We start from the raw sequence: 72,089 nt of genomic DNA, 5'->3' as shown, positions 1-72,089 counted from the left end.
AGATACAGAAAATATGAGGCATGATAAAACCTCATGCTTGACTCAGCTTTTCCAAAGGAAAACTACTATATTTGTTAGCTTTAAACAGAAAAGGTAGAGAAGCATTTGCTTTTACCACCTTCAATTACAATTGTTCAGTATATTTCAGGAACCCAAAAAGGTGTTAGAAACACTCAGAAAAATACACAATCTTTCCTTTGTACATAGATAGACAAACAGAATATGAGACAGAAACATGAAATGAAGGCTGTGTAATAATCCAGAGCGTATCAGTGAAGCTGTGTAGTTGATGCTACAACAGTGAAGACCAAAGACAAGAGCATATTTTTTTCTGTACTTGAAGGAATAAAGCGGAAAGGGATGCATAGGTGTTACTGTGAGGCTTTGGGGAACTAGTTGGATTGAAAAATTACAACATGTGCATATTATAGCAGTCATAATCAGATACATTAATATGGTGCTTTTTATTTAGAGATTGTGAAGTATTTTTCTTGTTCTATTGGTTGTTCTAATGGAGGTTTTTTTGGTGGTATTAGAGTCATATGGAAGAACTAAGGAATGGGTTTCTGTGTTTCTTGCATTGCCTTGGATATGGCCATTTACAGCAAGAGGTATATAGGTATGTAGGCAGTACCTGGATTCAAAGTGTGGTTTAGGCCTGAGTCAGAACTCAAGGGTTTTTTTTTTTAAATACCTCATGCTCACGTTGATGAATTCGGTTTAAGTGCCTCCTAGCTCAGGCTGAAACTTAATGGTCAGTCCAGTATCACCAAGGTGACTCAAGGTTTGTGTGTTGACAGTATGTCTAAATATGCTAGTTTAAGACTAGCTTATTTCAGGAGCTTTTAAAATTAAGTATGGTTGTTTTAGCCTGGCCAGCAGCCAAACATCAAACAGCTGCTTTCTCACCCTCCCCCAATGAGAAGGTGGAGAGAATCAGAAGGGTAAAAGTGAGAAAACTCATGGGTTGAGATAAAAACTATTTAATAATTTAAATAAAATTGAAATTAAAATAATAACGATAGTAACAGTAATAATGGAATATATAAATGAGTGATGCACACTGCAATTGCTCACCACCTGCTGACCGTTGCCCAGACTGGTCCCTTGCTAGCAACCCCAGAGCAGAGATAATCCCCAAACCAAAATCACAATCCCCAAAAGAGCAAGAAAGCCGGAGAGATAAAAAGAGATGTCCCCTGATCTGGCCAGCCTTCATTAATATACTGAACATGATATTATACGATATGGAATATCCCATTGGCATCCCAAATGCCAGTTTGGGTTTGCTAATTACTACGGTCCCCACCAAGTCCTTTGCACTTGCAGACTAGCAAAACACGGGGAAGCTGGAAATGTCCTTCACCTTCCAGTAACAACTAAAAATATTAGTACGTTATCAACATTCTTCTCATAACAAATCCCATACTGAAACCAAAACACAGAACTATTCTAGCGACTAAAAAGAAAATTAGCTCTATCCTAAATTACAGTGTTAATTTTGAATATTCTTGCATCCTCGTACCATATTTATACTTAATTGTAGTACCAAACCAGACATAAATAAATCTAGTCATTAGCTGCTGCCAAAAGGGGCATCATCACTGTTTTTCATATTGGCATTAGTGGTCATCTGACCTAAGAGTGAAGTGGTTTGGAAAGCTAAACCAACATGAACAGTAGTGTGCTGGTTGCTTATCTATTGTTGGTTTAGTGTTCTGCCAGTTTAGTGCATTGAATTTGTTCTTCTCAGGATCAGATCTGGTATGGTAACTGGCACACATTAAGTGGTTGGAGCTTGCTGCTGAGTGTGGAACTGCTGCTTTTCACAATATTTAGCGAATATGTTGTCTGAGAGAAGTTGTCAAACTACACCCTTAGACAATTAATTTTCCTGGTTTCACCAGCATACAGCTGCTACCTCATGCTCAACCAGTAACAACAACCATCATTATTCCTATGCTAATTTATTTTTCCTGCTGCTGATGGGAAGGAAATATGGACATTACCTTATTTTCTGTCTTTCATAAGCTTGCTTGTCTGCACTTACCCAAGGAGAACCAGGGAAAAATAGACATAAACATATCAAATATGAGTGACCAATGAAGGTACAACAGAAAAACTAAAGCAAATGCTTGAAACCAATAACCAGAACTGCCAGGTACAAAGTATGAGAAATTATAACAAATGTTATTACAGAAACAAGTGAGAAAAAACAATATGCCACTAACATTGGAAAACGAGGAAACTAGTGGTGCCTGAACACCTACAGCTACAAGTGGAGGAAGGGACTGCGTAGGCATAAAAAGATCACAAGAGGAGTTCAGTGGGCCAATTGATCTTCTGGGTCCTCCCCTGTGCCTTCCAATTTAAGAAGTTTGTTTATAGTGGTAAAGGAGGGAGAATGTGGTATCCCGAGAGGTGGAGAAAGAAGCAGAAGTGTGCAGTTGGTGGGGCAGGGATGGTCTTCAACTGCACAGCCTGGTGCACACACCACATTTTATCTGTGGCATTAGTTTCTTCTGCTAAATGCTTGCTGGAGGCCAGGGTCTGACCCATCAGAGACTTCAGGTGCTTAGCACAGGGCTGTGCTTTATGCATTTGTTTAGCAATGTCATAATGGTAATGTCCGAGCTTCACACCATCCATGCATCCTCTACAAAGGACTCCTGACTCTCTCATGACTGGTCCAGAGATGACTTGAGCATTGAATTAGAAAGGTCATTGCTCCCTCCTCTGCTGCCCCTTTGTGGCATGTGTCTGAGGACTGAACCACCAGTTTATTTCACCAGGGCTGAACTAGATTTTTGTTAGTACACTTAAAAGAACTAGGAAAACTTGATTCCACTCTTCCCTTAGGTTAGTTTCCACAGGGACAAGAGTAAGGCAAGGTGTTTCTGGCCAGCAGTAACAGCTGCTTCAGATTAGGATTATTACAGAGAAGACTGGGTCACATGAGAGAGAAAAAAAGCCAAAACAACAGATTATATTTTTGCCACTTCATAGGCAACGCTAAAGGCTGATTGATCTGCACTCATCATTGCTATACCAGAGCAAGGTAGGGACTTCTTTGTCTGGAGAAGAAAAGCCTGCATCTGTACATTTTTTTTTCTTCTGTTGCAGCACTGGCTGCTTGGGCAGGAAGAGCTTTGCAGCACGACAGTTGTCAAACGCACAACATGACAGAGCACCACAGATGCTTCCTGCTGTTACCATTTAGATGTTCTCTTGAATATTACTTGTGTGGCTGATGCACACAGAAAGATGAAGGAGGTGCTAGTAGCTTCAGATTTGCGGAAGTTTTATTATTAAATACATTTTTCTGTTTGCATGCCTGCATTGAGTAGAAAAGCTGCCACCATGAGACAGCTAGACACTGGTCTGATTCAAAGTGCAAGCGGTGCAATTACATCCTGTCAAATGCTGCTTATGAAATTATTAATCTAACCAATGGGCCCTATTCCACTGATGAGGCATGTGAGTATAGCGGGTCATTTTGGGAGTAGAAAGTCCAAACTGCAAATACCTTCCCTACTTCACAGTTTATTTTTTTAAACTCCCTTTCCTGTCCTGCTGGAAGGCTGCATGCATGCCTAGCTAGATGCTGGCTTGCTTTAGGACTTCTTGCAGGGGCTCTAATACTATGAAATTTTATGCTGATCTCAGCATAGCAACTGGTTTTGTTTCAGAGAAGGATCACTTCTGAATAGCTCAACAACCCACATATTGTACAGTGGAGAGAAGCAGAACACGGTATCTGCTTAGTATCACAAAATGGAGCAGGGAAGAATGCTCCTAATTTTCTTGTTAAGACAAGTTTACGAGAACAGTACTGCTCAGGCTCCCTGTAGCATTCTGTTTTATCACTTGTTACCATACTCTACCCAGAACCTCCACCAGGATCCAGGTGGGATTCTGCAGGGTGTTTTACAGGGGCAGTAAGCATACAGGTACTATGGAGACTGGTCACAGCTGTGGGAGGGTCAGTCAGGCCTCATAGCAGGTAAGATATGCAGCACATGGGTATCACTGCAATTCATGAGCATTGCAGAGAAGAAAACAGAAGTCAAAATGCCTTCCCTTTCAAAGTTAGAAGGGGTACCTAGGCACTGCAGCTTTTGCAGATGCAGTACCAGGAATGGCACAGGAAGCATGCTCTGGTGCCTTCTGCCCCTTCAGAACTAACCCAGGTGGTTTTCCTTTAGTGTGCTGGGGGGCTGCAACTTAACAAGTATTTTCACACCACACAAGCTCTCTGAAGGAGACAAAATACTCAATTCATGCTAAATTGATCACAAGGCAGCCTGTTAAAGATGATAGCACTTAACTTACTTTGTACACTGCTTGCAATTTTTTTTGCACTAATTCTTATTCAGAAATTGTTTGCTGGTTGTTTTAATTCTAGTTTAAGAGAATCCATCCTTAACTAGATTTTGTTTTGAAAAACACAGCCTACTGTTAATAGAAACAGCTCATTCTTGCACCTATAGAACAGACAGGGTGTGCTTTGAATTTCCCAGCTGTTGTCAAAAAAGGATCCTACGTGCTTGCTACAAGAGCTGCCTTCAAGATCACTCCTGCTGCAAGGAAGTTTTCCTGCTATAGTATGATTGTGAAACTTATGTCTTCACCAGAAGCATATAAACACTTACAGATAGGCACATTTTACTGTGACATACCGCTTAATTATTTGAGTCATATTTAATTATGGTATTTTAAATGACAAGCACTAGATTAAGTTTCTTACATCATTTTTCTTGGAACATTTGGCATTCTAGTCTTGTTACACCCCCTCCAACCTACCATCATGCATGTGAAATCATGCAACGATCCATAGTGGTTGCCAAATTTCGGTATGCAGATTCACAGCACAGGCCCTAGTAGGTTCTCCTCCAAACCAAAACAAGATGACTGAAATGCTCAAGTAAAAGTATGAACTCATAGAAGGCATAGTTTGTAGCACTCCTGACATTAGTGCCTCAGGCTATAAGAGCCTGCTTTAAGATACGTGCTTTTCAACTTGTATATTATTTTTCCTCCTCTCACTCCTACCCTGTTATCCTGCTTCGCTTCCCTTGAAGCTATCATCAACCTCCTCACTGCTCATGCTTTTCTTTCTACTCTGCCTTTTCAACTCCCACTTAACTTCCTTCACCCAAAGTATTTCTGCTGTTTCTTCCTCCACCTCTAGTTACTGGGCCACTAGGATCCACAGAGGGGAGAACACTCCTACTCGAGTTTTGCTGTCCAGAGAACAGCCCATGCAGCCAATAGCATCCAATAAGCAGCAGCTTGCAGCAGCAGTTTACCCAGAAGTGGTTCTAGTGTGGTTCAAAAAATAACAGGACACACAGCAGCTGTTGAAATGGCACCCATGAGGAGACACTGCAGGAAGAGAGGAGAGGAGCGGAGCAGAGCAGAGGAGGTGGCCTGAGCCAGTGTCATGGGACTACAATCCTGCTGCATGAAAGGCTTAATTGCAACCCAGTCACATCCCCCTGCAACCAAGAAGAGCTGTTTGCTCAGAACAGGTACAATTTTCAGAGAATTTTGCTGAACAATGGACAAGGCTGACTGTATAGACATTTAACAGGTTGCAATTTGTCCATGCTTTCCACTGGGATAGCAAAAGAGATCCCCAGTATCAGGAGATCCTCCTTGGCAAGTGTCAAAGCTTGTTCAAAAGCTTGGAGATGTTGGGAGTATCAGCAGCAACAAGCAACAAAAAATAACACTTCCCCCTCAAAGAGCATTCTTAGAAATGGCTAAGCCCTTTTACTTCATAACATTACTCTTCTCCAAAGGCAAACCTCTGAGCTGTATAATTTTATTAGGGTAGTTAGTGCTTAAATGTATTTCTCTATGATGTTTCCTCAAAGGCCTGATTTCTAAGTTACAGTACAACCATCAAGGCTTCCAAGACTGAAACAAGGCAAGAAAGCCACAGGAGCACTTGTCTTGTATTTGGCAACATCCCAGACGTAGTCAGTTTGGAAATAACTATCTACGGCTTAACTGTTGAACTTGGATTGATTCTAAGTGCAATGTTTCAAACTGGGTTTATGATAGCATGCAGGAGCATGTTTCAGCATTTCAGTCTTCTTGAAAGTGATTGTCAGAGATCAAGCATGCCTTTGGGAAAACAAACACTGAGGAGTCTAGTGGTTGTGCTGATTGCCTTCAGGGACATTAATGAAGAAAGGTGATATAAAGTAGTATTCTGAAGTGATATTTTATCCACTCACATTCCTTATCCAGTGATCAAAAAGCCTGTAGCACTTCTTCATTCAAACATACAGAACTCTAATCATGTTGACTGGTATCAAGCTGACACATGGTCATTTAGCTGATATTCAAACTTCCACTGTTTGCAGCCCTTTTGAAAAATGGTGAGGTCAGTGAGATTTAAAGCTGTAATAATTGCATTCAGGTACTGACATGCTTGCAGAATGGCTGGGAATCCATGCTATGCCAAGCTCTCTAAAAATGGCAGTTCAGAATAATTTTAAATTTGCTGTGGATCTTAGTTCATCTTTTATTGCAACATTACCTTTGAAATGAAACACGGTGTAATATACTGACCGTACAGAAGAAATTTCAAATTATTTCTGCATTTTTAAGGTAGAGAGCCAGAACATAGCATATTAAGATTTAGTGGTGTAGGCACTCCTTCACATCTTCTAAACTTACTTATTTTAAATCTCTTTTAGTTTCAGAAGCAACATATTATTTATAACAGAAAATGACTATGATGACTGTTTTGCAGAAACTCAGCTATTTTTTCAATAGTTAGAATGTCAAATTTCTATTTGAATCATCTTACATTACTTTAACATTTGGTCAGCCAGCCATCTAGTTTTACTCTACAGCTTATACATGGAATATTTGACAGAAGCTTTTTCTTATTACATCCTTTTTAAGACCAGAATGGCAGTTTTGTAATGTCAGGCTTCCTACATTAACATTTTAAGTTTTATATGCAATTATCTGAGAACCAGTAAAAAGACACTCCGAAGTGATATAACACTAAGTTCTCCAAGTGTAACAAAGTATTTCTGTAATTCAAGGCAAAAGAGGGAGTATTTGTATGTAACAGCAGAACCAATACTACATTTAATTTAATTTCACAGGTATTTTGCTCAATTAGATAAAAACCTGTAACACCACCATTCTATGAACTAAAGTAAGGAGATAAGTCGGCTTCTCAATTCCACTTAAATTATAGGTTTCTATGATTAAAAATATATTTTTCAGTGCTCTTTATTCTTGATCACTTGGAACAATGATATAGATTTCATTATCTTTATATGACTGCAAGAGAACTTTCTTTTTCATAAACTGATCTTGAACACATAAAACTAGAAAAACCCCACAGTATCTTTGATAAAAAGGAGCAAGTTTTTGCAAAAGAGTCCTAAGTAGAGAGCAAGGTAGTGAAACAACACAAATCTGCAAATTAATCAGCTTTTAATTTTTCTTAGAAATAGCTATGATTTTTATTCTCCATACACTTGAAAGAGCCAAATAACAGAGTGAGAAATCATCTTCTTCCTTGAGGAGCAGCTGCTTTCCACAGGTCTGCAGCAGAGCTTTCTGGAGATCATGTTAAAATCTGTGGGATTTCCTATGAATTACAGACTGTTACCTTGAAGTGGCTAAGCACGTCTGGCTTGTAGTATAAAACATAAACATAAGAAGGCATATGAAAATTTTAACAGATACCCATTGAAGACAGTTCAAAAATAGGATCATAGGCTAATTTGAATTGGAAGTGGCCTTGGGAAGTCATCCAACACAAACTTCTCCTCAAAGCAGAACTTCATGAAGTTTCATTCAGATTATTTCATGAAGCAACATTCCTATACTGGCTGTGAATTTTCCTCACTGAAGAGTTATTTTCTGCTGAATAGTCTCCTATCTCCCCAAAGAATAACTGAATAAACTGTTACTCTTGAGTATTTGAATAATGTTTTAACCCAGTATCTCTCTTCACAGCTCAGAATATCTTCTCAGACAGCTGTCTGCAGAACTGCACTGCAGTGTCATAGGATAAGCTCAGGAAGGAGGGGAAGGGCCAGGAATCAGAAGCCACATGAAATTTATGCAATTCAGCACTGAACAGTAACAACTAAGCTCTGTGTTATTTCTTCTGCAGGTTTCTCTCCTAACAGGAGATAAGAAAAGCTCAAGTCCAGTCTAAGCTTCACTGACCTTTATTAAGATTCACTGGGATTAAAAAAGAAAAAAAAAAAAAAAAGCCAAGGATACAAGGAGCTTTTAATTCATGAGCAGTAACTACATTCCTGATCACCTCTGAAATTGCTGAAGACTTCAGGGTTAGATATTAGCTTAAGTTCATCTCACTAGAGAACAACCCTAAGAACTGTAAAAAACATTATTTGCACCAAGCTTCACGTTACTTACATCAGCCATAGGACAAACTTTATTATTTTTATTCCATTTTCAACTCATAAGAAGGTGATAAGAGAAAGAACTGCTAGAAGAAAGAAGTGAAAAATGCATGCTTGTTTACTAAAAGATGCTTCCACAGAGGAATGGGAACTGCAAGCTTTCTTCAACGCACATATGCTATACCCTTTTTTCTGCATCTAATCTCTCCATCTTCCCAAAAAAGATCAAAGCTATCAGAGACATTTTAGACAACCTGAGTCCCTCTCTTGTAAGAAGTCCTCTGGGATACCTAACAGGCCAGCAAGTATAGGATCTCATCTTGCATGCAGTAACTTAAAGCCTGAAAGTCATAGCATTTTAGATAAAAAACAAGCAAGGTAGAGTTGCTTATGCTTAATCACATCATTTTGGGAGTACTTTTTAAATGGCAGCATCTTTCAGTGCTGTCATCTAGACCAACTCATAGGAGAGCTCTTTTGACAAGATGTATAGAAAGAGCTAGCTTTGAAAACCATATATTTTTAAGATAGAGGGACAGCTTTTTTCCCCATTAGAAAAACAACAGTATGAGCTTCATTTTAGAGTTTCAAAGCCCAAAAGAGCTACCACCAGAATTGCTTAACTGGTTACTTATGGCATCAGGATTCCAGAAGGCCCACCATGTCTTTACAGAACAGAGCTAAAAGCTGATGCCATTTTAAGATATTATTTTTTTTACTATCTCAGTCAGTCATCATTCAAAAAGGTTTACTATATGTAGCAAAAGCAATCAGAGCTCTGCTACCACAGTAAGCATTATAGCAGGCAACTATAGCAAGTCCAATGGTCAGGTCCATTTAAGATAAGAGAAAGACAAGTTGCAGTTCCTTTCTTGCTTTGGCTCAGGTTTGATCACTCCAGTAACTGATTTATTTGTTAAATTCCATCTATGTGTACAAATAGTATCCATGAGGCTAATGAGGAAATCCTATAGAATTGCACCTGCTGCTCAAGAATTTCAGGATCACAGAATGGCCAAGGTTAGCAAGGATGTCTGTAGATCATCTAGTCCAACCCTGTGCTCAAAGCAGGGTCAGCTACAGCAAGTTGCTCACAGCTGTCAGGTTTTCAGTATCTCCAAGGACGGAGACTCCATAACCTCTCTGGGCAACCTGGTCCAGCATTTGACCACTAGTACAGTAAAAAAAAATATAAAAAAAAATCTTTATATCTTTTGTTCAGGCAGAATTTCTTATGTTGTAACTTTTGCCCACTGCCTCTTGTCCTGTCAGTGGGCACCACTGAGTCCTTCTTTGATTCCACTCATCACACATGTACAATTGTGGCAAATTAGACCCCTATACAACTGAAGAGCTTAATGCTTGTTGGGATGGGGAGGAAGAGGAGCTCTTAAGTGGGTGATTGCTACCTGGAGCCAAGGGATCTGTGCAGCACAGCCTGCACCTGCTTATGTTAATTGTGTTGTGGATCAATCGCTCCTCCATGCACAGGGGTATGTAGGTCAGGATCACTACGCTCATTGAAAGTAAACATGTTTTATTATATAGCTCCTTACATTGCCTTTGCATATATTTGCCTATTAAGTCCTCATAAGTGTTTTATGCATATTTTCAAAGCCCAGCCCTTCGGATTTTTTACTAAAGCTGGTCTTCAAGCTATACTTGACACAAGTCTACTGTAAGGCATAATGCTTTTGAAGTGTCCTGCCCAATGCTTAAACTTAAAAATGTTACCCTAATTCTCAGCAAGCATGTACATCTGCAAGTACGATCAAAGTCTTGCTATATGTGGAGCTGGAATCTTGTCTATAATATCAAGGTGCTTCCTTATAAACAAGCACAGAGATACGAACAAACATCAGGGGCTCAGGTAGGCAAGGGGTTTTCATGAACTACCTGGGAGAAACATTTAGTCTCAAATGTTTGTTCTTATGTCCACTCACTGTTCATTCTGTCTAAAAACCTAATTCTTCAAACCTTCATAACAATGAAAAAGTGGAAGGAGCACATTAGGGACTCTTCACTGGGAACACCAACAGCCACATTGCACAGCAGTTTTCCAGAGCGTTTACTGATAGTGGGCAAGATCTTGAAGTAGAAGGCAAAAGAGAAGATCATAAGGCAGAGTAGAAGGATGATAAAGGAGACAAATCCACAATTGCACCTCTTACTCCATCTGTCCTTCATTGAGTCCCTGCAATAGTCCTTGGTAGACTGGAAGAGGGAAGAAAAGAAAGGGAGAAGACACCCAGTTTTGGGTCATGTCTATACCACTGCTAAATTTATTAAAACAGAACCTAGTTGATTTGGTAAAAGGAAAACAGCTAGGAACGATTCAACTTTTTGGAAATTAAAATAGGACAGAAAGTACCTTTTCCACAGTATCTTGTTATTTAAAAACACTAGTTTAATAAGAGTGCTTTTTAGATTATGGTCCTTAATGAATTAGACTGTTACACTGATCAGAATATTAATGCCCAACACATAGTGAATAAAGACATACCTTCTTATCTCCAAAAGTAGTGTTGCCAGGAAATCCTATCACTTCCTACCAAAGTGTCAATTCCAAGAGCTTTCTATTTCATGGAATATGCCTGACCCATGTATCCTTTGACAGGTCAATGTTTTAAATTGATAGTTTTACAGATTCTCTCCTATAATACATAACACAATACACTATACAGTAGCTGCCAGCATGACATTGAAAATGAGCTCTGCATTTCCCCACACACATCAGCCAAATATTGGCTTACCTTCAGGAGATCTTGAGACTAGCTTAGGTCATAACTGAAGATGCTTTGTACCCACAGCCATTGGAGCAACCAACTTGCAGGAAAGGGAAAATGTCAAGTTAAATCCTGTATTTATAAAACTGAAATTGTCAAAGATAACAGATGTATCTTCTAGGGTTTTTTCATAGAGTGTTTTTGGGTTTTTTATTGTAGTACCTTAAGTCAGAAGTTTTGGGAGGCTATTCACACAAAGTTTAAAAGCATTTGAACTTTATGCTCTGATTCTCTACAGGAGACAGAAAACTTTTAAAAAGGAAAAGCTAGTATTCACTTTGTGCCTTAGCAACTGTCACAAAGCAAAGCCAAGACTGTGCCTTTGCTAAGGAGGAAGCCATAGAAAGTTTTCTATATGATTGTACTTACAGTCTTCCAATATACTTCCTTCACGCCCTGTAAGAGAGGCAGCCTAGGAAAGCAGATCACAGAATCACAGAATATTAGGAATTGGAAGGGACCTCGGAAGATCATCTAGTCCAATCCCTCTGCCAAAGCAGGAACCTAAACAAGATTACACAGGAAGGCATCCAGGCGGGTTTTGAATGTCTCCAGAGAAGGAGACTCCACAACCTCCCTGGGCAGCCTGTTCCAGTGCTCTGTTACCCTCACCGTAAAGAAGTTTCTTCTCAAGTTTAAGTGGAACCTCCTGTGTTCCAGCTCACACCCACTGCCCCTTGTCCTACCATTGGGCATCACTGAGAAGAGCCTGGCTCCACCCTCATGACATTTGCCCTTTACATATTTATAAACATTAATGAGGTCTCCCCTCAGTCTCCTCTTCTCCAAGCTAAAGAGACCCAGCTCCCTCAGCCTTTCCTCATAAGGGAGATGCTCCACTCCCTTAATCATCTTGGTGATGAAGATGTTCACAATACTGTTAAGATACTGCTAGCTTTGCAGTGAATCAAAGGGATACAGAATGCATACTTGCACTTCAGTGAGCCACTGCTGCTTCATAGTTGGATTAACACTTCTCACTACACCAGAACTTAAGATGTCAGCTGCTGTTCCGGTATTCCAAAATGTACACTTCCACCAACTAAAAGCTGTTAATTCCCAAAAATCCCCTTGCTAGTCATTTTTCCAAGTTTGAATTCCCACCATCTTCCAGTAGGGACAAGCCAAGGAACCATTTTCAGCCTAACTACTTCATAGATTTTTTTAGACGACTAGGAGCTGTCACAACAGTAGTAAAGAGTTACAGAGGAATTTGCTAAATCTTGAAGATCAGATATGGCTGAAGCAAGCTACTGCTCATCTTCCGCTACGCTAGGCATCCTTATGTATCTTTTAAAGAATACACCCAGAACACTAACAAGATCTGAAGTGGCCATAAAGTTGCATGTGGACACAGAACAAAGTCCTCTGTCTGCTCCATACAGGGCAGGAGAAACCTGCTTGCTTCTTTACAGCTGTTCACATTTTGGACATAAACTATGTCAATCTCTTCTCCTTTTATATACAGTTTCCTATTAATGCTAGAGTTAGTATGAAAGCACAAGAGCCATGTCCAGTTTGTTTCACTGGAATGTGTGAGGAATATAGTGAGGAATACTCCCTGCTTTGTCAGATTTGCAGTGTAAGCACCAACTCTAGCTTTATTCCTTGCCAGCTAAAATGGTGCTGCCACTGTCTAGTAAGCTACCTTTTTCATGCTGCCTTCTTTCAGGTGTTTAAGCCCATTCCATCCTCATCCTAGACCCCACTTTGAGCAAAAAGGACAAGTAGTACCTGTAGGAAGCTTTTGGTTTAGACACCATGTGAGCCATATTTCCTTGATGGATTCTGCAGTCTCTTGAAGAAGGTGGCTAGGTACTTCAGTATACAGCCCAGGGGAGAAGATAAGCAGGAACAGCTCTAAGGCTCTTGATTCTTGCACAGAATTTCTCATGACATGGCCCTGAATAAGCAGGCCAGTTCAGCCTGGAGATCTGGACCCTTCATGCTGGCCAGGCTCATCCAACATAGTTAAGGTGTTTCAGTAGGGGCTTGAAATCTGTAAGATCAGAAGATATGCACTGCCTGGGGAGAGGGTGGAGGTGGAAAAAAGCAGGAGCTCTTTAGAACCAAGTATTTGCATCAGAAAAGCAGTATGGACATTAAGACACTCTAATTTAAGCAAGACTTAATATGATCTCAGATCTAGGGCTCTGCAGGGGCTGGCCCTACTGGCAGTAGAAACTGAACTTAACAGGCCTGTGGAATAACTTCCCAAGACAGTCAGCCATACACAAGTTATTCTTCCATGAATATTACATTTGCTTCCTTACTTCAAAACAAATTGGAAAACTTCCTGTTATTCTAGGAAAGTCTCTGAGAGTGTTAGTTCATCATTTTTGGCTGCTTACATTTGCTACAGACCCCTGCATTTACCCATTGGTTTGGCATTAAGGCATTTGTTTCCATTATTCTCTCCAGATTACTCCATGATACAGCATTTTCCTCTTCCTGTTAAGACCAATACAGAAAAAATGAGTCCTCTCATATAACTATTTTCACCCCTCTCTCAAAGCCAAGATTAGGTGTTCTAACATTTGTCTTATACACAAGTATAGCAGACATCCTACCCAGGATACTGAATTTTAAGCCACTTCAAACAGTAGTCAGTCTAGAATTGCATTTAAGTTAAAAGTTAGTATTACTTGATCATAATACCATGTACACCATGACCTCTTGAAAGGGAATGAGCTTAAAGTCATAGCAAGAGCTATTTTATAGAATTGGCATGCATTCCAGTTTTAAATCAGTACTGTACTAACATTCAAGAATTTCAGTCCCCATACAGACTGAGATGAACAGCACTTTTATTTATTTCAGTTACAAGAAGAAAGACAAGTAAACCTTACAACCAGAAACGCAATGAAGGCCTCATGAGCTTAGTGGTAACCATTTCATAACCTAGGCAACATGTTATGATTTCTTGAGATCACAAAGAAAGCATACCCCACGCCCCCAACAATTTCCTTATTTCTGTAAGGAAATTTCCGGTAAGAACAGCACACTGATGTTAACAGAATCAAGAGGGACCATCACTGTACAAAGCCTACAACTGTACAAAGCCTACATTCCCCCTTCTACCCACGCCCCACCCCCCCCCCGGAAAAAGGCTCAAGTTAGACTTTATTCCAAAAAAGATAACAGGCAGTTATGATCATAGCTAGAACAGAAGGAAAAATTAAAATCTGTTTTCAAATTAAGTCAAATTATGATGTGTTAATGAAGTTAAATGAAGATACTTTCTCACATGACAGTGTACTTCATGGGTAAAGAAACTCCTCATTTTAAGCCAATGCTTATCTGCCTTTGTAGTAGGGAGAAAGCTTACATAAAAACTGACCCCCCTACCAAGCACTCCAGGTAAGAACTATGAGGTAAGGGAAGTGCTAGAAACATGTTGGATAAATTACTACACAAAGTGTCAAGTGCAAACCCCCTTTGCCTAGAACGCAGTGTATTTACTTAGGTACAATAGAAAAGATTGAATTCAGGAGTGGTTGACAGTGGGATACAGTGCTACAGGTTGAACATGATCCACTAAAGGACAAACACAAGCATGCATGTATCCCACCACAAAGGTAAGATACACTTGAGCTTCCTAACCCGCTTATTTTTGCGGTTTGCTCTAGTATTATCTCCTCTCTCATTATCAACTTAATTCCTGCACTCCTTTTAAAAAAAATCTCCAAAATTCTAGATTATTTGGCAAAAAAAAAAAAAAAAAAATTGCTATTTTAAAGAACACAGACCTGGAAAAAGGGGGGAAAAAAAAAAAAAAAAGGAGTTTACAAGTCATCTCTTTGGTTGCTCTTCTAAGCAGTATTACACCTAGAAAACATGAGGAAGTACCAGATCAAGTACTGTTCCACCATCCTTCGCTGTTTAAACAACACAGTTGAGGCAGACCATAACTTCTTCAGTCAATCGCTAGCAAATTTTGGTGTATAAGAAATATCAATAAACTGAAAAACGTATTTTCACTCATGCTATATGTCAGTTCTGTTTCCCCTCACTTAAGCAGTCGGGGAGACATTTATTATGCAGTACTCACAGTAAGCCTCGGAATTTCAGGCAGACCTATTCATTCCCAAGGAGTATCCTTTTGGCTGAGTGAAGACTTTTGAGTACATTAGCTTACATTCATTCTGGAGGCAGCCACCATGGTTCCATTTACCCAAAGTGCTATTTTTAGTGGGCTGTTACCATCTTGAAATTGCAGTTTAAAGTTAACCAGTAATGCAAAAGAATATTTTTCAGTGTTTCTAGTGAAAGAGCTGAGAAAAAAAAAAAAATCTGTAAGAAACCATTGCTGCAATTTTATTTTAACAAAAGGGCAGATTTATTCATGTTTACAAACAAGTTTCAAAAACAAAAAGAACATGTATGTTACTCACTAACAACCTTTCAAAATGCCAACAGCCCTCATGCTGCATGAAGAATTCTATAGATTAGAAAAAAATCACAGTTCCACTCACAGTTCACCAAGACAGCACTAAACTAACATGTTTAGACAAAAACAAAGGACTAAGATTCTGATGTATTTTGATTTAATCCATTTTGCCCGAGATAACAGAAATATTTCAAGCAAGTTCCATCACATATTGATGTCCTGCATTAAACAATCCTACTAAGTTCTGAACAAAAGTTATTCAGTAAGTTTCTCAAAATTTTTAAAAATTAAACAGTTGTTTCAAAACCATTAAGTAGTAAATGTATTTAAGAAACTAATTAGGACAGAGGCCATAACTTCATTAGAACACCACTGCTCATGTTTTTACAAAGCATTAGTGTTATCTATTTGGCTATTAGTATTAGCAATTTATCTACAATATTTAACAAGGTAAATTGCAGGCAAAATTTAGTACAGTTTCAATAGAAACACCCTTTTCCTGAAAATACAGCAGTATTTGAAGGACTATTTTTATTTTTTCCTTTTTTCTCTGCATCATTTATAAGGAAGCTTCCCATCTATGAACAGGAACAAAAAAAGTATCTACAAACCTTGTAAACAGATCTGTATCATTTATAAACATAAATAATCCAAATTATTAACAGCCAACAGCAGAAATTAAAGTATCAATTCAATGATCCAGGGCCTCCTTGCCCTTCCCAGCCTTCCCCTCAGAAAAGGATCATGATAAACCAAAGCTCTGCTAACACACTGTTCAGGACCATTTTTTAAGTACAAGAGATGATCCACAGGTCACTTATGCTGAGTTACTGTTTATCTGTCAAAGTTCATTATTATTCCCACCCCCAGAAAAGCACCCTCCAGTCTGGCAGAAAGCTTTTTTTAAAAAAATAAATCTACATTCGTACAAGTGTGTCTTCTGTTGAAGTCCAAGACAAGAATATCATCTTGTCCATCATAATGTGTGAAGAGACCCAGTTTCAATTTCTTTGCAATGCAGCTAGTGTGTTAACATTCAGCTTACAATCAGAGTGATGTTTCCAAACTATGTAGTGGGCTCCCTGGGGATGAAGAGGTAGCAGACTTGTTCATGTCTGTTTTAAGATGAATTCCACTGTCAACCGCATTGTTATTTTTATTGGGAGAGGGTGGGGGAGTAGAGTTGCGTTTTGTTGGAGCATCATCTTCAGCATCAGTATCATCAATAAGGGGAATATGAGGCTCGGAGTCTTCTATTCTAAACTCAGGATGCGTCATAAAATTGTGAATTGAACTTCGTGTCTCAGGTTTCTCCAGCCCCTCGTACAAGGAGCTACGAAATGCATTCACCACTCGGATCTGTAAACAAATAAAAACCGGTTGTTAAAATGCTGCAGATTTACTGGTAATGGCATGGTTCTTATGAGTTTGAATCCACAAACAGCTAGACATGAGTGAATCGAATTTGTATGTGATGCAGTGGAACTTGCAATAAACTGTAAAAAATGAAGAGCATTTCAGTAGAGCACTGCCAGTCTACACAGTAGGAATAAAAATAGTAGAAGTACTGCAAAAAGCTGAAGGGCCTAAAAATTCAGATATGGCACTAGAATTGTTCCATTATTTAACATGGGCTAGGTATTTTTCAGAAGTGAGGCCAACAATTATACACTTAGTTACAAATTAAATAAATCTCAATGACTGTTTTATTAAATACTTGGGGGTGGTGGTGGGGGGGCGGGGGAGAAAGGTGGGGAAAGACTGAAAATAAGTTAAGAGGATAAAGGGGTTACTAATTCTCATGCTAGGAATCAGGATATCAACTGACTATGAAAAAGCCAAGCAAGTGTAAGCTGATGTCACAATGACTGGACATTCACGAAGAGTCATGCAAAAAAAGGGTACCACTGTAACAGCTGTAAATATTCGAGTATATACCCATTTACCACACTAGAGAAAGCTCCTTACTGAATAGTGCTTTGGAAACCTAAGACCAGAACTAGGAAATTGAATACTGTATTGTATGACTAAGTACCCACGAAAGGTTGTAACTTTGAAGAGACTATTCAAGCAGCACAAAGTATGAGAAAAGCAGGTGATCAGCCTTTGCTTCTGTCTTCAATCTACATTGAATTCATGGACAAAATTCCCAGGCCAAGTATTATTTCGAGTCCTTTCATTATTTAACTAATATTTTTCAAAAGCTAAGTTTAGAGAATCCATAAACATTTTAGAGTGAAATTAGATAGAATCAAGTACAGCTCCATTTTGCAAAATGTGCATGCCCAAACTGACTTGAATTTAAGCTTTCCAAATTGTAATCTGAATGATGAAACCACCTGCCTGCACACCCTTTCTCCTCCCACCTTGACCAATTAAAGGAATTCAGGATTAATTTCTGAACTGATAAAACAAATAAGGCTAGGCAGAAGTCAGTGAGCCCTTTATCCAGCACTTTTGTCAAGATACAGTTTTCCCCTTCTGTTGGCTCCCTATTCAGTTTTGAACATCTCTACCCTGAGTAAGTCTCCAGCAAAGCAGTTTTGATCCCAAAGCTCTTCTGCTGTATAGTAAGCAGCAGAGCAAATCCCTAGTAAGTAATAACTTACTGTTACAAACAGTAAGTCAAATTTAGAGATTTTTTTTTTAGCACATCCAAGATGACTTGTTTCAGGCTGAGAAATATGTCATGACTAGTGCTTCTGTAGAGTTCCTTGACAGTAAAAATAAAGTGTCTTCCAGGTGCAGGAATGAAGCTGGAAGGTCAAGCAGATCAAGAGCACAGACTTCAAAACAGCTAAGATACACCAAACAACCTCACTGCAAACACAGAGAAGGGCTCCCCAGAAGCAATGCATTAATTATCAAATTTGTTATCCCAGAATTGCTGCACATGATGAAGTCTTAGGTCCTGACTGTGTTTTTACCACTAGAAATAGCGTTGTTCCCCCACCTCTACCCTCTCAGAGCACTTGTGCAAATAATTTTACTCAAAAGCTATCACGTTCCCATTTTTATACTACAGATACACGGCTGAGCCCCATTAATCATAGAAACCAGGGGTGGGGGCCACACAAGGGGGAAGGCATAACTACTAGTGAAGGGATGACAGGGAGCAGCATGAATGTGCTTGAGAAGTAAAAGATTACAACAGCAGCTAGTACTTTACTGTTTATCACATGAAAAAATTGAGCACTCTGTAAAAGAGTCAGTGTGTTATATGAGCTTTAAACAAGTCCAGCAAGCTGCATAAACTGTCTTGGCATTTACCAAGAAAATCAGCAGTGACAATGCCAGACTGAAAGTTTGCAGTGCCTTTATTTGGCATGTTGCATCCCACTGTGCCACTGATTTATGTGGCAAAATGAAATATGACTGCCTTGTGAGACTGATTTTTCATTGCTTACAGATGGTAACTTAGAACATATGCAGTAATAGAAAACATGTTTTGGTTTCACAGGACAGTTGTAATTATCATAGGAATATAAGCATACCCACAATAAAAGCTCAACTCCCATGCAGAATGCATACTAAACAAGTGGTCCAGACACTCCTATGAACCCAAGATCCTTGAAAAGTCCATCCATGAAGGCAGAAATCTGACTATCAGCATTTTAAGTTATACTTGAAAAGGGAAGGGAAGATACTGTGTTTTGAAGGTTTATTTTCAACTACTCAAGATAATTAGATGAGAGAGGTAACTATAAATAAATTGCATAAGTGAGGACCAAACAAGACAATTTATTATGTGTAATTTATACTGTCATCAGGCCTTCCTCACATTAGTACCAGAATAGCAAGCAATGCAACAAGCACTCCAAATCCTCCTAGACAGATGACTGCTTAAGAGTTGCAACCTCACTTCATAGGAACAGCTGCACTATTTTCCAATGAACAGCTCCGGAAGAGACACACAATGAAGTAACGCATCTGCTTCCCATTAATACTCATTAGTTATCAAAAGTTGTTCTTCTGGAGGGTGTAGCACAAGGCTGTACTACTTTGTGAGAATCAAAAACTAGTCCTCTCCTTGTGTAGCTCCACATCTGCATTGGTCATTTGATGCAATGAGATGCGGCAGTGCCCATTAGATTCTGCTCAAATGGCAGCATGGCATGAAGTTGCTCCCTAGAGAATTCTGAATGTCTAATTAATGTTCTTGAATGTAGTCAGGGATACAGGTTACTAATTAGCATTTTAACTAGGAGACAGTCCTGTGCATCCTTACTGTTAAATCTACTTTTCATTTTGTGTTCTTGAGGCATGCAAATTTGTGAGCTGAGCTTTTCAATACTACTGCACAGCAGGGAAATACCTGTCTTGCCAATGGAGAACAAGTGCAGAAGTAAATACTTGTGCAAGCTCACAGATAACTTTTTGACAAGTAAAAAAAAAAAAAAAAAAAAAAAAAAAAAAAAAAAAAAAAAAAAAAAAAAATCAGAAGAGAACATTTAATTTAAGACGGCTCCTGAAATTAAGGGTCTTCATCCATCTGGTAATCTGAAAGTTCAAAAAGCAGGGGGGAAAAAGAAGCCCTCTCAGAGTTATTAAAAAAAAAAACCAAACAACCCATCAATTATTTAACCAGTCTCTAGGAAATCAGAGAAGGAAGTTAAACATGTAAGATATAATTAAGAGGGAAAACTCAACAATATATATTAGCTATGAGTATTCAGCTATGACTGTTTATGCATCTTCAGGCTCCAGAATTTAAGCCTATGTACACGAGTAATTAAATCTCTAGCCTCTACAGAGAGGAAGGCTGAAACTGAAATGCCACTTAGAGGGCAGAATTAAGGCAAGACAAATTTCACTCTCACTGATGGCTTACAAATTGCTGTCAGAAGAACCTAGAGAAGAAAAAAACCCTTTGGATTTGAATGAAATTTTCACCATTCAATGCTTAAACCTTTATTTCCTTCTTATATTAGCTAATTAAATGTTTCTTCTGACTTCTATGCATTTTAGAAGCCTTGTTTCGCCACCTAAATCCTAATGTCGAGAAAGTTGTGTTATTCAGTAGAAAAGGTCCAACAAAAGCAGAGATTCAGAAGTTCCTTACAAGCTACAAAGAAAACACATTTAGTGCTCCATGTTCTCACTACATTAATATTTTTAACATACCATTTGCTTTCCCATCAGCTTGTTTACCCCAAGTATAATTTCTGCTGCAGTGCACGACATCTACTTTCATTAACCTGGGTCTGTGATTATACAGTTAATTCTCTTATTCAATGTAAGTCACTCTAAGAGGCATATACTCGAAAATTTACAACAGTTTTCCCGTTTTATCTTAAATATCCCCCTGTACACGAATGGATGAAGGCACAGGATGTGCAGGCTCACAGCTTTCACATTAAAGTCTTTTGTTGAAACTGTTCCACCTGTTCTCAGCCCTCTAAGAAAAAACAAAGTCTTGAGGACTCCACTTTGTGGAAGAGCTCTATAAAAGCCTGAACGATGATTTTAAGTACTAAGGAGAAAATGAGAAACGTTAGGTACGTGAATTAGGAAATGTTAATTTCATGCACTTTAGGAACACACACTCACACCCCACAGTAGTAGAAGCAGTAGTAGAGGAAAACACTACATGTGTAGGGGTAGAAATATTTGTTACATCATGGTGCTGGCTGGCGATGGAGGGTTGCCGCCTTAGAGCCCCCTGAATGGTACTTCCACTCTGGAAAGCATTCACTACATCCATCTGCAAGGAATCAGAGATTGTAACAGCTTGCTCAGCAAGAGAGAGAGAGAGAGAGAACAAGAGAAAGGACCATCCCATCTATAACATACAAAAAATGAAGAAAAAAGGCACTTTTTTTTCCCAACAGAGCAGATACACAGGCAAGAGTTGCATTTAGAGCTGAAGAAAACAGAGGACCCTGAGGGATTATACTTCCATCCATACCCCCTTTTGACAGTCTCAGTCACACCAGTTAGAACTGCAGCCTTAGTCAAAGAACTAGAGATGAAGAGATTTCCCTCATAACACCCACTGTGTCCTACCTTTTTCAAGACCATACCTGAGTTTGTATCCTGTTTAGGCCCCTAAACCACAAGATCTGACCACGACGTAATTCTCTCTCAGCGTGATCAATCTCCTCTACATCTTCCGCTAGTTCTTCTTCAGGAATCTCTTCCTTTTGTGTTCCATGACCAGCTTCTTTAAGAAATTTCAGACGGCTGGTTGGAATTGTTGAAATCAACTAACAGTGAATGAAAAATATGAATCAGAATTATTCTATTTTTAAAAAATAATAAATGTAATACCAGACTTAAGGCTTAACATAATATCCTGCATACAATTAACAAAGTTGAAAAAAACAAATTAGGTAAATGGGATGAGTGCAGCAGCATAGAGCAATCACTCCAGATGAATAGCTGCAAAGCTGTGAATATCCTTACCACCTCAACTGAGGTGTGAAATTAAACTTGGACTACAAATCTAGAAAATAAAACATCTTTGCCAGGGACAAAGAATTCCCCTTTAACGCTACTTGACTGTGCCAGGAAGGAGCAGTACTGAAGCTAAAAGAGTCATTAATTCTGTTGTATCTAGAGCTTTCAGAGCTCCACCAGTTTGATGAGCATGATGTGTTACCTCAAGTGAGAATAACATCATTTAATTAAAAAGTAGCCACAGTTAATTCAGAAACACAGAACAGACATGCATTCTTTTGTGACCTGGAAGGTATCAATTCTTTTGCAAGGTGAGCGACATTTCCACAAACCTTATCCCAAACTGTTACTTTACTACTTGGTGTAAATTACTTAATTGATCTTAAACTAAACAGAAGCTGCATATGGCTGTTCCAGCTTTCCTTTTCATTCCCACCTTCAGGACTATTCTGGTGGACTATGTAGTTAAGGGGAGTCATCTTTTGATATGTCCCATCTAGCAGATCCAGATCAGTTTCAAGACTGTTTTCCTTGATCGTCACAAACCTAGAAGACCATTTCAGCAGCTGCAGAGGAAAAAGACTGCTCCAAAAGCAAGATAAACAGCCCTTTATGCTGAAATTGCTACTATGAATGCTCCGAGATCACACTTCAGTTTCTACTATTCTCAGAAACTCAAAAAACTCTTTGACTTCAATGAGATGTTAGAGCAGCATGAACTGCAGCAGGGAAGCTTTGCCCTTGCAAGATGCTTTGGGTCAAAGGTATTTCAAGCCATCTCAATTCTCTTCTAAGCTACTTTCAAACCTCAGAGTGACTCTATCTGATTTCTTTAAATAATGAATTTTCCAGAGAATCTTATTAAGAAGTTTATACTCACTTTTAGAATACGTATCTATGTATGTATTTACAACTAAAATTCACCTTACCAATTTTATACTGAAACCTGAAGTGTCGTTTAGAAAATGGAAGGACAGGAACTGTAATAGAAAACTCTTCATGTGGTATGAAAAGTTTAGACAACTATGTCATTAAATAATGGAAAACTCTGTAGCTCTAGAGTTTCGTGTAAATAAGTTTGCTGCTTAGAAGCACTGTTGTGCATGCAATAGTAATGAAACCCTAAAGGGGCAGAATATAAAAATTTGGGGCATTTTTCCAATTTTTTCATAATCATGCAAATGAAAATTAAAGAGAAAGTTGTTTTGGGTTTTGCCACATTTCTTGCTATTTGAGGAAGCTTTTAAATTAAGAAAATACCAGCAAGTTCAACAATCCTGATTTTTCAAGAAAACCATTCAACACTAAGTTAACTATATTTCAACATTAACATGTTCATGCATCCATATTCTTACATAACTTCTTCTAGTACTTATTTGGCTAAAAATATAGTTTCATATTTAAAAGGTAATTAGAGCTGTTTCTAGTTAAAAGTTACTAAACATAAACCAGCCATGGAATCTAGTTAAGAAATGTAACCAATTTACCAAGTCAGAGTAATGAATATCCAACTAAAGGACTTTCTAGCTATTGAAATAGTCAATTTTAATCATTTACTGTTAATCTCCATATATTCATATAGTCCCTTTGAAAGATCTGAATGCTAAAGATAGTGTATTTGTATTTCCCATGTAAAGTATTCTAATGCAAGTAGATATTTGGCATTTTGGAAAAGCTAGTTTACCTGGCCCCAGAGTAGTGTTCCCATGCCCAGGAAAATGGACCACAGCCACTGCTCAATCGAGAGTTCTGAGCAACTGAAAGGCTTCCCACCAAACTGCACAATAATTATCTGTGAAAAGCAACATCATTAAACAATATGTATCAGTGACCTGATACAAAGAAAATTCCCTAATATTTCAAGATCACTACAGACAACTCTGCATTAGAGCATAGGATTTCCCATCTCTATTAAGCATACTCTTCCACTGTCTCAGTAGTTTGAGCAAGTTTCCAAACCCAAGCCATCTTATGCTTTCCAGTATTTCAAGAACTACCCATTTATTCTTCAAATGTCACACTCACAAAATCCTGTTGACTACTTAATTTTGCTTGCAGTCCTTTTATTTCACACTACAGCATGTATTTGATGCTACAAATTTACAGTGATTATTTACCATATGAATATCCATATCTGAACCAAGCTGATTAATAAACTTGTATTAATACAAATTGTAGATCCACAAGACATAAAACATTTCAGCAGTAATTCAACAGAATATTACTATGTATCCCATCAGTGTTAAAATGTAAGACTTCTATGTAGCAAGTCTTAGGGGAGGGGGCAGAAATCTCAAAAGCTAAATTAAACGAGCTCCTACTGTCTTACTTATTACAATAACCTGTACAGTCCCTAATGAGCAAGGTACCCCTCTGCATAGGAACTATAGGCATGAAAGTCTGCCCTGGAGAATCAGCAATTCAAGTAGCAGGGAAGGCATGAAAAGGAGACAGTATTGACCATTAAGTAGGATACCTGACAGCTGAAAAGCCCAAGAGTATCTTCTTTTATTAATACTGAATAACACACTGAGATGAAGACTCGGGAGTTACTTTTTTTGGGAAGGCTCTCAGTCCGCCAAGTTTACAAAGGGAACCCAGTTGCAGTCAGGAGTAATTTCTACATATTTGGCTTTGCACACACAACAACAGTCAGTCTGCTGCACATGCAAGCCTAAAGAGTAGCTTCTGAAGAAGTGTCATCTAAAAAGGCCTAAACGTGGGAGAGTAAGTGAACTAACTTTACATGAAGCAGAGGTGCATACACTTGCAATACTTGAATTATTATGAATTTGGTCAACTTCACAGAATTCCAAGTCTAAGGAGAAGCTTAAGGCGTAGGTTAAATTTTAAGTCCAAAAACTGAGGGAGTTCTGAAAAATAGTATACTGATTTGTTGTTTTTTTTTTTGTGATGAATTCAAAGTTAAGGCCATTTAGAAGGTGAAACTACTTATTGTAAACTATTTTCTTTAGATTAAATTTTGACTTGGTGTTTCTCAACACCACTATGTGAACCCAATCAATTTCAGATAATTTAATTTCATTTGTTCGCATATACTGAGTTAACTAACTAGCTTTTACAAGTCTGCCTAGATACAGCAACAGAAGGTCCCTAGACATCAGTGGTTTTCACCTAAACCGGCAGCATCTATACACATATGAAAACCCTGACAAGTAGCACTTCCAAGTGATTTATAGTGTGTTTGACACTGAAGATTTTTCATATTGCAGAAATTACATGCCTGGCACTAGCTGATTAGCATTTCTAAGTTAAGCAAGTACATGAGCGTACAGTGCATTTTCCCCCCACCCTCAAAGATTTTACTTACCTGCACAACAAATGTCCCCAGAACAATAGAACAGAAGATAGCGTTGTTAAAGATTCCTTCGAAAACATTTCTTTCACCATGAATTTTTCGGGCATTAATTTCATTAAAAAGCTGCATCATCACAAATGTATTAAATACAATAGTATAATGCTCTGAAGGAGGAGCATGCAGAGGTGCGTTTCTTCCACTATCAATATCAAAAATTCTCTCACCTGTGTATAAAAGGCATTTATCAGCAGCTTAATTGGTGTCTTTACACACACACACCCCCCCCCCAATAAACTAGTTTTAAGATCACATCTCTCTACAACTTTTAGAATAACTTTGTAAAGCCTCAGTATTCTTACCAGCAAACAGGAGTGTGAAGACCACTACAAGTTGGTAGAATGCATGACCCAGAATGTTCTTCATCATCGTACGAGAAATTAAAGGTTTGTTTCTACCATAAGGCTTTCGCAACAGAAGAGCTTCAGTGGGTGGTTCTGTTGCCAGGGCAAGAGAAGCTAATGTGTCCATTATGAGATTTACCCACAGCATCTGCACAGCTTTAAGCGGAGAATCCTATAAAGACAGATACATAAACCCACCAATATAAGTGAAAAAACTGCAGCTATTAAAGGCATTTATAATACAACATGGGCATGTTCTGAAGAGCATTATGTTCTTTGGACTAGTATTTAACTGAAAGTTTGAATTCAAGAGTTAATCAGTCATGACATTTTCAACCTTTATTAGCTGAAACAATCCACCACCAGTACGTACTTGTGTTATGCATGCTCCTGTAAAAGCAACAATTACTGCTACTACATTGACAGTAAGCTGGAACTGAAGAAATTTGGAGATGCTGTCATACACATTTCGTCCCCACATAACTGCTTTAACAATACTTGTGAAGTTGTCGTCTGTGAGGATAATATCAGAAGCTTCTTTAGCTACGTCTGTTCCAGCAATACCCTAGTAGAAAAAGAAAAACACTATGAAATATAACAGGATGCAGTGACTTATGTAATAGAAGCTGCTATTATATCCTTGGTCAGGATTCACTTTGATGCACCATGTGTGAAGGACCATTTTAAGGCAAACATCTAAAGTTCTACTGAATCACGTTCTGCTTGCAAGTTCTACTCAAGCATGGGAAAATGTAAAAGAGAAAAAAAAAAAAGTAATGTTGTCTTTAAAATAAAGACCTTAATAAAAATCCTCAAGCTGACAATAAAGACACTGTGTAAGTTCTCCCAAAGAAATGTTCCTGAACCTTGTTCAACAGGAAGGCCACCAGATGGTGCAGTACTACAGTTCAGTCTGTGTGCTAAGGAGTTTGCCTACATGGATCCCAGTAGCAGGGCAATGCATGTTTTCATAACACAGTAGAATGATACACATTACCAAAAAAACTTTTGCAGAAGAACATTGTCATTAAACAGTAGAATATGCAATGTCGTTGCATAGACATTGCAATGCAATACGACATTCTTAAACTCTAAGCACCTGTAGTCTTCTACAGTATCCAAACAGTTAAGCTGAGTTCTGAGTAATACCTACTTCAAGGATATTTATTCTGCTTTCAGCATTTCAAAAACACTAAATAGCAAATTTAGTGATCCTTATTCTTGAACATTATTTTGCCAAGAAAATGAGTCACCTGCACAGTTATATGTATACCTTAAAAGGTACCTTTAAATATAATATATTAGATAGCATATTTTAAATACTATTTAGATAAACACTTAGATAAATTAGTTTCTTGCACAGATGAACATAGACAGCAACTGCAGGAAATATTTAAGTTCTGGAAGATGAAAGTAAATTTGCCCTCGAAAGTGCCAACTACAGCAGCTATACAATAGCAGAAAAGAGATACTCGTTAAAACAAGACTGTTACAGTCTAGAGAGCATTTCATGTGTAGCTGTCAAATTTGTAATGTTTCAAAAGTGAAGTGACGGTTTTGAAAAATGCTCCTTGAGAACGACACGAGCGCTCTTCCTCTTGCTATGTTTTCCTTCAAGATTAGCATCTGAGTCACTGCCTTTGCATGTGCTGCACAGGAGGAGTGCGGTCTTCACCCTGCCCCTCCCCCAAAATGCTTAATAATGATTTTTTAAAACTAATGTGACCTACTAGAACCAAATTCTACCTTTTCAGCTTAAGACTGAGCAGTAATCCTGAGGCAAGAGGAAGCTTGAGGAATCTACCTTACAGTGTTTTGAAAGAGACAGAAAAAAAATGAAGCCATGAGTCTATCTAGTATTAGCACTTAAACCCAAGACTTGGTTTTGCTACCATTTGAAAGGATAGTTGGGAATTTAAATTGAGAAAGCAATCTAAGGAACCACACAGACAAATGCAGATCCTAGATTGTCATAAAATGCTGTTACTGCAGTTGTACTACAGATGTCTCTTAGTACAGCCTCCAAAGCCATTTTAAACATCAACTGGCAATCTCTCATTATAGCCTCCCAGTTCCTATGCATAATTTCATGGAAACCAGATGAATAAACACGTTCTATATTGTGTACAAATTTACTCAAAAGTAAACATAGTATGCTATTTACCACCTAAAGTCATTTTGCCTTATGTTGAACAGACCTCATTTCAGAAATCTTCAGTATCAATAACTCTGTTCCTACATTTTGCAACAAACCTTTGTGTAAAAAGGTTTTGATTTGTAAGTGACTGGGGATCTGTGTTTTTTAAGTTTTATTCAATGGTAAATGCCACAAGGGCATTTTCCATCAAATAAAAACATGGTTAAGTTGAAAGACTGGAAGGAGGAAAAATAAATTAGTATTAAGTGCAAGAGATATTGACTCAATTAACTTCACTGTATATTAGGCTCATGAAACAAGTAAGGTTGTTCTCTTTTAAGTGATTTGATAAGTTATTTTATCAAAATAGGTCTCCTAAATATTGAAGATTTAAAAAAAAAATAAAATACCATAGCAAATCCAACATCTGCTTTCTTCAGAGCTGGACCATCATTGGTACCATCACCAGTTACTGCTACAACTTGCCTCTGCTCAAAGACAGTGCTGTCAATTATACCTAAAATAAAATGATATCTCAGTGTTACCACAGAACAAATTAAACCTGAAAAAGAAATCCAGTTTTTGTCTTCCTCAGTCATAAAAAACCAACCTAACAACAACAACAAAAACCTCCCTCCTAACAAAAAATCCACAAAAAACCACTAATCACAATAGATACTTTTTTTTTTTTTTCTCCTGCTTGAGAAATGGAGCCAAACAGAAGTATCAGTTGGCCAATGAAGACACCCTCATAGGTATTTCCAACTGCTCAGTCCTAGATTTCTTTCTAGAAGCAGAAAGATAAAATCTAGCTTTAATTAGAAGCTAAGATAGTTTTTACTTACCTTTTACTAGAGTGTGTTTGTCAGTAGGAGAAGATCTTGCAAGAACACGGAGCTTTGGCCAAATTTTATCTATTCGCTCTTGTTCTATCTGCAAAAAGAGCATTGGTTATATTTTATGGTTAGGAGACTTAAAATATCTGCTGATCTACTTTACATACTCAGTATGCTTACCTCTCCTTTTTCATTGCGTATTCTCCTGTTAAAGTCCTTGCCCTCTAAACACAGGAAATCTTCACCAGGATTCAGAATACCACATTTTAATGCAATAGCACGAGCAGTGTTAATGTTATCACCTGTGACCATACGTACAGTTATGCCTGCACGCTGACACTTTTTTATTGCATCAGGTACCTGTAAGCAAAAAAACAAACCAACCCACAAGCTCAGAGACTGTACATTAGCTGAATAAATCCAGACATGTGAGTAAAAGGAATGTTTTTGGCTCATTCCAGAGTAACTCTTATTTTAAAAACAAGACTGTTGTTATGGAACATTTTAAAAAAATTAAGTAGCATATCACAATCATTTTCCTGAAAAATACCTAAATGTCAATTCTGGCAAAGAGGTTTTATTGTTATGTAATATCCCCTCCCCGCTGCCTTCATTTTTCAAATACTGCACTATTCAACAACACCACAAAAATACTAATGACATATTAGGCTGTAGTATTTAAAGATACTAAATGCTGGCTTTTCATTTATGATTATATGAAATAAATGTGTCCTAGTTTCAGTTGGGATAGAGCTCATTTTCTTCTTAGTATCTAGAATAGTGCTGTGTTTTGTATTCAGTATGGGAGAGTGAGTGATCAGCTGTGTGGTATTTGGCTGCTGGCCAAGGTAAACCACAATAGAACTACAGCTCACACTCCACTACTTCACCCATGACTTCTAGTATGAAGTGATAATAGTGCAGATCAGACTGGAGCTCCAATTACACATGGCATAAAAACTTTCATTATTGAACGATACTGCTCTCCTTAGACCTCAACCACAAGCTGGACTCCTTACCTCAGTTCTCAGGTGACAAACCCTCCTCTCCATCATTTCCCCATGAGAAGCTGGCAACAAGCACAATGGCTAATATTAACCTAAACAATACTCCTAATATTCCAAGTGGTAAAAAATGAGAAGTTGTTCCATCTACTGAGACCCTGCACAGTAAGCGCCTTAAGTCATTAGTTTGTACAGAGCTTCAGTAACACAGCATAAGTGACATTAAGAAGTTTTAATCTGCTTTTATAGCTCTATTAACTTTCCCCCCAAGAAATTAGATTTTCATTTGTCAACTACGCTTAAGGCATGCAACAGCAATTCAATTCCTTGTACTCGCTGCACGATGAACAACATAATGAATCAAGATCCACTGTAACATAATCACTGCAGTCGAGTCAGTGACCCTACCTCAGGTCTCACAGGATCTTCAATCCCAACAACAGCAATGCACGTCAGACCAGTAACAATATCATTTTCATTGTCCCATTCTGGCTCAGGTTCCCCTGCTGGGAAGTCTCTGAATGCCAGGCAGATGGTTCTGAGCCCTTCAGAAGCCATTGGCTCAATTACAGTTTTCACAATATCATCGCGGTCCCTAGGTCTAAATACCTTTGGTTCTCCATTAGCACTCAGTATTTTGAAGCACCTGAAAAGGAAGGTTTAAGGAGTTATCAAATTTTAATCAGAAGTTCAGCCCATTCAATGTCTTATTAGTCAACTCCAGCAAGTTTCCACAAACTTTGTTTTCACTAGACACACACAAAAAGCCAGTAGCAGCATCTCTAAGGTAATCTTCTCCATATGCACTTAATCTCTTTCCAATTGCAAAACATACTAGCTGTAGAAAGTTAATTGAGCCAGTTATCCTAGGATGACAATAGCATCCAATGAGTTTAGGACACAAACATTAGTTACCTCCCAGAAGTATCAATTTCTCCATTGTATGTAAACAGACTAGTGTCTGCACTGGTTGAGTCAGTCAATCCAGTTTTAAATTCAACAAAATCATCCCACCTACAAGTCTCAGAAGTACAATATGTTTCAGAACATGTATATGGTGCTTAAACAGCTGTAAGCACTAAACTTACAGCACTGAAAGCAAACTCTAGTACTATGATGAACCAATACTATCCTTAAAAGTAGTAAGGTTTACTCCCCCAGCCCCTCAATCTAAGTGCAGAGAATTTAGAGAGTATCTGGTATAAGAATTCTTAATGTGACGTACTAAAAGAACAAATACTTAAGTCTGATTTAAATGTTTGTAAAAGAGCCTAGATTCAACACTATAGAGTCTAACATTTCAACACATGCTTTTAGTTATGTTTCTTCATGCCAAAGATTCCACTCTTTCATAGACAGCACGCATACTTTACCAGTACTGATGCAATGAATATAACACAACCAAATATTTTGAACAATAAATTTACTCTTGTTCATCTGCATCCTTAGCAAAGTTTTGCTACAAAGCAATGCCATAAGCATCTCTTAAAAATTAGTACTAACGTGCCACTGAAAAAAAGATAAGCATTTATTACTTTTTTTTAAGATAACAAGTTCAGATCTGGCAGATCTGCTGAAATGACTACTGTTTCATTCAAGTATTTAGTCCAAGGGTTTAGGGAATCCCCAGGTGCAATAGGTATAAAAAAAGTTTCCACCTCAGCCATGAAATGAAAACAAAGCAGTCCTTTAAAGCTCCATAGTATCCATCATAACTGAAATTTGAAGTCTATCTGAATTTCCTGATTTTTAGTTATCTCTTCAAGTATCAGCAACCACTAAGGATATCTTCTGTTACCTGCAGTCATAGGGCTTGTGATAAATTATTCAAAGCATTCCAAGATAAGTAAATGGAAGCAACTAAGAAGTTTTAGGTAAAGATTTCATTGAAGCTCAGTTCAAATACTTGACTTTCATGGCAAGGAAAGAATAAAACTGTTCTGCTTGAAAAAATTTGCCGCATTTCTTCTACACTTATTAGAGACTTATTTGGGTCTTATATTCATGTTTAAGCTCTCAGTGCTCAAGAATAGTCATACACATGATAAAGAATGAGCAGCACAATTGACAAACCATGTTACAATCTCTGAAATTAATTTCTGGCACTGCATAGGTAGTGGGTAAAGAAAGTGGCTTATGATGCTAAGGCTTTTTCGTAGTCTGTGCATACTCTGAAATAGTTCTGAAATTATAACTATTCCAATAGTATCCAAATCAGTCTAGGTTATCTTTGCCAAATGTCCTTATTATTTATTTTCTTATCTTAGTTATGAAGCCAAGTGCACCACATGAGTCTGGGTTGAATGAGTTTTATCAACTTCTACAGTTCAACTGCTCAACGAGATAATGAGGTACAAAATACTTCTGAAGGTAGAAGTAATGCAAATATAGACATACTTATTCACTGATGAGACTTGGCTTAAAATCTTGCTATGAAAAAAATTCACATCTAAATCTAAGTTCCCTATCAGAAGGAACAAGAGTCCTTTAAAGATTGACTTTTTGTTGTGAGCACTAAGTTGAGGAGAAGGAAAATTTCATCTTTTGTCTTTAGTGCATTAGTACTTTCCCAGATAATGATCTGGGGGGCTAGTAGCAAGCAAAAAGGCAAATTGAACTGATTAATATAATCTACGTATTACTCAGCCTAGAAGTAGTCTGACATTAGAATCAAAACCAGGCTGGTTACTACTGCTGTTCCTAGATGATAGGATATGTGTTTGACTTCTCTCCTTACCTAGTTAGGAGTTACCATGGCCTTCTTCACACCTACAGGTTTGTCCCAGTGGTGACTAATCTCTTGCTAATAGTCTAATCTCATTCTAATAAATCCTCTAGAGATGGGCAGATGCATAAGGAAGCAATTTGCTTTGTCACATTAAAACACCTCAAGTTTCTCCATTGGCCAAGTTCAACCTCCTGTGAAACTTAGACACCAACTTGCACAGTCTTTTGAAGATTACTTACTAATCTTAAAACTAACCACTTTTGAAAGGCACAAGTCCTTCTTGGAATTTAAACATATCAGCTGTTGGGACTTTACTGGAAGATGGGTGAGCATTTTGACCAACCACATTTAAACCTATAATAGTTTAACTAGAGAATAGATTAATTCATAGACACTTTCCTGTATCAGAGCAGAGTTCACAAGTTAAAATTAATCATCAACAGCTCTTTTTTTTTTTTCCTGGGAGGGTTTAGTATAAGAACTGAAGTAACTGAAATGCTAATTGCCAATCTTACTGTAGAAAGTCAAACAACTGAGGGAAACAAGCGGGAAAGTTGGCTGCAGTCACAAGGGTGTAAGACTGCTGCACTTGTTTACAAACAGAGCGACAGAACTGTTTAGCAGGCTAGAGCACAATGTTGTTTAGCACTTCAGTCTCTTCACCTATAATAACATTTAGCCAAATTTAAGTGTCGAAATACAATAGCAGTTGTTCTTACTTTTTAAGAACTATCTCAGAGGCACCTTTACTGAATATCCGGAAACTGCCATCAGAGTTTTTTAACACAGTACTCATAGATTTTCTAACAGAGTTGAAGGTGTACACTTTGTACAAATCCTCTTCTGGTATCTCATTTCTTACGTCTTGATAGTCACGTTTTAAATCCAAGAGCAATCCCAGCAAGGCACATTCAGTTTTATTTCCAACATGACGTGGTAGGCCACCTTCTTTTTCAGGAGGCTGCAGGAAGAACAAGAACTTTTGCTGATTAGGAGGTTAACATAAACCACTGAAGTAGAGCATCTAGAAAACAAGGAAGCTAAGTCCAAGCTTAGCTCTGGGATGAGGAAGTTTTACTTTCACAATGATTACTCTATAAATTTATACGAGTCATGAGCCAAAGTCATACTGCTGGCTTTTGTAAGTAACTCCTGTACCTGTTAGGATCTTTCATTCCCTTTCTCAGACTCAAAATTCACCCATTAAGTTTATATCAAATCCCAAATGATCCTTCCAAAAGACATTTCCCATTGCTTGAAATATCTGTCTGATCAATTGAGTGGAGTCCCTGAGTAATTATTTTGCCTTTTAAAAGTACAGATAAGTTTACTTAAACTGATTTGAGCAAGCTAAATGGTATTATTTCTGCTAAATTAAAGTATTCTCTCCTGGAATAATTCTTCCTCAATGACTTAGACTACTATGACATCACCTGTTAGCCTTCTTCTGAATAAACTAAGTCTTTAAGCTTCTTAAGTCTCACTACAAGTTCTGTTTTCCAGGCCATGGCCTATTTAACTGGAAAGAGTTCAGAAACAAGTTTCAAATGTTTTAATACTAGAACAAGTTTCTTATCTCAGCAATGAGGAATTATGCATGTATTAGTGCTATAATTAAAGCAGTATTTCTCAAAATACTCCTGAGCTTGTATAGCTGTAACATTGCAGTGTAGTTTGTAGCAAAAAAGACAGAAAGAAGCACTTACTCACCCTGACATGCCTCAAACAGCTAGAGCAGAACTATACTAATCATAAATCAGTGATCCATTTTCATTGTTCAGAGCTGCAAGATCTTGGATTTGGCTGAACTGAATACTCACACTTTCAAAATGTTCACTTTAATGTGCAGTTCTGGGCTCCCCAGTACAAGAGATATGGACATTCAGCCACAGGCCACAAAGAGATGGGCGCACCTGATATATGAGGAGAGGCTGAGAGAGCTGGACTGCTTAGCCTGGGGAAGAAACTTATCAGTGTGTATTAAATGACTGCACGGGGCGGGCAGGCAGGCGGAACAACAGCAAAGACTGCCAAGCCAGACTTCTCAGTGGTACCCGGTGAGAGGAGAACAGGCAATAGGTACAAACTGAAATTCTGAAATTCCATTTGAACATAAGAAAACACCTTTTTTACTCTAAGAGTGGTCAAAAACTTGATAAGGTTGCCCAGAGGTTGCAGAGGCTCCATCCTTTCTGATTCTTAAAACCTGACTGGACATATCGCTAAGAAACTTTCTCAGTAGGACCAGAGGATTCCATAAAACAGACTAACTCTTACTGCATTGGATATAATTTGACTAAAATTGAAGTAGTAAGGGACTTGGTCAGTTTACATGCAGCTTTTTTTTTTTTTTTTTTTTTTTTCTCTATAAAAAACAACTTTAGACAATAGACTGTGAAACTCCGCAAATGCTATAACCCAATAGTAGTATTTTAGTCTTGTTTCAGAGAAATTGGTGTTGGTCATCTTGATGTGCCAGGTACAGCTATTGAGGAAATTCTTTCAGAGGTACTATCTTTATTGGCTGAAAAATAGCTTCTGGACTGGGGTTTTACTTTTAGTCCTGTAAAAAGGATTCATAGCGGAGGCTTTTGCTAGATCTTGACGGGACAATTTTTTTTTTATTTTTTTTTTTAAAGCTAAATGCTAATTATTATTTTTGCTGTCTTAAAGAATGTAAGTTATGCAACAGGCTGGAATAACTACAGCAAGGAAGCTATGTTTGAAGTTGCAGAAAATTATGTACACAAAAAGTGCTAAATAGTCCAGTATTTATAATGTGTAACAGTCCATTATTCTTTTTATTTCAAAATATTTTTGAAGTCTCAAACAAGGTATGAGCAAAGATGTTACAGTTCTAAAGCCTACAAACTCATACAACATAACCTGGAATAAAAATCCACCAAAATCCTCATTTATATTCATTACAATCTAGCTAATGTGATGCTACTCTTACACGTCTACTTTGAAGAAGCAGTTAAATTGAGCCAAGATGCTCTTCAAGTAAGGTAAGCAATCCCACTTATAAAAACAAATTTAGAAACAACTGTGAAATTAAAGAAAGTTATCTTCCTGAGGTTGCATCTTCGAATTAACAGTTTTAACTGAAATAAGCTATTTTTGAAGTTTAGTCTCAAATGAACTGTTGAGTAATTTACAGGTACAAAATACCTTACACTGCATATTGCCACATGCTTACAGTTAACTGCCTACCATGCAGCCACCAGACAATCTGCATCTTTTAAGGAAGTTGTTTAGTTGCCTTGATTACAATGAAGAAATCCACTTACCAATATTTTGGAAGTATAAGCACAATTAACAGAAATTCCTGTCACAAGGTAAGCCATAGTTTTCTCTGGAATAGCTTCTGGTTCTGGAATTTTTTTATAATGTTTTTCATTGATGTAGGCTTGGACCACTGTCATTCTGTTCATGGTCAACGTTCCCGTTTTATCTGAGCAAATAGCTGTGGCATTGCCCATTGTTTCACATGCATCCAGATGTCTCACCAAGTTATTATCTTTCATCATTTTCTAAGGAAATAAAAGCAGTCAACAGCTACCCTTGACCATTACTTCACATTTCAGAAATTCTCAGTTAGTGTGTCCAGTCTTACACAGCAGTTTCAGAAGTCACTCAGCCTTTAACGTATCTGGCATCTCACAGAGATAGCTGCTGCATTCTATAAGGATTCCTTTAAGTCTATCACGTCACAGTAAACTTCATTTTGAACAAGGTTCATAAACACTGTCATAATCTCCTGTATCTGCATGTCATGCTAACTACTGATACTAGTCACACTGTTAGGAGCAGACAGGTTATGATGATACTTAGAAACAGAGGAGAGATACAGGCTGAGCTTTATCAGATACAACATGAAAAAAAAAGTCTTTCTGCTTACAAGAAAGATCACATAAGCTATGTTACAGAGTTACCTGAACATCAGATGCTATATATTTCAAAGATGCTAGAGTCAGACTTAAAATTAAATACAAACTGGGGGCCTAATGTTTCAGTTATGATAGTGAGGACTATACAAATTTCATAGGTCAAATACCACTTTAAATTCTTTAATTAACAGGTTTGGATAGTATTTTAACCTTGAAGGGGCAGAGTAACTTCAAATGATACAATACTATGGCCGCTACTAGTTAGTATTGCAAGTTATTAAGTTTTAGAAAACAGCCTAAGCAGCCATTGTCTTTACAATTAGATTTTCAGATCAATTACCAGTCCCAGCATGCTGAAGCAATAAGAAAATTAAAGAGAACAAAGAGCATGAGTTAAAAAAAAACATGTCGTATAATAAATAGAAAGCTGTATGTTCTACAATATTCAGTCCTCAAGGAGAATCAATCTGGAAGATCAATCTGGAAGCTTTTGTAGTAGTTGCTTAACACATCAGTTAGGTAGAAGTTCAGGTTTACAGAAGAGTTTCTTATTCACAAATTCTAATATATCTATCTATTTTAAGCAAGTGCAGTGTTATGAGCTAAACCCATTCATCTTTAGCTGGTGACAACAGGATGTCACTGCTTATTGTTCATGTTAGTGTGTATTCAGAGATTAAGAAAAAAACTGGGGTGGATTTCTTACACCGTTCAGGGAAAAAAGAAAAAATTCTCCCAAATCTGTTAGTACATGTGACACAGCATACCTCAACTGAGATTTTACAGCTGATGAGTACACCCACCTACCTTTAAGGTCTGTTGCCCATCTATCCACTTACCTTAACAGAGTAAGCCAGAGATATAGTGACTGCAAGTGGAAGACCTTCTGGTACTGCCACCACCAAGACTGTAACTCCAATAATGAAGAACTTCACAAAATACTGAATGTAAATTGGTGTACATTCAGCAAGCCAAGGTCTCTTCTGAACCCAGAAGGTATCAATTACAAAATATAACACAAGGATAATGACTGTGATTGCAGACATCAATAAACCTTGTTAAAAAGAGAATAAACAGTTTTCAGAAATTATTTTAAATATTTGGCAATAAAGAGTGTGGGTAATCAAGTACAAATACTTCCGCCTTTATAGAAGTTAGTTTGTAGCTAAGACTTTAAACAGGCAAGCCAGAAAACATTGAGATAGCTCTCAAAGATGTTCCAGCTTCCAATGCAAGTATTTCCTCATGCATTTCACCTAGAAACTTCTAATATTTTTCCCCCCTTCACATTTAATTGAAAAGCGTAGATCTAATTATGAACAGGAGAAAACAGTATGTAAAGTCAATTGACTAAGCAGAATAAGAACTGAAATATCTCAGCAGGCCTTCAATGGTTGTACTGCTGACTTATTCAGTAGAGAAAGCTGCTGACAGTCTGTACCCTGCTTTCTGCTGAAGGCGAGATTAAATGTCAGGCAAGCACAGTGTTTAGTGAACTGGGAGTAACTGGGAAGACAAATCAGAACTGCTGTTACAAAGCTGAGCAGTACACTTAAGGCACCACAGGAAAACAGTGAAGGAAAACGGACCTGGCTGGAATAAAGGAACAGAAGTCACTGAAGTGTCAGCTCTTTATAGAAAGATGCTTCAGTGTGTGGACTGTTTCAAAGCAGCAGGACAGAAAAATGCATTCATTAAGTAGAGGAGCATTAAGGGTTTGCAGGGAATTACAATGGGTCAAAAGGTGCATAAAGGAAAACAAGAGTTCTTACATATGAAAGATGTGAAAAAATTGTTCAATAAGAACAGCATTTTACAGTAAACATACAATGGAAGCTTTACTCAATGTCTGCTAGCACAAGTTTCTCTGATAAATTAATATTGCTATACATAACTATGGAGTACTAAACCTAAAAGTTTAATTGCACTGGCCTCGCACCATGACTTTCTCATGACATAGATGCTGAAGTTAGCCCTTTTTGAGCTGTGGGCTGGGGTACAAGACTCCTAGAAGTTCCTTCTAGCCTAAATCCTTCAACAATTCTACACGTGCCAAAATAAATACTAAAATACTCAAATTAAACCTCTACATACTAGATAACAGCCTAAAATTTATACTGAACTGCACTGTTGTTTTAGTCTACTTTCAAGAAGCAACAGTTTATAAAATGTTTTGACAAAACAGGTGAATATTAGCTGATAGAAGACTAACAGAAGCTAAAGGATTGCAGAAAGTCAATAAAAACAGTTACAGTGAGGCATATGTTAGTGGAAATTCCTAAGCCTCTGGAAGTACCAGAGATAACCTGGTTGACCCTGCTACATTTTCCAGACTTCATTCAATTCATAGTTCTCTAGGTACATCACTGAATGCCATATCTTATCTAAAAACACAGAATCATAGAATGGTTTGGGTTGGAAGGGACCTTAAAGATCATCTAGTTCCAATCCCCCTGCCATCAGCAGGGACACCTTCCACTAGATCAGGTTGCTCAAAGCCTCATCCAACCTGGCCTTAAACACTTCCAGGGAGGAGGCATCCACAGCTTCCTTGGGCAACCTGTTCCAGTGTCTCACCACCCTCACATTAAAAAATTTCTTCTTAATATCTAATCTAAACCGACCTTCCTCCAGTTTAAAGCCATTACCCCTTGTTCTGTCACTACCTGCCTTTGTAAAAAGTCCCTCCCCAGCTTTTTTGTAGGCCCCCCTCTGGTACTGGAAAGCCGCTATAAGATCTCCCCGAAGCCTTCTATTTTTCCAGGCTGAACAGCCCCAACTCTCTCAGCCTGTCCTCACAGGAGAGGTGCTTCAGCCCTCTGATCATCCTTGTGGCCCTCCTCTGGACTTCTTCTAACAGGTCCATCTTTCAGTTGTCCAATGCTATGAAGTTGGAATATTCTCTCCCAGAAGTTGACACTCTAAAGCCTGAATCTATTTAAATCAAGGAAAAAAACCACCCACATGACACAGTCTGAAAAGCCATCAGCACACTCAGGCACAATTGCATACTTGCATGCATTGGAATTTTGCACTTAAAATAATCAAACGGGTCAAGACAAGCTCCTTAAGTTATACTCTCACAAACTATGCATGTTTTAACTTTATTCAAATGTGTGACATCAACATATTGAGAGTACTGACACATCATACCTGCTTTGCCAATCTGAACCGCAAGCTTTGTAAGTTTGCCTTGGAGAACGGACTTTTCCTTCTTTGGCAGACTTGCTCTCTTCTTGTCTTTCTCATCTCCATCCCCACCATCCTCACTCTTCAGTGGTTGCATTTCCATGGCTGCACCATCCTGAGCTTTAGCTAGAAGATCAAATAAAATTTAGCCATTTGGGAGTCCCCAAAATCAATGATACTTAAAAATCTTAGTAACACCTGGCTCTACTAAACACCAGCACTGCATAGCATCTTGTATACAGAGACACCATACCGCACATGAACGTTCAAACGAAGTGTAAGTGCCCAGATGTGGGCAGCAGGGGAGCTGCATCCTGTGGATAAGACCACAGTGGGGCAGGTTGCCCCCCAGCAGCCCATGGAAGACCACAGAGGAGCAGATATCCACACTGCAGCCCATGGAGGACCCCACACTAGAGTAGGCTCCTGGCAGGAGCCCCAGACTTGTCCAGTCTGTTCTCTGGGGGAAGGACCCACACTGGAGAAGTTAATGAAGAACTATATCCTGTGGAAGGGCCTCCATGATGGAGCAGAGGAAGAGCATGAGGAAGAAGGAGCAGAGACAAGCATTATGAATCAACCAAAAAATCCCCATTCCCCATCCCCCTGAGCTGCTCAGAGGGAGGAGGTAGAACAGTCAAGAATGAAGTTGAGCCTGGAAAGAAGGGCAGGCGGGGGGAAGGTGTTTTAGTTGGTTTTGTTTCTCACTATCCTACTCTATTTTTAATTGGCAATAAATTAATATTCCCCAAGTTGAGCCTGTTTTGCCCATGAAGATAGTTGTAAGTGATCTCCCCGTCCTTATCTCAACCCACAAGCTTTTCATCCTATTTTCTGCCCCATCCTGCTGAGGATGGGGAGTGAGAGCGCAGGTAGATGAGCAGCTGGCAACCAGCCAAGGTTAACTCACCTTAACAAGACAGCTTGAAAATAATTGATAAATTTTACTTTGGTAGTATCTAGCTATGCTGAAACTACCAAGTTAATTTAAGCTTTTTTTTCCTTGCCTTTTTTTGGCACAGATTCACTTTAGATCCAAGTATTCAATATGCATTTTCATAGGAAAGTATGCATTCATTACATACACTCTCAGAAAATAAGGACTTTGAAGAAAGGATCAGAGAACCTGCATTTACCTTTATTACGGTTTTCAACAGCTCCATCTTGCTTTTTATCTGTTGGAGAGGGGAACAAGTTGCATTTTAAATTCACCGTGCAGAGTTCATTTCAGTTTTTATATATAATATGTACATTACCATATGCTGAAACAAGCAACTGCATTTTTAAATAAAGAAACACAAACTAGAAGCACAAACTAGAGTCAGATGGCTGACATAACTGAGGCTTTAAAAATATAAGTCAACTCACATAATTTTTTTAGACTACTTTTCCCATACAAGACTGCTGCAGTGTTACGCTACCGTAGCGAAGTTTGCACTAATTATTGATACAGACATTTATTACTTGTGAGGAAAGCTTTTAAAAGGCGTGCCTACACATTTTTCTAGGAATGAAATTTGTGACACTAAAGTGATTCCTGTGGCCTCAGTCTTGTTCTCTGCTCTTCCAACACTTGGCAACTGTAGGATATCACTTCAAGAATCAGTGCTTTTGTACAACATTGCCAAAGCCACTGTAGTATAAAATATTTATAAATCCACACCAAAGCTTAATGGAGGTACAGCAGTGGATTACTGGATCTGTGCTAACCCTATTTACGCAAGTATGACCATAATCTGCTGGCAACATACCAGTATTATACCACTAAGATAATAGTTCAAGTTCATAACAAAATATTGCTCCTATCTCTGTTCAGAAATGCAGTTCAACAAGAGATCATAAAGAGGAACAGCAAAATAATGAAAGAAATGGAGTGAAACATTAAAGATAACTAGACTGACACATCAAGTGTAGCTTATTGGGGCTCGGGGGCATACTACCTTTTTTTATTTGGGTTTTCAGGTAAGGTTTAGATAGTACCTTGGCAAGTGAAAGATTTTTTCCTAAGTAGAGAAAGCAAGGCATATAGTTACTATTTGCAATAACTTGAAATGAAAGCAAAAACTGAGGAACTTGGAATAAAACACAGAATTTTTCAGTCTCACTGGTAATTCATTAAGACTTCAGAGTTAGGTTATGTACACTGAAATGTATGAGAGTACTCAAGTAGAAGAAAATAAAGTTATCAAGCAGCTGTCTGGCATGACATTAATACTTCCACTACATTCTTACTGCAGACATAGTCTGATTTCTACGCATAAGATTTTCCCCATAAGCATCCTCAGAACAGAGAGAGAAGATGAAAAAAAACCAAACCAAACCAAAACCACAAACCACCAAAAGCATGTTCACCTTCACCAGAAGATGCCACTTCAGACTTCTTAAGAACTGATCATTGTCTCCTAATTTAGTATTTGTCCTTTCCTAGTTCTCCTTTCCCTCTTACAAGATCAAAGTTCTACACTTGAGTTACTTCTAACTCCTTGCACATACATTTGCTTTCACTTTGAATCAAGCCACACAGCCAACTAAAAATAGCCACTTTAATCTCCTTAACATTCACAGAGAAGCTAATTTAGTTTAACCTGAATTTTACCAAGGAGAATCTTATCAGGCACCTATTTTTGAGGAAGCTGTCCATCTTGGGAGACAAAAACCCCACAAGTGTTCAGGCCCTAAGATACACCAAAACACTGCTTGTCAAAAAGACTTCTGCTTCCAGAATAATAGACACTGTCAGAATATTAATAAAATCTGTAATATTCTCCATGTCTCCTGTAGCAGCTGGTACTATTGCTTGCTTCCTTCTCCTTCCTCTGTAAGGGAAAGAGCAGAGGATGGAAACTGTTTCACACTCATCCCTGAAAGCATTGGAAGTCAACTTTTACCCTTCACTACCATGCCTGAGCTTGAAACCAAGTTTAAAATTTCAACTTTTCTTGTAACAATTCTTGTAACTTAATTCTGAAGAAACTTACTACTTTAAGTTTCAAGAAAGGTCAGAAGTATAAAGTATCTGTGGATTAGGACAAAAAGAAAAAAAAGCACAGTTCAAGCCTAATTCCTGCATGGAGCACACATTTCAATAATTGTGTCTTTAGTTTGAAGGCACTGAGATTCCTAAGCACGTTTCTCTATGGCTTTCCATTACTGTTTCATACTCCTCTAATTAAAAAGTATATTTTTCTGCCAAGAATCCTCAGATTCAGTTCCATCCAGTAGACCTCACAACAGTTTCTACAAAAATTTCTACTGCAGTGAAGCTCAGTCCTGAACACGCCTTGTGAGAGCTAGTATCAAAACATTACTGGTTAACATTTCTAAGCTTTGATTCTCAGGATAAAGGTTATGGCTTAGATAAGTGACCTTATAATTCCAGCTACTGATCAAGTCCTTCAGAATAAGGAAGACAGTCCATTTCACACTTCACAGAAGTGCACCAAAATGCTCTGGGTTACAAGCCCCTCATCCCTCCAAAAATAAAGTCTACAGAAAACTGCTGCTAGGGATTTGCCTTGTGTATATATCTGAGCATTCAAAGTTTCAGGTCTGGAAGAAAAGAAGTGGCAGAAGAACCTATTTGGTCACCTTTATCAAAACTAGTCATATATGTTTAAGATATCCACAAACTCAGTGGTATCAATGATACAAGCTTTTCCCCTTCAAGTGTCATAGGAGGACTCCCTATCAGGACATTTTCTATTTGACAAAAGTAGACCTAGATACTTATTGAGTTATTCGTAATAACCCATTTGTCATGAACAAGTATTTGCTATTAGACATGAATGTACTTTGAAGTTATACAACATGGCAGTTTAACAATTTATATATGGTATGGATTGTTAGGAGTTATAAATTTTCAAACCTCTAATTGATCAATGAGATCTGAAGTTAACTAAAAATCCATGTGACAAGAATTAGTACTAGTGGTGTTCTCTCAGGTCACCGGACCTGAGGTGTTTTTCCTGTGAAATCTACTGAAAGTATGAGGTTTAGAAAAAGATTTCTGGTTCCAGATGACTAGAACATGTTTTTACCCAGTAACATTCAGGAGTTCACCCCTCCCTCCCCAGGGATTTAAAATTATTATGCCTACTTTTCTTGTCCTTCTTCTCTTTTTCCTTCTCCTTCTCCTCTTCATCTCCTCCGGCCCCAAGTAAGGTAAAGATTATTCCAGTCTGAGAGTTCACACCTACAGCAGTAACTACCATTCTTCCAGAGCCTTCCATCACATGTGTACCTGAAAGATTGAATCAGGTTTTCCACTGAGACTTGAGCAGTTATATGGCAGAGCACAAAGGAATGAGTTCTCAAGACTTTACATTGACAAAACTGTAAGATGTATTTACATACCACATGTGTTCCCCTAGAGCTTTAACTGCCAAAACTATCTGGAAAATAAAACTATAAGCAACTACACAAAATGCCTGTCAGTTTTAAGGGTTTCCTCACTTTGATGAAGTTTTGTACTAGTTGCACTGTTTTTGGATGCTTTTAGAAGTCAGCCAAGGTAAGGTCCAGTTTGCCACATTGTAACCTTAAAATCTTAAATAACCAGTTTACTCCAGAAACAAACCACTTTCTTCAAGAATTGTCAAATGTTACACACCTGACAGTAGCATAGGATCTCTGTCCAGAGATTTCTTAACATGATCAGATTCTCCAGTCAGTGAGCTTTCATCAATTTTGAGGTCATTTCCTTGGATGAGTACACCATCAGCCGGTAAAAGATCACCTACAAGAGATCACTGGGTATGTTGACTGCAGTTCCTTTTTAAAAAAATAAAATAAAGTTTAATTTTAAAAATGTTTACCATATTTCACTTGTGCAATATCTCCAACAATTATGTCAGCTACTGGTATTTGGATGACTTGGCCACCTCTGATGACTGTGAATTTCTGTTCTTGTTCAATACGGCTCTGCAATCCCCGAAATTGCTTCTCTTTACTCCAGTCATTGAAAGCTGTTACTAATACCACACAAACTACAGATAGGAGGATTGCTGCTCCTTCAATCCAACCTGCTTCAGATTCTTCCTCTTCTTCACCAACATTTACAGATCCACATACTGTAGGAAATAGGTTTCAGATTTAAGAAAGTTCACACAGATAGTTATTTCAACAACGAAAGTTTTGCCTAGCTGTTAAACATTTTCTTTGCTAGCCTTCCTTGTAATCTTAGACACCATTTTCAGTAAGGGAAACACACAAAGAAGCTAAAGAACCTGAAAGCTAGAGCAGCTCAAGGAAGTTAAATCACCTAGAATGCACATCTCTGCTTATGTGAACATAAGAGAAGTTGATATGAGAAGTTACCTGTCCTTACTATCTTGTTAAATGATGCCATAAGAATGCCAGACTAGACCATTAGTTAACCACCTTCTGCTTTCTCAACATTTCCCACTTAACCTTTTTCTTAACAAGCCAGATATCACTGCAAATATTTAGTTCAATGAAGGCCAGATGCCTTCATCTTCCATGTAGAAGTATATACATAGCTTCATTTCTTAAATTGGAAAGTCACCGCTGTCATATTGTGTATCAAGGAAAATTTAAGAGTTGCTGACTCCTCAAAGAAAGCACATGAGTGCAGACTACAAATTGCTTAAATATTTGAGACTAATCTAAAAAAGCAAACAAACAAGAAAACAAAACCACTTAAACCACTTGCACAGAAACATGACTGGGTCTAAGACAAGTCCTTGTTCCTGCTGCTTGCATTTTAGATTTGACATTATTTTGGTCAGAATCAAACGAGATCATGACCAGAGAAATCTCATGTTGCCCTTTTAAAGCAAGCTAGTTTTAGTAGTGTTCTCTCACTAAGGAACAATAAGCTGCTTTCCCACCGACTTACTGTCTCCCATGATTTACAGTATAGGCACACTGGACCAGAAAAGTCAGTAATATAATACAGGTAGATACCTACTTTTTAAAAAGTTTACTTACGCGATTCATTTCCTCCTGGAGGCTGGTAAAAAGAAAGGCCCAAGGATACTACGGCTGCAATTTCTAATATAATTAGTGTAACGTCCTGTAGTGCTTCCCATACTAACTGAAGAAATGTTTTTGGCTTTTTAGGAGGTATAAAGTTCTTCCCAAAAACTGCTTCTCTCCTTTCTATATCTGCTGGATTTCCACTTAAACCTATTGAATAATAAGATAATGTTAGTGACACTTATTTGCATTTCACCTTCACATCAGAAGAAGTGATTGAGTTTTCCTGTTCATGGAGTCTAGACTCACTCCATATTTCTGCAAAAATATTGAAAAGCCATCTCAAATATAATTACATAAGTATTATCTTTAAATCAGAGTCACTATAGAAAATCAGCTATATTTCATAATTCACACTTTGACAATATAAAGTAAGCTGAGGGTCTAACTACTTCCACATAATATGACATAGCAACAGAGTAATAACAATACTTTTGTACAAAGTAAACAAGTTTGCAAGACAAGATCATTAGCAGAGTTACTACTATCAAGACTGAGCAGCACTATGCAGCTTTAGCAAGACTACAGCCTCTGAAGCTAGCTCTGGTTCCCACTGTAGGGATTCTGAATTCAGAGGTAACATCCTAGCACTTTTTATACTCGGTGCAAGGTTATGTACTCAATGTCTTCTGTAAGTACACCTCCTGTTTATGCCTTCACCAGTTTCCAGCTGCCTAACCCACCATTCAGAATTCAAGCTGCTAGCCCATTTTTCAAGACAAAATGGCCAAGTGTCCAGCTGTGGTCAGAGCAAAGGTCTGGATACTTCAACCATATCGTCCCCAAGGTTACAATCAGCATCTGCTCAGAGATCACAATTTTCCTAGTAGCAGATTTTTTTAGTAGTTAACTCACTGCTTAGTGATATCAAGGCACTGCAAACATGCTAAGCAATCAGCAAGAACAGCAACCACTGCAACTGGCTTTCATAAGTGGTATATTTGACACATCTAACAGACATTTCCTAGAACCATCACGTGATATTTCAAGACACTTTGCAGAGACTACTGAACAACAAAGTTCAGTTTTAAATGCTAACCACTGCTACATAATTACTTAAATGAAAAGCAAAATAGTATGTGCAGATATTTTCAAGAGTGAAATGAATTAAATATATTCTTGGTGTATATAATAAATTAATTCCTAACACTTAGATTCACCTTGAATGCATGGCTTTGGAGGTTTAATACAAAGGAGCAACTTTACTGGTTAGCCACAACATTATACTTTTTGAAGTTCAAGATTTGAGGTGCTTACTTTCACTCTCAACTCAAAGAGCACTGCAAGACCATTTGGAAAAATCAAGCTGTACAGGAGGTACTAGAGAAACTCAGGACACCTTGGCCATTCCAAAAGGCTGGACCATATTGCTATTTTGCAACAGATACCATTTCTTTCTTCCTTTTAGCATGACAGAGTTTGGAAGATTATTTACACAATGTCAGTGGCACCACTTTCCTCCTCCTTTCACAGGTACCAGGATGCAGAACATCAGAAGTATACAAAGGTCTTTGAAGAATGAAAAGCATTTTCCAACAAAGCTATATAAAGTCAAGCTACTATCAGAACCACTTAGTGAAGATGAGTAAATAAGCCTAGCAAAGACAAAAAGCATTGGTATTTTTAGGATTTGCCAAAATACATCATGCACCATTACTGAACTTGCTACATTTACCAACACAGCTAGCAATTTCATAGTTCACAATATACAGTCCTGAGCTCAAAACTACTGTTATTGTGTAACACACTGTTCATTATGTTCATACTGTGAACACACTGTTCATTATGTATCTTAACCTGGTTAATTTATGTTAATTAGGGTTAAGTTTGAAAAATATTAGGCAGGGAACTAGTTAAAGCTCCATATACAAATTTTATTAGAAATCTAGAAGTAGAACTTATTAGATAATCAAAATTATATAGACCTGTGGAAATATCAATGGTAGTCCATCTCTCTAGAACAGAGGAAGGACTTTTGCTACTACAGATATATTAAACATTCATTTATTCACATTTGTACACATAATAAACATTAAATACTAAGCAGTAAAGTCCACAGCGTCTTTTTTTTTAGTAATACTGGTAAAGAACAGTTCCCATTTCTCATTTCAAATCAGGTAGGTCTGATTCATGCCTGAAAACGGACATTGCCTTACATTGTCAGCAACTTCAAAGCAAGAAGTTACACAAGCTGAACTCATCCATTGTGTAGTATTTCAGAACTACCTGCACTTTTGCTATGAAGCTACTGGTAATTACACAAGTCAGCATTTCACATCATAAAGAAAGCTTCTGAATGGGAATAGGAGTAATAGGGCCTTGCAGGTGTACACACAAGATTTTAGAGCTAGAACTAGTGTAACACATTGCAGTTTTCTGCATAGATCTTGCCTAGATTTTCTCCATTAGAAATGTCTCCATTTCTATATTTAAAACTTGAATTTGACAAAAGAATAGATTCAGTTCTACTTTTACAAGAGCTCTCCAGTATTACCTCCAAAAATTTATAGCAGCTTACCTGACAGAAGCTGGTTCTCTAAAGGTTCATGCAATGATTTAGAGCCAAAATGACGCCTTTGTAGAGGACACTGCTCTAACTCATCTTACTTAACCTTTTCTGAGCTAATTACCACGTTCAACTGTTGAGGCCCTGCTGTGTTTATGAGCTGCTCTCTCACTGCAAAAAAAGATGGCATCCTTTTATCAAGTTAGTGATTGTATTTAACTGATTGCAGGACAGTACATCTAAATGTCAAATCCTTTTGAAAGGGAAAAGCCTTGATCACACAGTCTTCAGAATCAAACTGCAGGAAAGGGCATCTAACCCTTTCTAGTTTTAGTACACTGTCACTCATCATTCCCATGTGTTAACCTGCTTGTTACATTAAGGGACATAAACAAAGTGAATCCTGCAGTATACGAGGTATTTGGTACTTAGTGCATCATGGCCATCTACAATCATATGCCCTCATAGCTTGCAGCAATAATGGGCCTTAAACCTTGCAGATTACTGTAAAACATGATTCAGCCCTCAGTTCAGTTCCTAATTGTAGAAAGCTGCAGCCCTTGTCACTGTGAAAAGAACTGCCTTTCAATACTGTGCAACAGGTCTACAAGGGTAACGCGAGACTGCTGCTCCCATCTAAAAGGTCTTACACCACCTGTACACAGCAGTGCTTCATACACGTGCACTAAACGTTACAACTCTGTTGATGCTGAGGAACAGAAGATTGTACTCCTTACGTTCTACAGATTTCTTTTGCAGCCTAAAACTGGTCTAATCCCATTCACTGGCAGGTCAGGCATGAGAGCTAACTCCTTTCAATTTGGTAAGAGGAACCCACTTAATGTACTGAAATAATTTCTGGAGTCTGGAAGTGAGGAGCCTGGCTTCAAAAGCAGACCAAGACAAAACATTGCTAAATGCAGATGTACCCACAAATACCTTACAGCATTAGTAGGCTGTTCTTGGTCTAAGGAGACAAATTTTTCTATAGCATTTCTGAAGAAAAGAAAGCAACGGCTTTCCAGGATTAAGATAGCAGGTACTTCACTGCCACCAAAACAACACTCCATTGGTTAAAAGCTATGTGAGTGCTTAAATGCTGAGACACCACAATTTGTCAAAACCTTGATTTTGGTACTTCTCAATCCCTACCAACAGCAGGACTTCACATAAGTTTGAGTTAATGTCAGATAAAAATACATAAAAGCATTTGTACATGATACTACAGTTTAGACATCTTAAGCGATACAACTTGCTTCTTTCTTTCACAAATTAAAGCTTATAGCTTTCATTTACACTGGAAAAGAGCAGTAAGAGAGGGCAAATCCTAAGGAAAACTTCTGGAAAGCTCTGAGGAAGGAGACTTGATACATTTATTTCCTTCTTCATGCTTGTACAGTTTATCTTGGAGTATTAAGTCTAGAGAGCAAAAGCATCAGGTAGCCACACTGCACAGAATGGCATCCAGTCCAACATGGCAAAGACTTCTTTAAAGATGCTTATTCCTAGAGAATAAGATTGTGTGATCACTTTACAAACCTTCTACTAATAGTGACAGTACCTCTTAGTGACTAAAGCTGTACTGGTAATTATTTTGTACAGATCAAATGAAGTCTACAGAAATACTATAGATTTAAAAACTAGATCCTGCTATTAAGAATTCTGTGTAATACAAACAGAAAACAGGTATCATCAGTTTTACAAATTGTTGCATGAGGGAATACAAGAACTAGGTAGCAATACAGAAGCATTAGTAAATCCTGCATTAGACTATTAAAACCTCGTGCTTTATGACAGCATGATCTGAATTGTGAACTATAGGTCATATGAGTTACTCACAAAACTTACACTTTCACAGTAAGTTAAACATTGCTATTTCATGCAGATGCCCACGTCAATGAACTTTATTCTTCACCACTAACCCAACATCTCCCATGCAGTTAGACCAACTGAAAAAAAACCTCTTGCTTGCTTATTACCATTGAATACCTCTGCTTTAGAGGAGTAAGAAGCAATGTTTTATTATCGTAACTGGAATACTTTAATAAACTTTATTATTTTTAAAAAATAAATAGTTTGCTTGACTAAAGTTTTTCCTAAATGGAGTTTCCTCAGTAATAGCGTTAGCATTGACTTACCTTCATTTGGTGAAGTTTTCAATTTTGTACAGATGCCATGTACATCTCCATAACATTCCTGTATTTTATGCAGTGCATCTGTAGCTCGAAGTTCCATAAGAGAACGGAGCTCTGCAAGAGTAACTCCAAAATCTCCATGATTAGCTTCTTTTACAGCATTTTTTACACCACTATATGCAACCGAGTTGTTTGCCATATCACCCATGATGTGTGCAGTCTTTAGTATAGACAGTTTCCAGTAAGGAACAAGAGTTCAATTTTAAATATTTCCAAAAGGAAAATAAATCCTTTGGGTATGAAGACAGTCAGGAGAGCAGACACATCACCGAAGTAGGAGACCCCATCTGGAAAGATATCTTTCAGCTTGTCCCATGGTGCGTTCTGTTCCCCAAACCAAATGGCATGTACGGGCTAGGGAAAGAATAAATATACATTCAGTTACATAACAGTTATACTGAAATACATTGTAAGACAACCCTACTCTTCATATTGAGGTTAAAAAACAAGTTTCTGTGTAAGAACAATTTCTTTATATTTCCTATAATATTTTTAGTTAGTATTCAGCTGGTACGAGTGACAAGGCATAAAATGGATGCTTCCCATCCCAAAAATAACCTTGCATTATTATACCTTCTTAAATCATTAGCTTCTTAGAACAGCTGTTGCCTTTAAATCTTACATTTTGCTTGGTTCACCATATGGTTCATCATCAAGAGGAAACAGTTAAAAACACCTGGAAGTAATTCTGTTTCCAGGGAAATAGAGATTGAAGCATCTATCACTGATGTCACATGGGGTAAGAACATGCTCAAGTTAAGTCACAGCTTTTCACTGAAGCTTTCACCTCAGAGTTTGGGATGAGTAAGCTTTTGTGCGTTCCCATGAATTCATTTGTTCTAACCTCAAGGAAAACAGTTTCAACACTAAGTTAGCCCACATATTAAGTACTTTTGTATTTTAAGTAGGAGTATATTTTCAGGCAGACCTAGATCTTGATGCATTTTCATGTCCAAACAGTTTTAGGTCCCCTCTAGCCCATTTCATCACAACTCAAGCCTCCCACAATATCTGCATTTAATTCTTTGAACAGAGGGGAAAATTGCACAATACCACCTCCTTACACAGGGGATAGGGAGACTAAGAGCAGCAATTCTGTCTGATTATCAGAGCACTGTAGCCGAGAAGTTAACATCTACTCCCAGGATTCTTAACCTGCATAGGTCTTCTCTATTTAATTCCTGCTAGGCTGACACATCTGGCACATACACATGTATCTACACAACAGTGCTGTGAACGCACAATCACTTCGTGCCTATATAAAGATCTGCTGTGTGCAGAAGACAGAAGTCTGATTATGTAAGTCAGCTTTATCAACGCAACAGGGCACGGTGAGCACAAGTAACAATATATACCCCCATGAAACATTATGACTGCCAGGCTCAGAGGAACAATAACTTGGACACTTCCAGGTCAACAAGACCCTCAGGTGTCATATGCCTAGCAAAGGCCACAAGAGCTACCACTGACGGCATTGCTTTATGAAGGCAAAAAAACCCAAAACAAAACAAAACAAAAAAAACAAACAGCAAAGTAAAGGGCTATTGCCCTGCCAGGTTAGAGGACTTGCTGGCTGAACCACTGTGTCTTTACTGAGGACCAAGTACAAGCACCTAATTATCAGAAATTTAAGGTCTTGGTTCCAGGAGAGCCTCAGTTCTCTGCTCTGGAAACAATCAGTTTCAGCTGTAGTCAATCTACCTTTTTAAGCACGGTTCCATGGTAATGCATTTGCACTGAAGACAACCACTGATGCTGAAAGACCCTGAAGTGACATCACCCAAGACCAAGTGACAGTCCCATTTCCAGCAGAACTACAACTGCTCTTCTCTTCCTGTCACTAGGAGACTGTGAGAAAAGCACTGTCTATGGCTGTTTTCTGGAGTGACAAAAAGCATATAGCAATAAATATTCATATAACTTCAAAATCCTAGAACATCAACAAGTTACCTAATTTAAAAACACATTTTAAGTCTTCATTGTTTTCTCTGTTACTTGCAAAAAAAGTATTACAACAATTGAAGAGTCTATGACAATGGTGTTAACCTGCATGCCAGGATGCAGTTTTGATTAACACATGTTCTTCAGCTGATTATAACATCACAGAATCATTAAGGTTGGAAAGGATCTCTAAGATGATCCAGTCCAACCATCAACTCATCACCACCATGCCCACTAAATCATAACCCCGAGTGCTACAATCATGTTCTGCTAGAGTATCCTGTAAGTGAAGAAATTCAAGCAAATCATGTATGAAAGAGCACTCTTTAAAGCCACACAACATCTTTATCTAATGCCCAAAAGCTGGATGCTATTGGCCAACTAGTAGCCTAGGCGGCTTTATCAACTGGCATCTGATCACAAGTTATGACAGTACAACAAGAAGCAGAACAGGCAAATCAGTTTGTATAGCTAAGGAGAAGATGCTCCAGCTACGAATTAGGCTAAAATAGACCAAGCAGAATGCCCCGCAACTAATTACATCAATCTTGATTCAATTTTAATTGAGAAAAGCTCTGTTCAAGCCTCTAGCAGAAGGTTTGCACTTGAGGCCCAAATAGACCCAAATCCAAGTACAGATATAAGGTCAGGAAAAGCTACAGCTCTAGTCACTGCTCACTTGGCACTGAAAAGTTTTGAGACTGAATAATGGGCCAGGGCAAATCTTGCTTTCATGTGCAACATCTAGATTAATTTTTGTCAAGACATAAAAGTCCACTGATTAGCTATTACTAGCACTTTATACTGAAAGATGTTCTCAGGTGTTCTAAAGCACCTCAGTGGTGTCCTTATGTACCAATGGACTCTTAGGGTTCACAGACAAGTTCAATAAGCCTACCTTAACACTACAAAAGCAGTGCAGTCCTGCAGATCACCTCTAGTAGTGTTACAGACTATTTGGCACGACCATGTTAGGGAATAGCTCTGGAAAACTGTGAGTGACAGCATGAAGACTTCAAATTCTGAATATTTAGTAAGAGCAGTTTTGTTCCAAATCATAAAAACTTGCTTAAACATTAGCAATTGTGACATGAAATCAGACCAGAAAGAATCTACTCCAGTAGCACCAGTACCAGGCATTTCAATGGACAATACAAAAGCTTCTTGGCACATGGGTACAGAATGGACTTAACATAGTTTCTTTGCCCATTCCTACAGAAAAATCTCGCTACAAATTTCTTTAAGAAATATCCTTAATACAGTTCAATGTCAAACCTTGCAACATTCAAGCACTTCCTGTTACAGCAAGTTCCAACAGTGCACTTTTGTAACAAAGTAATGATGCATAATACAACTATAACCAGTGAAATTCAAGTATCGTAAAAGAAAGCATATTTTTAAGATACATAGATCATCTAATATTTATCTCTTCAATGAGTGGAATATTTTATTTGTTTTGACCAGCATTCCAGTTCTCAACTCAATTTTTGCAGAAGCCATTTGAGATGTTATTTGAGTAGCATGAACTCTGAATTATCATAGTTAATAGCAACTCATCTCAAACTTTCCATCTGCTAATATCTCAAATTTTAAATTCAAGAAATAGTTAATCACAACTAAAAGTCACTTATACACCATTACTCAAGTTCCATCTTACCTAAAGTTTAATTCAGTTGAAGTTAAGTGTCCAGCCTAAAGAAGCCACACACAAGATGATTAAGAGAAGAAGCAGCAACTACTATTGAGGCAGCCCCAAACATTAAACACGCTTCAGAAAAGGACTCCAGAAATAGTCCTTCATAGGTGAACATATTTAGTAATTTACTAATAATTGTTTAGTAATTCACTCGATTTGGAAGAAAGCTACAATCTGTGCTCCACATTTGTTAAAATTAAAGCTGCCCTGAAGTAATAGTTTGCAGTGGTCATGCACTCACAATCAAATGTGAACAGCGAGTTTAAGAGTGGCGTAATTACTATTGTCCAGATGCACAGGACCTAGTGTACCTCAGACCCCTATCCAAGCTTTTCCTATTATTGAATTTGTATTTAATACTTGATTTACCAACCTACAGGAAATGCACTTTAATATTAAGAAAATTAAAACACTTAAGCAAACTCACACCTCCAGAATCAAAGCTCTAACAATTATATATCCTGTGTCATTCAATTTAATTTACACATCTGCTTGAACACTATGCATTCAGATATTAAGCATTAGCTGGTACTAGCATTTGACCTTCAACAACACACTAAAGCTGTTTGCTGTAATATAGGAAAAGGCTTGCAAAGTGATTATCTCAGGCCTTAGTTTAATCTAATTAGTTGAATGAAGACTGGACAGATCTACATACCAAGAGGTTGCAGTGATAAAAACTGTCCTCATATGTTTCAGTTGTCAGGCCATTTTAATCTATTTTTAAAAAACCCCGGCTTTTAAGATACTGAAAAAAATAATATGCCTTTGCATACTTTAGTTTGAAACCCACAGTACTGGGTATGTTCCACAGCTCCAAGTCATCACATGACATTTTTCCTTAGGGGAAAAAAGATTGTCTGTAATATTATTATAATGGAAAGTAATTATAACTGAGAAACTGATCTGGAAATCACACTGAAAAAGCCTGAGGTCTTCTGCTCTGGAGGGTCAGTTTTCTTACTTTAAGAGACAGACCTTCATACATGCTTGTAAGGCTACAGAAACTCACCAGCTGTTTCACAAGAAATATGAATGAATGCTTATAAAACAGAAAATTCATGCAGAACAGTATGCATTTACAGATCCCTACCCTGTACATTTAAATGTGCCTAACTGAACAACTAGGAACTAAATTATTTCAGTGGCACGCTGTTACTTTAGTGCAAGCATCTCAGAGAGCCTGGCTTACAAAGAGACAATTACAAGTAGATGGAATAGCTAAGAGGGAGAGGGCACAATCACGGAAGACACTCTGCAACAGAAAGGTTTTTAATACATCACCTTCAGCCTTAAATATGCCCAACAGTGTTGAAATGATAAGTTTCCCTTACTACAACTCCTGTGTTCTAAATAGTAAATTCAAAGATCATGAGTTTTGTTGAGTTTTCAAAGAGAAATTTAACATCTTTCTGAAGCTTAATCTCTTGGGAGGCAGACGTACTTGCCTAACTGAAATAAAAACTATCTGCTGTCCTGAGACTCTGCAGTGGATGTAAACACTGGTATTTACCACATTTAATCTAAAGGGTTGCTGGTGCCTACCATGATTGCCACTTTTGTAGTAGCAGCTTCATCCAATGGTAGTTTCTTTAAGACTCCAAATTATTTCTTAATGAAGTGATGGCTAACAAATTAGGATTTCAGTAGTCTGAAGTCAATGTAGTAGTACAAGTTAGCAATGTTCGTGCAAAGGATTCCTGCACCATTTCCTTCCTATTTTCACAGCAGCAAGGGAAAATTGTAACAGTCTTGAAGGTGACTTATTAGGCAACTAAACCCAACAAATTTGGATTGGTTTACTATATACAACAAGCAGCTGAGACATTTTCCTTCGAATTAATGGTTATGCACGGCACGAAGAACATGACTTTCTCTTACAAAGCAGTTTGCTCCACAGCCTCTTCAAGGAGCCTTACAAATGATCAGACGTTGTCTTATACCATGAACCAACCACGCAGGCCTGTACTGTTGCACCTTTCCCAAGCTGTGGCCTTTCTGCACTCACAAAGCAAGTCAACTATCTCTGAAATGACAGCTGTATTGAGAAACAGGATTGGAATGTGCTGTATAGAATAGATTGGAAAATCCTGTATAGAATATTTTGAGTAGAAAAACTATTTTATCAAAAGCTTAAAATAAACACTAGTTTTCTGAATTTAAGGTATTTTAACTGAATATAAGAGAACTAAATAGATACAAGAGACTGATCCAACAAAGCAGGACTTCAGAAAAACCTATGAACACTATCAAGGAGCATCAGGTTAAGACATACTGGAAAGTCCTAGAGAGTAAAACCAATGTGATCATCATTACAGAAAGTGTCAAGTGTCCCATGTATTTGAAATACTAAGCTTTCATACTCTGCTATTTCATATTACAAAACCGAGTTGTCCACAAGAAGCCAAACACTTCAAGACACAAAACCATGCAAAAGAGTTGAGTTTTTAAGTACTTAAATCACTTTTCTGTAAGCAGGAGTTACTCATTCCAGATATCCTTTAACAGAGTACTGTCTTGAAGAGTCTCCTACAGTCCACAGCTCTAATCAGTGCTCACACAGCTTCTCCTTTCTACACCCATAGGCCCTGGAGCTTCCTTCTCAGTATTTCCTTTTACTAGGCTTATCTACTTTTTACTCTGCAATGACATCATAAACTAAACCAAAAAGGCTAAATTTGACAGGACTGTTTATAATACCAGGTAATTCCAAGTTAAGAGTATAATCCCAGAGAAAAAAAGTTTTAACCTCTAGATATTACTCTGTCCCATTTGGCATTATTTCTAGCATGTTCAAGTACCGAAGATGCATTTACTGTGTGCGTCAGCTTCCTCAGATAACTTGAGATGAGTGGAGCTGCCAAAATTTGGACTAAGGCAGCTGACGGCTGAAGGCAAACCTGGGATATCCCAAGGCTCCACCTACTGATATTTAAAATGCAAAGAAAAAAAAGTTTGCCTAATGTCCATCAATCTTTTCCTTCACTTCAGATCCATTGGGTCTTAAATAGATGACTGAGGATTTAAAGTCTCTTAATCTTGCACAGTTCAGGCTTTTTGTGTGCAAAGTCATCCACTGACAAATATTTGCATTAATAAGCTCAGGAACAATTTGCTACACTTCTCAGCCATATTTATCAAAACGGTATTGGTAAAACTTACAATACAAAAAGCTAAACTTTTTCAAGAGATGGTAGCGTGATATCTTACTTGTTGAAATTATGCATTATTAGACTACAACAGAGTTTGCATTCCAGTCACAAAACTTGTGAGGCATGTGTCAAATGAGGCATATGACACCATTACATGCAGACAAGTTTCAAGTAAAAGGAAAGTGAGATGGTCCCAAATTTCATCCAACAGATCTGGAATTGGAGTCACTGGATTTTATTCACTTGTTGCATTTAAAGCTTAGTGCATGCCTGTAAGCTGTGCATCTAGCCGGTCAGTTCTGACAATAATTATGACTCAGAGCAAAAGAGCAGCCGACTTCCTCATAACAGTTATTACCACAGGTATATTTCTCGATAAATCTTTTTACCTTTTTTCACAAAGCCTCTAACTTTTGCTCCTTCTTCTTAACCCTGCTTCCAGCACCTTTCGAGTTAAACACACATTTCAGATACTACCTCTATTTTTGCTTCCATCTTTAAATTCCCACAATACTATACATGCATACTGTTGAAATTGTTTTAGCCAGTTTGAGCAAGGAGTTTTCTTCTCTTCCCATGTTATTAGACAGCCATTAGACAGTAAGTAGCACTAGTGGAAAGGTCTTTGTTCTGAAGCACCAAGTCAACTTCAGGAGTTTTTAACACCAGAAACCTTGTTTCAGAACACATTGTACCCATTTAAGCCAAAGCATGTTCCAAGTTAAATTGCACATAACACTTCATCTAGAATCAGACTTTTACCATCTCATCCTGACTTGATCACTTCCCCTTTTTTCTTCTAGAAAAGTACTCTTTCATATTAATATCCGTTTAAGTAGAGTGGTATGCTTTTGACTGTAACCATGCTTCCTGGTATCAAAGAGGTGCCAAAAGTTCTTTAGAGTTAGAAGCCTTCCAGCAAGGGCAAAAAGTCCATCCACACCTGATTCTTTTTGTGTTCAGGAAACCTTGAGATAAATTAAAAATCAGTCTTAAAACTACTAGGAAATATTTATGCCTAATGAGATTAAGCCTAATGACTTCCATAGTTACTCTGCACATGACTGACTCCTTTACATTAGGGCAGTAAAATTGACTCAGTAGGGTAAGTTTTAACGGTGGTTTGTTTTGGGTTTTTTTTGCTACCTTGGACTAGCTTATTGATATGTAGAAACAGTACTACAAAATATTCTATATTATCATTGAACTGTAAACACACAATAGTATATATATGGGTAGTATAAACAGTAATATATGTGGTAAATCATCCATGCATGATCTTCCAAATCATCCCTGCCAAGCAATGGTTTGGAATGTAAAAAAAAAACAAAAAACAAACAAACAAACAAACCAAAAACAAAAACAAAAAGCCCAGTTAAGGTCACTCATCTCAATAAGCACATACTATTATGCTAAGTGGATATCTGTTTTGTTATCTTGTGGCTAAAGTTTAAGCAGCTTCCCTCTAGTCCTATAACATGTCAATTTCAGAGCCTTCATCTTCAGATTTTTCAAAAGCCTTTTGGAAATACAAGCACACAGTTTATCCTTATCCTAAAACCCTTAAAAAATCCTGACTTCTCAAAAAATATGTAACTTGAAAGCTATGCTAGCTTCTCCTGCATGCCATATTAATCCCTGCCTGCCAGAAAATACACCAAATAAACTGACTAAAGAGTCATTCTGAGAAAATCCCTTTCAAAAACTGCAATTATGTTTGCCACCCATTCTTAAGAAGCCAAAGTTTTTTGATTCAAACATCATAACTAGCCTACACTTGAGTATCTCTTTCAGAACTACTGCACAGGCTTGCTGATCCTGCTGGTGGTGAGAAGAGAGGGTTCAGGGTTTTTTGTGGGTGGTCCCTCCTGACCCTCCCATGATACTTGAACTTGAAAATGCACTGTATGGCTTTGCAAGAAACAGGTGTGGAAGCTCTTGCAAGCTTCTTCATTATGACTATACTGAGCATCCCTTTAGCTCTTTTTGATAAATTTTGAGAGCTTAGCTCACAAATTCATTCTAGTGGGCTTCCTCTTTTTGGTACAAGAAGTATCTTCAATAAACTGAGCCTCATAGTATCATCTAATATGTTTTACCATTTAGTGAGGCTACATCCTGCTTTATCCTTTGGGTGCATCTCCAGTTTCAAAACTGGTCCTTCCTCATGATTATACTTTTTTGTGTTTCTCAAGTCTGACACCCACTTAAAGTCTAAGTTCTTATGCTGTCTGCACTGTTCTACTCTTCTACCTACTCCGTTTAAAAAACATTCTCATTTATGTAGGGTTGGTTGCTGGTTTGGGTTTTTTTGCATACATTTAAGCATTAGTGCAATATAGCTATAGGTACCTGTCCATAGAATGATGTTGAATTAAATACTTTGTGATCGGTACAAGTTACATTACAATCCCTGGTCCATCATGCAATGTAAGGTAATAAATTCCCATCTTGGCAGTTTGTTTCTTTAACATAGATAGGGAGTATGTAAGCACTGCTAATAAACAGGATGCTCAGAGTTGAGATTCCCATCATATTACTTAGTAAGGTCTAACAATGCAAGCAGTATTCTCAGGTGACCAAAGGTGCAGCTGTGCTACAGTGTCGAGGCATAAGACTTCCACCCACAGAGGTCCTGAAGCAGCTCTCATTATTTGACACTAACAACACTGGAATTTACACCTGACACCCTTAAGCATTTGAATTGGGAAAAGTCACCCACGTTAACTGGCAACTGTGTTAATGAAGTAATAGACCGTGTGAAAGCCTGCTGTTGCAACAGTCACATGGGCAACCCCGGGCTCAGAACGGTAACTTCTAGTGCGCCTTTTTACTCTTCTTTCATAGCACCTCAGCCACCGAGAGACAGCACTTCATTTTGGATCTTGCACTTCTATGATCTTTAAGAACAGATTTTTTTGAAAAAAATCTTTAAGAATTTTTTTGACAGCAATGTAATCTGCCCCTCCAGATCTAATGAGATAGAAAGCATCACACATATTCCCAAACCTCCACCCTCCCACTAGCCGTGATCACAGCCATGCATTTCACTTCTCTACATTCTAAGAGCAGGCTACTTGCAGCAGCCTGGTGCAGAAAGCAATTCTCAAAAAAACCATTTCTGCCTCTCCAGCCACAAAATAAATCCAAAAGATTTAAAACCTAAGGTTTCTACTGGGTGAACAAGTTACCACAACAGATTCCAGAGAAGTTTTTCCACAAGATGCCAGAATAGCTGATCTATTTGTAGTAGTCATAAAGGCAATGTGGATATGCCAACTTAAGGGACACACATTCAGCTGATGCTGAGAGCATCTTCATCACGGAACTATGTTGCTGCCACCTTTAAGATAACTTCCATTCAAGGAAAGGTCCCTCTTCCCTCTGTTATTTCAGGTAAAATTACATGCTGCTAAACAAATAGCATGATCCATCACTTTATTGCCAAGGCCACACACCATCTGAACTGAATAGCAAATGCGTCAGACCATCAAATGGCAGGTCAAGCAGATTTAGTAAACTTAATTCATTTCTTGGTTTTGGTAGGCTATTTAATACTTGCTGTGCAAGCTGGTTATGTACAATTAACAATTGCAGCTTCATTTCTAAAGTCTTCAGGTGTGAAGATCTGTACTGTGCCTAACTCTTTAGATTTCTGAGAGCACAAAGACATCAGCAGCATGATTAATTAGAAAAAAAATTGACTGAGGAAAAGAATGCAAATGGAGCCATGCTCCATGATAATATTTAAAAGTTCTATTCCACCCAGTAAACACCTCCCACAGTTTTCCATAAACCCAAGATTTTAACTCCTAATGCAATTTGTAGATGGCTGTGCTTCCAGTCTAAACAGCAAGCATTCAAATTAGGAGGTGAACTAAGTTTCTATTCAGCCCCAGCACAATGCTTATTCCTCTAGGCAGGGAAAGGCCATGCCTCGAAAAATTTCATAGCAACCAGCTGGACACATTCAATACTGAGAATTGGATTTGTTTCCCTCACTCCCCTGCCCAAGCACAAGACTACCAGAAATAACGTGGCAGACCAGCAGGCACTCAAGTGCCTAAAGCATAACTACCATGGGCATACGTAGCAAGGTGTCAGTCTCCTGCTAAGGCAGCTCTGAATTCTCAGCAGTAATTCCTAGTGGTTAGTTCAATAAGGGTAATATTCCTCCTTCCAAAACACAGCATCTGAATTGGGAGCCTTCTGCCATTAGTTCAGCTGCAGCTGGCCCTCAGGGAGGGCCAAGAGTTTACCCATTCAGGGAGACTACAGATTGTCATTCTGACTCAGCTAAGTCAGACCTATTTTGTTCCTTCTACACAAAGCTACTTACCATGAATGTTAGTTTATTTTACAGTGGTGAATGGTAATGTTCTGTAACTTCTGCAATCAAGTTGTTTTTAGCAATAGCATACAGTTATCTCTGAAAAAATGGAATTGGGAAGGGCAGTATCAGCTCCTCCATCCAAGTGACAAACTTCAAAACTGCTGAATTTATGCACATTAGACTAATTCCAAGTGGTCACTGTTGAAGGCACAACCTCTTTTACAAACCAAGATTTTACGCCCAGCTCGTGATTTCCAACAAACTTCCTCAAATAGACATTGCAATTACATGTCTGACTGTAGAGCACCTCAGCTCATGCATTTCTTTCCCCATACAGCCACATAGAGGCTCACAGATCAGTCCTGATAAGTCAGAAACTAATTACATTTTGAATCTAACTCCTGCAGCTCACAAGTTTTCCTTACCACAGCAAATAGGTAAAGGAGAGTAGAGAAGCCAAGTGCTTCTTCTAGCCTGAGGGTAGCAAGACTCAGGGAAATCATTATTTCCCCATTGGAGGGAAGCAACTAAGAATCACAAAATGAGTGACACAGCACTGTGAAACAAAAGATAACATGAATTATCAAAAGATAACATGAATTATCAAAAGATAACATGAATTATCAAAATTCCCACAGTCAGGGACTCGGTCTTTCTAGTGGCAATTTTGGAAGGTGCATAGAAGTCTCCCCCTTCTACCTCCTAGTGCCCCACTAAGTCTTCTAAGCAGCCTCCTGTATCCCTGTTTTCCTCCCAGGTTACCATCACCTGGTTTCTTGGCACCATCAATAGACGCTTTAGGTTGATGGCCACATAGCAGTCTGTCTCCATTTCTAACGGAGAAGAGAAAGTAGACTGCTAGGAAGCAGCTGTGCTAGGACTGTTCTCCAAAAACCTGCTTATTATTTCAGTTTTATTAAGAATGACTTACTTCAATTAGTTTGTCAAGGGAAGTACATATGTAGCCGTTGGAAAATCTTTGTAATTAAGGAACACTGCAGTACTGTTGCCAAAAACCTAAGGTAGATGGGATTTAGAAAAAAAAACAGTGCAAGTATAAAATCTGCTAGTCTTCACAGTAACAAGTTTCAGACTTTCTAAGTTCTCTCTAGGCAGGTTAGCAAACACTAAAATTCTCAGTTTGATCGTACTTCCAATATTTTACAACCTTGTTTTCTGCTTCCTGCTTTTCTGGAGGAAAGGGATGCTTTAAAACAGACACAAATTTATACCAACACAATCCCAAATAACCCTCATATGTTTAACATTGACAAGTATAGCAGCACAGCTTATAAACAGCGCTTCCAGTTCTTCTGATAGTTTTGTATTTTGCACTTGTAGACTGCATACCAGAATCCAGTCACTTTCTCTAGACTGTTAATAACAACTTAATTCCTCATGTGCTACACTCCTGCTACATGTATCCATTCCTACTGCGATCTTTCCCTCTAACCAAAACAGCATGAAACTGAGCTAAGGGGTTTTGGTTTGTGATTTTGTTTAGGGTTTTTGTAGGTTTTTTGTTTGTTTGTTTGTTTTTTTCCTCTGGCAAGGTTTTTTGGGGTTTGGTTTGGTTCTGAGGTAGGGGGTAATATTTTGTTGATATTTGAACAGGTTAGAGCAGTCATCTGCAATGACTGGAACCCAGCAATGGGATCAAACAGTATACAGTCAGAAACCAGAATCGAAAATAAGTGTAAAGGAACAAACAATTTTACACAGATGTCTGTCAAAACCACAATCTAGTTTGAGGTGTGATGCTTTACACACATAATTAAACAGCTTCTGAAATACCTTTCTTCCTTAAAATTAAAAAAAGTAGGTACTGACTAAAACATTAACTTGTTGTTGAGCAATTGTTATTAAAATAAGTCATTAGCTATCAAAAAGTATTTTTCACTGCACAAATATTTTCAGGTACTTAAACAATTGTCTCGCAGCAAAGTTGCTAAAAGAAAAAAAAAATCCTAAACCAAGCTATTTTAAACTACTTTATTATTTTAAGCTATTTTAAGATTAGGAATCTCCAACTTCTTAACTTGGAGGTTTCTAAAATACGTTAAGCTTTCCCAGAAAATTGAAGCATTTCCCTGTGCACTCAGCTGTTCTTGCTTGACAAGATTAGAGTTCAAGGCAGGCATTTCTAAGCTAAATTTTATGGGCTATATTATCCAGGTCCACAAGTTTACCTATCAACTAATGTGCACATTATTAAAATACAACTTTGGACATTAAAACAAAAATTATTGACCATGGTAGTAAAATTCAAAATTCTGATCATACGTGTGGGATATCCACGTCATAGGGCTAAATTTCAAGAGCTCAATCCACAACACCATGCCCAAAGGGAAAAAAACGGGAAAGCAGGATATTTGGTAGGGGGAAAACACACTCACTGTGAGAGGAAGATCTTTTCTAATCTTACTGTGAATGCTCAGTCAACTTCCTGTTTTCATACAGCCAGGCAGTTTCTTCTTAGTACAGTAATACCTAAAGATACCTGCAGACAGCCGCAGGTACACCCAAAGAGAAATCTAACAGAAGGAAGCATAGAGTATTTGGCTGCACCAAATTCTTAAACTGGGTTTGCACAGAAGTCTTACTGCTCCAAAATACTTGACAGTCATGAATCATACAAGCAAACATCTGGACAAAACACTATCCAGGAAATGCACCTTGCAGGCATGAAAAGCCAGGAAACATCCTCAGATTTGGCAACCAGAAGCCAGGCTCTCCAGAACACAAGGCTCACGGGTTCTCTTAGTCCTCCAAAACTGTTAAGCTATCCCTAAATTCCAGAAGGCAAAAATAAATGGAATAGTAGCACAAGAGAGCAATAGTATCAGAAAATGAGAAAACAGGATGAACTGCATTGGCATGTAAAGATGTCTGTTGATTTCCAAGGGCAATTGTTTTGGTTAAGGACATAATACTTATCTATACCAAGACCTCGTTCAAAGCCTGAACTTCTTCTATTCTGGCTGAGAATTTTTATATCTGATATCTCTTCACATAAGAGGAAGCCAGTAGTCTCAGAATAAGCAACTAAATATACGTAGAACTGTAATTTATGGAAGTGTACAAGTTCTCTTCCCCCATGAGAGCTTCCAGATATCATTACGTACATATAACACACAATATCTATAAAAATAGGGCTCAGACATATGACTAGATGTACAAATATTTGGCATCTTAATTTGGATAGCCCCATCCAATCATTGATACACAATAACAGACCAGACTACAATTACAAAGGTATATACAACACCAGTGTTTACCATTATAGCATGAGATAGCATCTGAGACACCTGATTAGCTTTCAGTAACTATTTGTTGACCCATTTTTCAGGAAAATCCCTCTTCCATTCATTAAACTGTTCTTAACTCAGAATTTCACACAGGCATATTTGTAAGAGGTGCTACTCAACTATTTAAGCTCATGAAAGCTATTTTTTCAGAGCCAGCAGAGGGAGTACAGACATCATTTTACTTAACCAGCTGTGGAAAAGATACCTTGTAAGAAAGCACTAAAAGAGCTGTGCCTGCAAACCTAATGCAGTTCGTTTAAAGCATGCCAAGAACTTCCTCAGGCTTTGACAGACCTGTATGCCAATGGCCAGTAGAGTTGGTGTTTTGTTTCTAATCCCCAACCAGCAGTCACATCTCAAAGTCTCGCATCTGACAAAAATGGTAGGATCAACTCTAACAATACTAACAAGCACCACAAACCTGATACTTCATATGTGTGTGTGTGGGGGGGGGGAAATTACACAGCTATAGTTCAAGCTAGTCAACAGTTTTTATTCTGATGGATTCTGCTGTTTCTCAGTTTCAGAAAACCTAAACCCTTCTGGTTGCTAATTTCTGAAGGAGCTTCACCTAGTTTTCAAAAAGTTGAGAAACTCAGAGTTCAAGACAATCCACTAACAAAGAAGCCAGGAAGGTACAGCATGGTGTTGGACTACAAGGTAACAAACAGCTAACCTTTCTGCTGGCATTGCAGAGGCACACACCTACTGGCAAATCTGGTTTTACACATCTTCTGAGGCAAGAGCTCTGCTGCTTTATTTAGCATTTCCATTGATCACTCTGCTTTGGAGTTGGCAATTATGACTGAACAGTGTTGACACAGTGGCGGCTGTGGAAACAGTTTGAAAGAGGAACAGGCTTTAAGCAGATAGATTGATAGCTTTTTGCAGTCTTACGGAGATGAACACTGTGCTCTAGGCCAACACGAGACAACACACCTTCCTGGCAAAAACTCCACAGACACTCCTTGCTTGCTTACACTGCAAAATTTTGACAAGATTTTTTTTTTTTTTTAATTTAAATGAAGTCAGTATTTCCCAACTTGTTGGCAAGAGGCCAAGCTAATACAAAATTCTTGCCAATCTTAAGCATTTATCAATTTATTTTATTACATGGCTATTTCCAAGTTTCGCTATCTAAAAGTTTGTATATGAAAAGCTCGCAGAAATGCAACAAGCTCCTTAGTCTCAAAATTTCCTTTAGAAAGACAGCAAAACACTCTCCTCCTCCCAAAGAAAAGATATATTCCTTCATATCAAAAGATATACTTCTGTCATCTTAAACTTCACATGAACTTTAAAAAACTTTGTCAGCTTGAATCATTAGATTTTGATTATTACCTACCCAAGAAGAAGAATGTGCCTGTAGCTATAGAATTTAGCCTTCATTTGTTTTGAGCTTTGAAAATGGAAGGAACACCCTTTGGTAAGTTAGATGGCTGCTTCTGCTCCCCACTTCCTACAAGAAAGTGGTGTTAACTCCTCAGCTTCATTTTCACATACTAGATTCACTAAATTAGTAAATCAAAGTGGGACAAACTGATTCCCATCTTACAGAGCTTATGGTTGAATACTGTATAGCTGATTAAAGTTTCTCCCCTAGCACGGGAGAAGACCACCTCACACTTTTGCTGTTGAAATTCAGGGCTCCAGCAGTGTTCCCTATCTGTGTGCTGTGCCTGGTCGGCTCCCGGGACTCTGTCCAGTCTGCTCAGTACAATTTATGTAGGCCCCGCCTCTTCCATCACAAACATGGTGATGCCCAAGTATCAGGATATGTCCCAACCACTCTGATCATCCTGCCCTTCCCCAAGTTATTGCTGTCTCTTATGACAACAATGAAGTTTCTGCAGATACATGAGAAGCTGACCAGATAGGAAAAATGCTGTTTTTCAGGAAGACTGGTTAACCAGACTCGCCCCGTAGATAATTCAATACCAGTGTCAACTGAAAACTGGGCACAGGACTACACTGAACCTGCTCGAGTCAAGCAAATGTGAAACCATGCATGCAGGAAAGACACATTTTTCAAGAGACATGACTGAATTTATGACTATGAAGTGGTAAACAGGCGGTATAAGCAAGGTTAATGACAAAAATTAACATCACTATTTATTGGTTGAGTACAATATCACAACTCTAATTCATCCTGCAACTGGAGCCTCATTAAGTTCCCAAATAATTTAGTATCCTTAATTATAATTTACTATCATAGCTTTTTGCTCCTTCCAAGTCCTTCATTTTCTAGTTTAAAGAAAAAAAAAAGATATCTCCCTGACAGCTGATTGTACTTCAACTCAAGCTTCTGTATTAGTCTTAAAAGAATGGGAACTGATTAATAGCATATATTTATGTTAATAATATCCTTTACATTTGAGAGACTGACACTAGGCTTCTAATCAGCAAGTTAAAACATGTAATCCATTTATATGGAATAGGTAGAGTAGGGGGAAGCACTGAAAAGCCCCCCACACAAATGAGTGACACACAGTGCAATTAGTTGCTCACCACTTGCTGACCAATGCCCAGCCTGTTCCCAGATAACAATCCTGGAGGAGTGAAAAATCTCAAAATCGCAGTCCCGGAAAAGATAAAGTATTCTAGATGACCCTCATTTATATACTGAACATGATGTGATATGATATGGAATGTCCCAATGGCATATCCAAATGCCAGTTTGGGTCTGCTAATTTTACCACGCCTCCCTAGTTTCTTCTGCACCTGCAGACTAGCAAAACATGGCAAGTTGGAATGTCCTTGATTTTCTGATCAACAACTAGAAACATCAGTATATTATCAACATTCTTCTCATAACAAATCCCATCTTGAAACCAAAGCACAGTGCTATTCTAGCTACTAAAAAAAAAAAAACAAAAAACACTTAGCTCTACCCCAGCCGAAACCAGGAAATGGATAAATTATAACTTCTCTGCTGAAAGTTTAAATTTAGCCACCTCAGAGCCGATCTAAAACAGTCACATGAATCTCATCTTAGATGTGCTTACATCTCTTCAACAACAGAAGAGGCTCAGAGTGACTAGTTTCAGTTTTTGAGATGCTTATGTAAGTGGCCAGGATTGCTGGGCTGAACTCGCATATTGAGCAGCTGTGTTACCATGTCAGAGCAGGCACATGCAAGAGGAAGGATGTGGTTTCAGTTAGTTTAGGAATATCCGAGCCTGTGCTACTGCCAGAAGGGACAGTCCAGTGCCAGCATTGACACTCACCTGGCCTCAAGGTCAGGGGATAGCCCTAGATGAGAACCGGTGACAAGGAATACAGTGGCAATGCCAGACGTTCCTCCTGAAGGTCACACAGGTGACTGGGACTGTCCTTTTCCAGTTGTAGCACAGGCCTCACCAGCTCAACTCAATCGATGGTGGAAGGTCTTCTCTTCACCCCCATGTTCATCCTGGGGAAAAGAGCCTGGCTGCACCTTCTCTGTGAGGGCCCACTGAAGATCATCACCAGGGTCTCTCCTGAGCGTTCTCCTTCCTAGGCCAAAGTCACCTTGCTCTCCCCACACACCATGTCACAGGCCCCTAACTGGCTTAGCAACCCTATGCTAGCCTCTTTGGCAGGAGAGGTGCAGAACAGGACACTGTTTTGGATGTAGCCTCACAAGCACAGTGGGGGGCAATAACCCACTGCCCACGCTCTTGCACAGGCTCCTCCTTGCTAGCGCAGGAGAACCCTGCTGCTGACTCAGGCTCCCCTGTCCAGCAAGGTGGCCAAGACCTTTCCTACAGATCTCCTAGCCCAGCCTCACCGTGGGGGGACAGGCACCAGGCAGCCCCAGCTTTCCTGTTCACCCTCACCCCTGGGAACCAAGGCCACCCGGCAGCCCCACCACCACAATCCAGCACTGGATACATATCATCATTTCCAGCTGCCCCCAATCATCACAGCAAAGAGGAAAACCCTTCAGTAGTGTTTTTACTTTGCCAGTTCAGTAATGCTCAGAGGGGGCCTTTGGCAATCAGGAGCTTGAAACAGGCCTGTTTTATGATTACTGCCTCAAAATAACATGTATTTACTTTGTCCAGTTTAAAGCATTTCGCCTGTGTTATATATATGCTTTATTCTCCATATTAATTTCTCTAGCTTTAGATTTGACAATAGAATAAGAACATAAAGCTTTGAGCCTATGCAAGTTCGGTGTTTCAGTCTTGGAGTGAAAACCTTACCAAAATGTTATTACAGTATCTTCCCAGAAAATATGAAGTACTCCTCTCGAACATCCACCCCTTGTATTTTTTTCCATCTGGTAAACTGATTACCTGTGCTTTGAAGTAATTTAAGGTCACATGGCAGCTTTAGGGTGTCAGACTTAGCATAACCAAGACAACCTTTTCTTGAGCAGTTTTAGTAAGGTGGTTTGAGATGCTGCTGTCCAGTGCCCAGCAACACCAAGATCAACAAGGAGAAAAAAACCCCACGTGTAACTGGTTCACTTGCAAGCAGATGGTATCCTTAGTATGTACCACTGCTTTATATCCTGATATTTTGGTTTTGGAAGTGCATGTTTGTACTAAACCTCTTTCAAAAAGTTCCTGTAATATGGTACGCATCATGAACAGCCACCTCCATCTGAAGGATAGCTCCACTACAAGTGTCTCCACTAACAGAAGCCAACTAACCTAAAAAGAAGAAGAAAAAAAAAAAATTGAAAGGCAACTGACCATGCTTTTCTCAATTCCTTGAAAATTTAGTGCTTTATTACTGAATCTCTTTCACCTCGCTTCCTCCACTTCGTCCAGCGGAGGGCTACATAGATGATTAAGGCGCTGGAGCATCTTTCTTACAAGGAAAGACTGAGAGAGCTGGGTCTGTTTAGCCCAGAGAAGAGAAGACTGAGAGGGGATCTTACTAATGTTTATAAATATCTAAAGTGTGGGTGTCAAGAGGACGGGGCCAGACTCTTTTCAGTGGTGCTCAGCAATAGGACAAGGTGCAACAGGCACAAGCTGGAACACAGGAGGTACTGCGTAAACAGGAGGAAAAACTTCTTTACTGTGAGGGTGCCAGAGCACTGGGACAGGCTGCCCAGAGAGGTTGTGGTGTCTCCATCTCTGGAGATACTCAAAATCTGCCTGGATGCAGTCCTGTGCAACTTGCTGTAGGTGAACCTGCTTTGGCAGGGGGGTTGGATTAGATGATCTCCAGAGGTCCCTTTCAATCCCTAAGCTAAAAAGAAAAAAAACAAACAAACAAACAAACAAAAAAACCACCTCCAGTTTAGAAAGAAACACCTAGATCTGCAGTCACCGCAGCCAGATCCATCTACTACCAAAACACACACCTGAAATCAGACTTTGGGAAGGTTTTAAGACATTTCACTATGCAAAGCAAACGCATTGCAGAATGAAAATTGCCGTCAGTGTTAACTACATGGATTTCAGAGCTGAAGTAGGTGAACACAAGCTGAAGTTATCTGAGTTGTTAATAAAGCAGAAGTAAAGCAGTTGTGCTAGCAGTGGTAGAGCACCTTCCCTACCCTTCCCAGCTGTCAGTCTCCAGCTTCGCAACTATGTATATTTGAAAATAATCTGGCACAGATCCTGCCAGCCAGTTTAAATCATTTCATGTTTCATACAACCTCACTGCAGTGAGGCTGCTAGACACTGCTCTCATTTAAGTATTGATTTGCATTGTATTCCATAGGCTTCATGAAAGTTTTGCAACAGCTTCATTCCTGAGTGAAGAAAAATTGGCAGACCCAAGTGTAAAACAATTGTAAAACAATTTAAAGTGCAATAAAGTGGTAGCACCTAGATGGAAGTGAAGAAACTCCTGCTCACTATGCAGGATCACTGTATTAAGATCCTGCTTTAGTCTCTACTATATCTAAATAGCCATGAGTGGTTCAAAAATACCACACTTTCTCAGATAATTTAAGGGCTAACCATACCTGTCATCTTTTCTACCCATTTCTTGGTACTATCTCCTCAGTCTTATCTACGTAAAAACCTCAGAAAGCAAGTCTGGACACATAATACAAGTACTTTTCATTTCCTCCACTGCAGTATCAGAAACCACCTAGGCATACAGCTAATGTGTTGTAATACTCTTCTCAGTGCAAAGATCTTTATGGATAGACCCAAATAACCTTTTCTGAAAAGCCATTAGGTGAAGGCTGGCACTCAAACTACACTCCAATCTACTGTCAGAATGATAACTTCAAGTTCTCCTACATGAAAAGGTTAATACTCTCCACAGAATGGTTCCACTTGACAACTGCACAAGGAGGAACGTTCCCACACCACCAATCTGAAGACTTGTGCTGCATCACTCATGCAAGCCTCACCTCTCACCTTGGAGGGCCCAGTCTGTGCAAGAGGGTTGTGTAACACAAGTCATCTATGGGTACAGCAAGTAGGTGCAAAAGAGCAGAGATGTCACAAAGGAGAGGAGAGTTATTGAGCAGCCCAAGGCAGAGTGGAAATGAAAGTAGCTATCAGACCACCTCAGCTCCCCCAAGAACATTCTTACTCAGTGACAAGCCAAATGGGTAAGTACAAATGAATCTGTCTCACTGTCCTCGCAGTCTCTTGGTTTATACTGATCAACACAGCAGCTTCAGAAAGCCATGATAAAAGTGTGCCATAACTTAGAATATTAAAAAAAAAGCAATCAAATATCTTACATTAACATATGTGACTAGCAAGTCTTCTGATTAGAACTTAAAAGATTCACATATCTTGAAACATCTACCATACAAAACCAAATGTTTTCCAAACTTTTGGAGAGTCATGGCGGACATCCTCTTAACTTTTTATAAGATTCTACAAGTATTCCTAGATAAAGTTTGCAGTAGCTACAAGACTTCTTTATTACTAATGGCTAAACTCTTTATTTCAGTGAAGAGCACAGTACTATGGCTATTTCTTTCTATGGTGGAAAAAATCCATCCAACACAGCTATTATCTCTTCTTCCTGGTTTCCTCATATGGAGCTATCAGTTGGTTTTGATTTCTTTTAAATCCAGATAGATATTTTGATCTGATTCACAGATCAAGTTTATTCTATCATACAGCAATATATTTTTTGAACTTTGTTTCTGTTTTGTTTTGGTTTTTTTAATAAATCTGATATCACATAAGACCCAAGACATCTTGAATTCATTAGAAATGCAGTAGTTCAGGAAGCCAAAGTACACACCACAAGCAACACATCCTTGTATTTGCATAGACACAGAAGCAATCCTGAAAGAACCACGTGGACAAGCTGCCAGTCACTTGTCAAATAACAAGTACAAAAAAGGTTGTGTGATCTCTATGTAAGGGCACATCTGTAACACTACAGAGAAAAGAGCACTTGATTTTTCTTCCACTGGTGCAGGTATTGTAAAGGTGATTAAGATAATCTCTGATTCAAAATCTTAAAATTAATACCAAAGTTTGAGTTTCAATGAAGAGGTAAGAAGAAAAAGAGCACACCACTGTGAACCTTGGGTTGAGTCCCAGGAAGT

General features: G+C 38.3%; 1 protein-coding gene across 8 annotated transcripts; it reads right to left on the bottom strand.

Annotated features, from left to right (window-relative positions):
- Positions 1-15,507: 15,507 nt before the first annotated feature.
- Positions 15,508-50,541, bottom strand: ATP2B1 (ATPase plasma membrane Ca2+ transporting 1). 8 transcript variants are annotated; one of them, XM_010164948.1, is made up of 21 exons: positions 50,132-50,541; positions 45,440-45,637; positions 44,305-44,559; positions 44,100-44,225; positions 43,587-43,730; positions 40,627-40,665; positions 39,455-39,616; positions 37,141-37,355; positions 35,702-35,944; positions 33,131-33,372; positions 30,092-30,329; positions 28,860-29,039; positions 28,689-28,776; positions 28,254-28,360; positions 26,080-26,271; positions 25,665-25,878; positions 25,318-25,529; positions 23,671-23,778; positions 21,611-21,793; positions 21,138-21,291; positions 15,508-16,946 (listed from the first exon to the last, which is right to left on the bottom strand). In XM_010164948.1, exons 1-21 carry the CDS (start codon positions 50,334-50,336, stop codon positions 16,921-16,923), a joined length of 3,531 nt encoding a protein of 1,176 aa, XP_010163250.1. In that variant the 5' UTR covers positions 50,337-50,541; the 3' UTR covers positions 15,508-16,920. The 8 variants fall into 8 exon arrangements, with proteins under 8 accessions (XP_010163250.1, XP_028940100.1, XP_028940101.1 ...); XM_029084267.1 differs by having other exon boundaries at positions 21,205-21,291; XM_029084268.1 differs by having other exon boundaries at positions 21,205-21,291; positions 40,627-40,653.
- Between the last annotated feature and the right edge of the window lie 21,548 nt (positions 50,542-72,089).

The sequence above is a fragment of the Antrostomus carolinensis genome, unplaced genomic scaffold (assembly GCF_000700745.2).
Source record: "Antrostomus carolinensis isolate BGI_N321 unplaced genomic scaffold, ASM70074v2 scaffold13953, whole genome shotgun sequence".
In the NCBI taxonomy this organism is placed as follows: Eukaryota; Metazoa; Chordata; class Aves; order Caprimulgiformes; family Caprimulgidae; genus Antrostomus; species Antrostomus carolinensis.
Note: the sequence above shows the minus strand (reverse complement) of the source record. Positions and strands in the feature narration are given on the sequence as shown.

Excerpts from the sequence above, each read along its gene's own strand:
- ATP2B1 (XM_029084267.1), bottom strand. The coding sequence starts at position 50,336 with ATGGGTGATATGGCAAACAACTCGGTTGCATATAGTGGTGTAAAAAAT. Across the intron at positions 39,617-40,626 it reads TGTTGAAAACCGTAATAAAG|CTAAAGCTCAGGATGGTGCA; the intron begins GTAAATGCAGGT and ends TTGATCTTCTAG. Across the intron at positions 21,292-21,610 it reads TAAACAGGATACAAACTCAG|ATGGATGTAGTGAATGCTTT; the intron begins GTATGGTCTTGA and ends GATTCCTTGCAG.